Genomic DNA, 51,830 nt, shown 5'->3' with positions numbered 1-51,830 from the left:
TACAATTTATCTATTACAAAATAACAAATATAAATATAATATATATCATATTTATTATCCAATCATGAAGATAAAGAGGAGAGAGTACACATGGAAAAATAATAAAATTTTAAATAATAAAGTTTTTAAAATAATATTATTTGTAATTACAATTATAGAATCTAATTACAACTATAACATTATAATAAAAATAAATTATTTTTACTAATACTTACTTTTTACAATTATTAGAGCCTTTCATGTAGCAAGGTTTTTGTTTTCTTTTTTTATTTTTTGAATTACTTTTTGGGGCAAAAACTTAGTTATAATTATAATATTCGAACAAAAAATAAATTATTTTCACCAATATCTAATTTTTATAATTATTATAGAAATAACAAATATAAAACTTGTACTTAGACTTGAGGGAATCAAGGAAAAATTATAAATGTAATATTATAATAAAAATAAATTATTCTACTTAAATTTAATTTATTATTTATTATTTATTATAATTATAATTACATTAAATTATTTTACAATTTATTTATTACAAAAAATAATTATAAATATAATAGAGAAAATTATAAAAAAAAAAACCCTTGAATGCACTATTCACTCAACTTACCCCCTTCTAACTTTTCTCACTCATCTTTTTCCCTTCAACAAATTATCCTCGCAAAAACCCCCCAACCCAAAAATAAATAAAAAATGGACAAAAATACATTTTCTTTCCCTCTTACCCTGTAAAGTTCACCCTTTTTTTTTTTAACAGAAGCTTCTCCCTCACCCTCACGGCCCGAGCTCAGCCAAACTTTTCTTCCCACTTTTTCTCCCTTACGGCTCGAAATCCTCTCCATCTCTCACTTTCTCTTTGTGACCCGAGCCCCCTCCTCTCACGCTCTCTCTCCCCGGCCCAAGCCCCCTCCTCTCACGCTCTCTCTAGTAGGTTGAAGCTTTCTCCCTCTCTCTTTTCGAAGGAACGCCCGAGCTAAGGTCCCAGCTCTCTCCGTCTCTCTACGAAAGATACCATTGGGCTCTCAAAATTTGTATCCCAACCCAAACCCGATAGTCCTATTTCGATTTTTACTTTACCCCAAATAAGCCCCATCTAAGGTAAATTTTTTTAATAAAATCATTCAAAATTTGTTGCCATTGACAATCTGTTATATTTGATTTGGCATTGACAACGAATTTGTTGTATTTGATTTGACATATACAAAATGAAAACTAAGGACCCCCACTAAATTGTATTTGATTTGTATTTTCAATATATTGAGCTAACTATGGCTATTTCTAGAAATAATTGAGAGTTGATGTTAACTTAGTGAAATTTATGGGAATTTTGTGTGTTCAGTTATTGTTTTCGTTGATGAAGCCCATTCTAGATAATTGGATTATAGCTCGGACAATGATGATGATGATGAATTGTTGTTGATGTCAATAATGTTATCAAATGCAGGTCTTGTTGTTTTTCTTTTTTCTTTTTTTAAATAAAACAGTGCAGAAATTTGTTGTTATCTCAAGATTGTTGTGAAATTAGACTTTATGAAATTGACATAAAATTAAAATTAGTTCTGTGGATTTATGGAAATTTAGGGTACTTAACTATCATTAGTAATATTCTTCACAAAATTATGTATTAGCATGTTGTTATCAAGGAATTGAGATGTCATTTGAGCGATTTGGGGAAAGAAGAGTAGCTACCTTATTGTGTCATGAAACCTGGGAGTAGAGCCAACTTGGAAGCTATGTTGCATTGGTTCTTCTTTTTTAATGTTGTACATGTTTTGGACATGTATCAACAATTTTACACACATGCCGACCTAGATCCTTTTGTAATCTACATCATGCTCAGTGACCATTTATTGCATCATTGAAGGAGAATTCGATCTTCTTTTTTGTTTTGAACAGTCACTTGTAAATTTTCAACACAAGTATGAATTCAACCAATACATAATTGAGATTTTGAGCTACTCGTCATGAAATAGACTCAAATTGTTTTTGAGTTACACGTAAACTTCGATCAAATTGCGAATCCAGTTTATGATTTTGATGGGTCACTAGTTTTCATTTTTTATATAATTTCCCTTGATTTTTATGATTTCCCTGTTATTTATGTTATTGGTTTTTTATTTTTACTAAATTGAAAAATAGAAGAGCCTTGGATTATCAAAGGAATAAAGGCTTTGGCCTTGGGAATAAATATGACCGAATTTGCTCAAAAATAGCCACCGATTGAAAGTACATGTTTAAATCTACAAAGTCATTAGTGTTGTATTCAGATAATCTTTGGGTTTGTTTATTTATGGGGTGTAAATTATTACAAATCTTGTGCAGAAGAAAAGAAAATGAGTGATAGAAGATTGATTTATTGTATTTGTAGTGGATAACTCCAATCAAATATGGATAAGACTTTGGATTATATTGGTGGTGATGCATACACATTTATGATTGAAAGTAGAACTAGGTTAGATGACCTACAAAAATACGTAGCAGAGCGTTTTTCGCCAGACATATACTTGATATCATTGAGGTATTTTGTCCGGGGAAATAGAAGATTTATTGTGAATCTATTCATTGACGATGATATTGAGAGGATGTTGACTGCACATGAGGCAAGAATAATCTCTTGGTTTATGTATTTGATGGGAGTGAACAAAGGGTTGAAAGTACTTCATGTAACCCTAGGGCACTCGAAGAGGTCAGACCCCCCCAGTCCTCTAATGTTTTGATCTATAGTTCCGAACAAAACAATGTATCAATGTTGCTTAGTTCATGCACTTACCGGTATAGGCCAAGAATTTGAATCTCTAAATGACTTCCGAGAAACCATTAGCAAGTTTGCTGTAGCACACTATTTCACTTTCTGTCTTGTTAAAAATGAAGGGTATCGCATAAGGGCGAAATGCAAGGGTGATGGATGTAATATATGCTTCGAAGTTTGGCAGGATGAATGTCTTTAGCATCAAAATATGGAAAAAAGAACACTCATATAATATTGGGACATGCAATGATGTACAGAGAAGAGCATCACAAAATTTATTGCATCATCAATCAAGGATAAATTAAGTGACACTTCGTAATACAAGGCTAAAGAAATCATGAATAATTTGTCTCAAGATTATAGGTTAGAAATAGCCTATTGCACGACTTGGCGAGGGAAAGTAACGGCCATCAAAGACACACATGGTTCGCAAGAGGATGTATACAACCAGTTACCCGCATATGTAAACCGAATGATTGAGGCGAATCCTGATAGTTATGTGACATGACAAGCATTGAAAGATGACAGATTTCGTCGACTGTTCTTAAACTTTTATGGCTCAATACACGGCTTCAAAAGTGGATGTCTTCCATTGATTTTTCTCGATGGGATATCACTGAAGGCACAGTACATTGGAACTTTACTTGTTGTGAACTCACTCGATGGGGAAGAACAAATGTTTCATGTTGCATTCGCTATTGTGGATGCCGAAAGCACTGACAGCTGGTTGTGGTTTAAGGAATCTCTAAATATTGCAATTGGTACAGATCGTGAAATCATTTTTTTGTCTAATAGACACCCTGGCCTAGTTGATACTTTATGTTAAGTTTTTTAGAATACCCATCATGTCTTATGTGAGCGTCATTTAGTGGAGAATTTCAAGAAGGAAGTAAAAGTCGTACCTAATGATATTAAGAAGACAGTCGTAAAATACTTTGTCGGAGCATGTAGAACATACATGCCACAAGAGTATTTTGACAATATGAGTGAAATTAGGTCAATTTCTGAGGTTGCATTCAAGTGGTTCATGAAAGCATCACCAGACCGTTGGGCCACATCATTCTTCATGGGTAAATGATATAATCAAGTAACAACCAATGTGGCTGAGTCATATAACAAGTGGATTCTAGAAGCATGTGACATGCCAATTCTCCAGTACGTTGACTTGATTAGAAGACAAATCATGAAACTAATGGTCACCCATAGCTTGGAAGCTGAATCCTAGACCACAACACAAACTCCACATGCGCAAAATGAACTGATAAAGATCATAAAGCAATCCCTTTCCATTAGGGTCACAGTGTCAAGTGGAGCAGTGTTTGAAGCAATAGGCGATCGCATGAATTATAGGTAAATATAATTGCACGAGAATGTGAATGTCGAGGTTGACAAATTACGGGCTTGCCTTTCAAACATATTTGTAAAGCCCTTCAATGAATGAATAGGGATCCTGTCAACTATTATGAAGACTATTTCACAGTTGCAAAGTTTTGTTAACCATATTCCGAACCTATCGTGCCAGTTATCTTGATCGATCTATCTGAGCGTACGCGTGTACAACTTCTTCTAAATGGAATAAGAGTACTTCCACTTCAGTCAAGACGGCCCCCTGATCGACCTAAAAAGAAGCGCATCGAGTCACAGGAAGTACCAGTGCGACCCATTCACTGTAGTAGGTGCAAAGGAACTGGTCACAATAGGGCGACATGCAAAGCACCCACTTGAAGGCATTTTTTTTAGTTATCTTCTTTGTTCAGTCTTTTTAAATTGTAGCACCCACTTGTAGGAATTTTTGTCAGTACATATATTAAATATGTCACTTTTCTCTCTCTTTTTTAGTTATCTTCTCCGTTCTGTCAATACATATATTTTTGTCAGTATATATATTGGATATGCCATTTTTCTTTCTCTTTATATTGGATATGCTACTGTTCTAGCTCTTTTTTTATTGGATTGGATATATCAATGTTCTATTTATTTTCTTATTGGATTGGATGAACAACTGTTCTATCTCTTTTATATTGGATATGTTATTATTCTATCTCTTTTTTTATTGGATTGGATATGTCATTGTTCTATCTCTTATCTTATTGGATTGGATATGCCACTGTTCTATCTCTTTTCTTATTGGATATGCTACTTGTGGTTAACTTTTTGTGCCAATTATGATAATATAATTAGCAATGCAAGATCCAGAACAACTAAGAGGCACATGGGAGCCATCCACTTTATCAGGTCAAAGGCATGAAGTACGATGGTCTATTTGTTTTAGTTAATGATTTACATTAATTAAGTATTTCTCATGTGATTGACTATTGCAATTTCTTGTTAATTTTCATTTTAGGGGAGAAATATACTTCGTATTGATGAATCAACTCAAGCCATAGCAAAATAGAAGCTCGATCAATGACAGGTACCTCTAATTCATAAGACTGGGTTGAGCCCATTGATAGATATTGGAGCCTCGGGTATCGATTGCAACCTAGTGAGGGAATTTATAGGGAATGGTGCAAGGACACAAACACTGCACATTTTAGCATCGGTGAAATAGGTCCAACATTATATGATATCTGGCAGATATTAAGGATACCTATGACGGGTGAGCCTGTAACCGACATCAAGCCTGCAAATTATATTTCTTTTGTCAAGGAGTATCAAAGAGATTGCCTTAAAGATGTCACCCTGATACGTCTAAATCATACATAATTGAGGAGTAGATTTGGCCAACTAAAAAAAAAAACCACCAAATTACAACTCATGCAACACACACGAGCATATATCATTTATTTAGTCGGAACAATTATATTTGCCGACTCATCTAAAGCATCGACACCTTCAATATATCTGCAATTGTTTTGAGATTTTGATGAGGCAGGGAAGTATGCATGGGGTGCTGCGGCTCTTGCTTTCTTATATCATTCATTGTGCAAGGTCACAGGTGGGGAAAATAATCATTTTAGTGGGTCAGCGACCTTACTACAGGTATTTCTCACTATTTTTATTATATATATTTACAATCTTAGAGCTTCTGTGGCTTCTTACTTTTTTTCTTTTTCTACAGTGTTGGATCTATGAGCATTTTCGAGCTCTAGCTACCAAGCCTGCATTAGTCATCAACCTAGAGATGCCTAAGACTTACATGTGGAAGAAACAAGCACGCCATAAAAACATCTCATTTGATAATATCTCGTTCAATATGGTTAGTAATTGGCTTGTGTGCTTATAACGTGGTAGATAATATCTCGTTCCATATAGATAATGTATTAAGAATGTCTTTCCTTATTGTTAATATCTCATGCCTATTTTTGTAGGTGACCTGGCAGCTGTATGAGGAGTCGCAGGAATTGACAGAGTACTTCATATGTTGATCATAACTCATTAATTTCAACATTGCAGAGTATTATATGCTCTATCGTATGTTGCGACAATTTGGGAAGATGCAACATATTCATGTTACTCCACTGAAGTGGGATATGGGGAGAAGGTCGGTGTACACCCCACAAATTGGACTGTCGAATTGGGTAAGCAGATAAACGATTAGAAACAACGAGAATGTAACCGTTAAAGCAACTTTGATAAATCTCATGGAGTACCTACATAATTGTACATGGCCTGATACAACATGTTTACATAAAGAAAAACATCATTTCGCCCCCCATCATAGTCGCAATCCCATGTTCAGCCTTCTACAAGCCAATCGCATGTACAGCCTTCCAAGCTGCACTTGATGGTGAAGTATTAACCTGGGAATCCAGACGTTATGTACAGGTGGCTCATGATCCACTACTGAATAACATTTCTATAGAGAGAGGTGTCGAGGAGGGTGATGAAAATGAAGAGAATAAGACGATGATAATGGAGAAGAGGATGATGACGGAGAAGATGATGATGATGGAGGAGATGATGATGATGAAGAAGAGGATGATGATGATGATGGAGGAGATGATGGTGATAGTGAGCATGACGATGAGAGAAGAACAAAGCAAAAAGCATATCACTTTCAAGCGCCAGCATTGCAAGAAGAATCGAGGAAGAATTTGCGGCGGAGAAATTGACTTTTTTTATTTTTGTCTTGGCTATGTATATTCGAAACAAATGTTAAGTAAAAAATATGGTTGATATTGATTGCCATTCATATGTATTTTTTGATTTAATCGGTATGTTTGAAACATATGTTAGGTAAATGATATGGTTGGTTATATTTTGATGTCGAGTTTGATATGTATTTTTGGATTTTATATACATGTTCAAAACAAATGTTCAATGAAGGGTATGTTACATAAATGAGATATCTCTCTTTATCAGCCTTTTCAATTATGAGAAAGTCATCAAGTTGGATATTATATATTTTTATGATAATGTAACTTGGTTATCAAATGCGGTTGCTTGGGTGACAAACTATGAAGCCATCAAAGAGAATAGTAATTGCTAAGGCTAACATATAACAACCACCAAAGGCTATATAATACCACTACATAGAATGTAAAGCCACCACCAAATACTAACACATAACACTACCAAAGGCTAACATATAACACCACTAAAGAGAAACACCTAACTCAATTCTAACATATAACACCACAAAAGGCAAAAAGCCAACAAAAAAAACATAAAAAAAAATAGGTATTGCATGACAACACTTCGCTCCGGCACTACAACACTTCGATCTGGCACTGCAACACCACGCTCTGGCAGTACAACACATTGCTCCAACAGTAAAGCTTCTGGAGCCACAGAGCGCTCCTACAGTACAACACACCGCTCCAACAGTTTATATGCATGCTCTGACACTACTCGGGCAATAAAGCTTCTAGAGCCACAGAGCGCTTCCGCAATACACATGTATGCTCCGACAGTCAACACTCATGCTCCGCTAGTACAGCTTCTACAGTCACAAAGCTCCGGTAGTTGGTATACAAGCTCCGGTGTTACTGACGTTTCGCTCCGGCAATAGAGTAATACGCTCCTGTAGTAAGGCTTCTGGAGCCACAACACTCTAGCAATCAGTATATGTCACTCCGGCATTGAAGCAACGTGCTCCGACACTACCTAAACAGGCTCCGACAGTTGAGCTTCTAGAGCCAGAGCGTTGCGACAGTGAGGTCATGCGCTCCGGTACTGAGCAATTTGATCTGGCGGTTTAGTACTTTGCTCCGGTAGTAAAGTCTGCGCTCTGACGTTAATTACATGTGCTCTGGCAATACTATATTGGTACACATCGCTCCGGCGGTTTGGCGGCTCGCTCCGACACTGTTTTATCTCGCTTCGGCAGTATGTTAGATTTCGCTTCGACAGTTAGGTCTCTGGAGCCAAAGCGCGCTGGCAATATTACTCTTCACTCCGGCAGTTAGGTCTCTGGACCGCCAATTGAACTTTTATTGTATTGTAAGGGCATTTATGTCCAAAAAAATTAGAACTTTTTACTGTGAGGAGGGGGGGGGGGGTGGGTTGCGAGGAAAGCTTGTTACAGGGAAACAATTGTACAAAAAATTTTCGGTGGGGTAAGTTGAGTGGATAGTGTATTCTGGGGGTTTTTTTGTAATTTTCTCAATATAATATCTAATTACATTGGTATCATTCTGATAAAAATAAATTATTCTTAGTAATAACTACTTTTTACAATTATTATAGAAATACAATACAAAAAACTCATCCAAAACACAGTAACACATTGATTTCTTAAATTCAAATCCTACACAGTTGAAACTTTAAATCACAGGAGCTAGAAAGAAAGAACAACTCTTTCTCTCTAAGAGAAGGATATCATCATTCAGGATTTAAAATCCTTAACACCCTGACACGATATGGTAATATGACCACCATTCGTATCATACAATTACATAAAAGAGATAATGCATTGTTCACAATAACATATAAACCAGTCAAGCACAACAACAACAATAAAAGAACATGAAAAGTTCAAAGTAGTTGGCTACACTTAAGATTTAGTTAAGAAACTATTTAAAACATAATTCTAGGTTATTAGATACAACCAAAAAGCTCACAAAGACAAAGGAATAGGAAATATTAAAGAACACAACCTAAATCGTAAATACCTTTGGATGTTAATGATTTCCCATGCAGCAGAGTTGAGCCGAGATGGCAACCAAAATTTTTTTTACCTACAATGAAATAGAGAATGAGAAATCAATAGAGAATGAGAGAATTTGAGAAAACCAGAGAACTTGGGGAAACCATAGAGAGAAAAGAGAAATTTAAGATGATGATATAAATAACATGCAAATCAGTAAAAAGTAACAACAAGAAGATAACATGGATGATATAAATAACATGCAAACCAGTAAAAAATAACAACAACAACAACAACAATAAAAGAACATGAAAAGTCCAAAATAGCTGTCTACATTTGAGATTTAGTTAAGAAACCATTTAAGACAAAATTCTAGGGTATTAGATACAACTAAGAAGCTTCGAAGACAAATGAATAGAAAATATTAAGGAACACAACCTAAATCTTAAAATACCTTTGGATGTTAATGGTTCCCCATGTAATAAAGTCAAGCCGAGATAACAACCAAAAAAATTATTTACCTACAACGAAATAGAGAATGAGAAATCAATAGAGAGGGAAAGAATTTGAGAAAACCGTAAAGAGAAGAGAGAAATTTAAGACGATGATATAAATAAGAGGGAGAGTGTGGGAGATAGATATGTTGAGAGAGAGAGAGAGATTTTAGGAAAAAGGGAGAGAGAGAATTAGAGAGAGTTTTTTTGAGAGGAAAAAACTTTCAAATTTTGTGAGAGATTTAATACAAGAAATAATAGAGAGAGGACGTGAGAGAGAAACTAGATGGACGTGAGAGAGAGGAAAAGAGAGAGAAAGATATATATAAATTATAATATTCATCTTCCATATCTATCAAGAAAATAGAGAAAGAGGGGAGTAGGTGAGACAGTTTAGGAAGAGAAGAGAGGAAAAACATGCTTATGTTTGTAAAAAAAAATACGGGATTTGAGAGAGAGATAGAAGGGAGATAAAATTAGAAATCATGTTTATCTTTTGATAGAGAGAGGGAAATAGATGCGTAGAGAGAGAGAGTGGGGTAGATGTATTACCTTGAGAGAGAGGAGGCAATTTTGGAAGAAAAAAAAAGGACACATGATGCAAGAATAGTGAGGTTATCCCTCTCGCTTAATATATATAAAGATAGATAGATATCCTAAACTAAACGATGATCTAAAAATGGGAATATACACTATGAGACAATTTATCATTACTACGAAGATGTCATAACCATTCCTAGCTATTAGATGTCAAATTGGATGGTTTGAGATATGTTATAAAGTCTACAAAAAAAAATTGAACTTTAAGTCTAATCAATGACATACTTAAAACCATCTAATTAAAAATCTAATAGACAATATTGATTGTAACCTCCCTGTACTCAAAATAAATGGTCTCTTGTATACTTTTTTCCCTAAATATGTAGATTCAATCCTGATTATGAAATTTCAAAATTTCAAAATAGGTCATAAAAATCTATAACTATTTGAAAATCTTGAAAATAGACGGTCTAAATAACTTGTTATAAGATGCATCATGTTCTAGACTTGAAATTATTTTTTTCTTTATATCCATAGATCTCAAAGTCAAGATGATCAATTGAAAGATTTTCTAACTTTATAACACTCTTTTCTATTAGATTTTTTAGGTGCATCTTAAATATAAGATTGCATCATTATATAGACTATCTCTACTTAAAAAAAATGAGTGACACTCATATAAGGTGCCAATCTTGTAATGTGGAAGTAAGGTGCACTTCAGAGCAAGTAAGGTGCACTTTAGAAACTATGAAACATACAGTTTCGGTGTCGGGAAGCTTTGAGATGGCATAAAAATCTATTGTTACATATAATTATAAATTTTGAATATCTAAAAATAATGTAGATTCAACGGATCTATAAATATTAAAAAAATTAAATATGAACAGTTCAAATAAATGTATTACAAGATGCACAATTTGCATGACTTGAAATCCTTTTTTTTTCTCCTCATATCCATACATCTTGAGGTTAAAATTAGCGATTTGAGGGTTTTCTAGCATTGGAATAACCTTTTCCAATGGGTTTTTAAGGCATGCCTTACCTCAATAGTTCAAGGTTGACACTTTACATAAATTTTTGCCCTAAAAATTTATATAAAGCATCACCCTTTCGATTTGAATTGTACGCACTGCGCATTAGTTCATCAAAGAGAGTGAGTTTTGTATACGATGTCAACTTTTGAAGTAAGGTATGCATCAAAACTATGTTGAAAGATGTTGGTTTTGGTGTTGGCAAGCTGTGGAATGGCGTGAAAATCTATTTTTACCCCTAATTATGAAATTTAAAATGCAAAAAGTGATGTAAATTGAGCATATTTATAAACAATTAAAATGCTAAAAAATAGATGGCCTAAATAATGCGTTACAAGATGCACTATTTTCATAATTTGAAATGTTTTTGTTTCAGAGATGATCATCTTGAGGGTTTTTATAACATCAGAACGTTTTTGATAGGTTATTGAGGTATTCCTTACTTCAATATTTTAAAGTCGATATCTTATATAAATTGTTTCCTTCTTCAAATCGTGTTAAACATGTACAAGTCTAAGGAGTCCATTTATTTTGATGTTGAATCGATCTCTTCCCTTTCTCTCCCATTTAGGGGCAAATGACTCAGATGTCTCTTTTTATGGCAGTTAGAAATCTGACTTGGACTCGGCCTTGCCAAGGGGCCAGAGTCCCCAATTCCGAGTCGGACTTGGGAGAGTTCTATTGGACAATTTTTAATATAAACAAAATTTAAAATTATGTTTTTTAAAATTATGACTATACTTGAGACCAGTGATCAAGGGTTTTTAAGGCATGAAATCGCGTGGCACACTACTCGGGCCTTATCAAGTGGGTCTCGAGTTAAAACCAGTGATTGAAAAGTCGGTTGAGTTGTTTAGGACTTGACCGAGTTACTCGGGCTCAGGCCCTAACTGAGCCCAACTTGTCCCAAGTTGGAGGTCCAATTTGGGGATCCGAATTTTTTTTATAAAAATTATTAAAAATCCCAAAAAATAATAAATATATTTGTAACACCTCAATTTTGGTATTTATTTTTACATTTTTCCATCTTTTTGAAAAATTTCAAAAATACCATGTCACAAACTCATTTTTTAAATATATTTTTAGCTACTTTTTTTAACCACAATTAGTTGTTTTTGTTAAAAAAAAAAAAATTGAATATATTTTTTATATTTTTTGGATTTTTTTGTATATTTTATTTTTTAATAGTATTTTGCTGCTACAGCTCGGTCCTACTCGGGCCGAGTTACTCGAATTCAGGCGAGAGCTAGGCTAGGCATGGACCGAGTACTCAGCTTGAGTCGAGTTTCATAACATTGGCTAGAACTATCGGGCAATGATTTTGAGTTAGCTCTGCAATTTTGAAAGTTAATTTTAAATCTAAATTACTCTTGGCATGTGTGGAAGAAGTGTGGGATAAGGGCTGGGGAAGATCATAACCCGAAGAGTAATCAGTGCCAAAATTAAGTGATGGACTGTGATTACCATGTGATAAGACTGTGATCGACCAAAAGTTTGGGACGATCAATTTTGTGGTCATATTTTATTGGAAAAAATTTAGGTAGAGCTGAGGCTCTAACCAATCAAATTAGAGCTCACCTCAAAAATTTCACTAGAAGAGATTGTTTTGACGATAAAATATTCTCAAATTAATCATCTCAACATCAAGATGCATGGACATGAGAAAAAGATGAATTTCAAGTTTTGAATATAGTGAATCTTGTAACGCATTTTTGGACCGTCAATTTTCAAGATTTTTAAGCTTTCATGGATCTGCTCGATCTATGCTATATTTGAAGCTTTAAATTTTATAATTAAAAATAAAAATATATTTTAATGCTATCATACAAATTTCCAATAGTAAACCATATTTCTCAATAATATTTTAAAGTGGGCTCTAATTCGATTGTTAGAGCCTCGGCTCTATACATATAGCTACGGACATTCGATAACAGATTAGTTAGGAATTGGGAGATAAGTCATTCGAGCTGCCAAATTTCATAGCCTTTACAGTTGAAAGGCTCAAATAGTGTTTTGGAATTTTCAGGTAAATTTGCATGTTCATCACTTGTATACTCAAAACAAAAAGTTTAGTTAGCTCTTCTTCTTCTTTTTAAAATTTTAAAAGGTTATATTCTCTCGTAAAATCATTAAAGTGTCAAATCAACCAATTTAATATTAAAAGTTTTCGCTTTTCAAGTTTATCTGATTAGATATTTTATATAATAATGTAGTAGAAAATGATCAAATTGCTCTAATAAATAACAAAATAATATTTTTAGTTGTTCGAGTTTAGCATGAAACAAAGTTTATAGTGAAAAAAGTGAGTTCTGTACTGCAAACCCCAAACAACCAGGGTATTTTGACCATTTTACGATTTCATATTGCTAACTTTGAACCCAGGGGTATTTCATCATATAGCCCTGACTACTTAAATGGGAACGATTACCAAAATGCCCCTACTTAATTAAGGATTTTTAATTTGGTCATTTTTGTTATATTTTCTTAAAAAAAGTATTTGCACGAAAGGAAACTTCAAAAGAAACAATACTAATGTTAAATAGAAGTTTCGTGAGGTAATTTATCCTTTTAATTGATATTTTCCGTTTTTTTTTTTTTGTTTTTTCCCTCGACCAACCTAAAGGGCTCAAAAACCAAATTCGGATTAATTTAATTAAATATAATCAATTGTTAAATTTTTAAATTTGCATGCTCATCTCATTTTTCCAGTACTACTAAAATATTCACGCTATACAAATGCAATTATAAGAGCTCTAAGCATCAATTGAAAAGTACAATTTCCTTTTCACTCATATTCATAGAAATAACTCCTCCACCATGGATAGGAATCCTTAGCATTAGGTAGATATACATGGCTTCATGCAGTAGGAGTCCACAGCTTCTGGTAGGAACCCATGGCATCAGATAGTATCCATGGCCATGTCGCGGAATATTACTTTAGAGGGTGAAATGCGGGCAGAAGGGATGAACAAATTTGATAACCGTGAGTAATTGATCACAAAGCAGTAAATAGGAAAGAAAGATCATTATGTTTCAAGGTACATCTACGATGTCATTTCAAGATAACATTTGCCCCTTACAAGAAAAATAAATGTGCATTAATTTCCCTGAGCAAATTTATCGTCAAGATATAATCAAAGATCAGAAAGATTATCCAAATGCATAGAACAACAAGAACCACAAAACACCAAAGATTGCCTTCCCTGAGAGAAAATTGCGAAACAAAACAACAAGAGGATGTTATAAAAAAAATCCATCATGAGGATGAGAAGTTTCTGTCCTTATAGAATATGTTTAAATGCCATGTCAATTGTTGGACCACAACTGTTCCGAAAAGATAATGTCTTCTCATTGTTAATTATTTAAAATTTGTTAAGAATCACAAGTATTCATGAAATTGGGTGCCAACAGTCATTTTGGTTTGTATTCAAACTACTGCATACAAAGCCACTGCCAAGAGGTAGTTATTACCATCAAGTGCAAAAGAATGCTCTACCCTTGGCCAACAATTTATCTACCCATGGACAGAAGCCATGCAAACATGCCTAACCCTAGTCGAGAGATAGGTTGTTCTCCAACTGCAGCCATGGCCAGTGTTGATTGCTCTAACCGCAGTAAAGAAACTCATCAATGGGTACTCACAACCGAGAGCCATGCAAAGCTGTATCCACAGCCACGGGTCGCTATGGTCCTAACCGCGGCCAAACAACATGCTAGTCTCTATCATTGGCCAAGAGCATCTCCCATCACGGCTAGCAAAGTCAGGAATAGTTGAAGGCTTAGGTGAAGAGAAAATTTGATACAATACTAATACATGGGCTAATGGCGCCTCTACAAGATGCAAAGTTCGTCTCAATTGCCCATTCACATGTTTGTGCATGTCGTAGGCCCTAAATTCTCCACATAGGCCTTCTCTTTCTTTTGTTCCTTGACCATAAGTACAAAGGTTTTGCGCCTTGCATATATCCAATTTCTTATCGGTATCTTAAATACAAGTCTAATGAAGCTGCCTTGCTTCCACACATTTATATAGGCAAGTATATTAGATGTGCCTTTATAGTTAAAACATCCTAACTGATTGCCGATTATAATCTTTATTAAGAGCTAAACTCATCATTTTTTACATATATCATCGCTAGGTTTATATGTTTCCTAGATTTATAAAACCTCCTTGTAGCAAAAGTGAATAATCTTATAATATACAACCCATACACATATCCCCTGTTCCAAAAAAAAAAGAATTCACCTATATCAATGTTTTTTCACTCTTTTATCTTTCTAGGTGTATTCTAGTATTTAAAGCTAGGGCTGAGAATCTTTTGGATCGGGTCTGGATCCACCCAGATTCGGATCTAGATCCAAAAAGTATACATCAGATCCATATCAATATGTGAATCCGATCATATCCAGACTAGATCCGAAACTATATATATGATTTGGATCCAAATCAATTCTAATTTTGTACATTATAAAGGGTGCAATTTGTATAGAGCCAGGGCTCTAAACAATCTAATGAGAGCCTACCTTCAAATATTGTTGATAAATGTGATTTCAATACTGGAAATCTTTGTCATAGCCTTAAAATATATTTTCATCTTAAAGCTTAAAAAATATTGTACATCGACAAATCTATGAAAAATTAAAAATTGATGGTCCAAAAATGCGTTACAAAAAATTCTATTTCTAAAACTTGAAATCCATTTTTTTCTCATGTCCATTGCATCTTGATGTCGAGATGATCAATTTGAGAATATTTGGGCATCAAAACAACAGCTTCTAGTGAAATTTTTGAGGTAGGCTCTTATTTGATTGTTTAGAGCCTCAGTTCGATACAAACTTTTTCCAATTATAAAAGTTAAAATAATTATGTATATTGTATATAAATTAATAAATATAAAAATTATGACATACATTATATATTATTTTATTATATATATATATATATATATATATATATATATATATATATATATATATAATTTTAAAAAACTGGGTCCTCCAGATAGGATCCACGTATACCTAGATCCAACTCGAATAACTATTTGAATCTACATTATGTACCCAGCTCCTAATTTCGGATCCAAAACTTGGATCCATACCCCGATCCGAATAAGATCCAAAATTCGGGTTTCGGATCTAGACTGGGCAAATTCTCAGCCCTATTTAAAGCCCCCAATAAACTTTCTCCCATATTTATTTTAAATTTGTTAATATTTTTCTTAGCGATCTTGGCAATTTGGATCGGATCGATGGGTGGGCAATCCGGCTTGCCGATATGGTTTTTTAAACATTACTTATCCTTTGCCGACTAAAAGTCTCCATCATGACATCTGTAATTTTCATGATTACAAGCTTTAATTCTAAAACAGACGTTTCGATAAACTAAGCACTAACTGGGTCGGTTACCAACCGCTACTTTTTGAAGCCAACTTTCCCCAATCTCTTCCTTTTGGGCCCATGCCTTAACAACTGTTATAACTCAATTATGCTTAGGGTTTATGGTTGTAGGGTACCCCACATTGCTTTGCCTGGACTCCAACGCCACCAAGAAAGGGGAAATTGCTGGGGACCAACCCACCTTTTTGGAGGTTACTTTTTTTTAAGGGGAACAATCAATCTTAACTTTCTACGAGTTATTCTCAAAGAAGAATAATTCTCTGTCTTATTTTTTCTTGTTTTGTTTCATACGAATTTTAATTGTTTTTCTGCTCAGGATGAGAGGAAACATGTTCTTGATTTTTACATGTATATTCAATCCCAAAACTTAGATGTTGTATTTTTAGAAACAACAATTACTCTAGGAAAAAACTTAGGAGATTGGTCCTCAAAAGATGTTATGACCTTGGTCGAGCATTTTTGCCATTTACTCCTTTCAATAAAACTCAATCTAGGAGTATTTTTAGGCCTCTGAATTTTGACCATACAATATCTTCAACATGGTTACCAATTTTCAAAACAATAATAATACAAATGCATGTGAGTATCAAGAAAAAATATAGAACAGAGGATCTAAATATTTGAGAACCCAAAATCCTTTTTTTCTTAAACAATCACCTTATAATTCTTATATCAATCTAAAAATTTTAAATTAAAAAAAATCTTCACGCGTATTTTAAAACAACACTTTGGTTTTATTGTTCTTTCTTAAAATGCCTTTGTAGAGAGAGGAAGATGTGGGTTTGAGTCCCACATTAAAGCTGAGAGAGTTTGTTGACGTGTATTTAAGAGCACGCATTCTCATGCAATATACTCTAAGTACAAAAAAAAGAGAAGACGACACACATATACGTGTGCGAGGGCAAAAATGAGATGAAGGCTTGTAACAACATTCATCAAGTGCACGTAACTTGTAGCTGTTGGGGTGCATATAACTTGTAGCTGTTAGGATGGTGCTCTATAACAAGGGCACTTGAACAATTTTTTAGCCTATCTCGATAGACCATTTCTTAGCCCACCTCAATAGACCATTCTCTAATATATGTAGAACAAAATTTGAGCCTCTCTTAATAGACCATTATCTGCAATTCCAGCAAGCAAACCAATGGGCTAATTCTCTATCTCTACTCGATGTTGTATTTTTCTCTGTCTAATACATCAAGACTCTGGTGCTTATTATGCGGGTTTTAAGCTTTGGTGCATAGAGCTCAGGAACATTGTAAAAGATATGTCTCTAATATATTAAAACTCTGGTATTTATTGTGTGGGTTCCAAGCTCGGGTGCATAGAGTGTAGGAACATTGCAAAATGCCTCTTTGTTTTCCTGTATCTCGAGGAGGAATTGTCATTCTTATGCACATCAAATATTAGGTCAAATATCATACCTGAAAACAAAAAGAGTTCGAGATCTAATTTTACAAATTCTACCATTTTGTCGCCCCCCATTTTACCCAACCAAACTCCAATAGAATGTCCATAATATGCTCCCTCGAGAGCACACTATACAACATATAAGTGCTTGTTATTACCATATTTCAACCACAAATGACATTTTCCTTCCTGGAGGAAAAACATTTCATCAGGGTTTTAAGTCATTGAGAAATAAAAACCAGACAATGAGAGAGAGACAAAGATCCATAGAAAGAATAATAAGAAATGGAAAGTTTAAATAAAAAGATGAGACAGAGGGAGCTTCCTTTAAGAGAGAGATGCCAATCACTTTGCAAAATGTAGAGTTGATTGTGGGTTCGCTGATTTTGAGGATTAAAAAAGAGATGTAGAGAGAGAGATGCCAATTACTATTCAATTATAAAGTAGATTTAGAATGTGGGTTTTGCTGAATTTGAGGATTAAAAAAGAGATGTAAGAATTGCACGGCACCCCACTGAGCCAGAAAATCACGTGCGAGGGAGACAGGAAGACAGCCTCCATTTTCCTAATATTTAAAGCTTTTGCCAAAAAGTTTGGACCAAAAAACCTTATAAAATGGCTAAAATGAAGCTTGATAAAAAGGTAAGCCAATTATAGTTATGACCTCTATGCCCCCACCAACGAGCCATTAATATCGCAAATGACACTACAAGCAGGAGCTGGGCACACTCTTGGTTCGTGGAAAGGAAGTGCCACTCTTGAATGTTCTAGAAATTGTTGATTTGCACATCTAGATATCATCTAAAAATCAGTGATCTGGATCAGGAATGGGTCTAAGTCGACATAGTTCTTGGGTATTGGTTTGGTAATGGAATTGTTCGATTTGAACCTATCGGATCACCCGATTCCCTCATAGTGTATTTTTCACTTATTTTTTCATTTTATTTTTTCAAATTTTTATTTATTTAGAGAAGAGACACCCTATTATCCAATAGGTCCTCAAAGAACAAGAGAAGACATCTATCACCTATTCCATCTTGGCATCCATTTGGGCCGCATAAATCGATTACAGGCATATCTTCAAAAGTAACAAAACAAACATCATCTTGCTCAAGGATAGAACCAAACCAACAATCATCTTTTCGGACCAGAACTGTAATGAAATCAAGGCCTCACTTGGTGGACCAGCAAAAGAAACACATAATATGGTCATGACCTCATGCAACCTCGAGATCTTCCCCACCGGATGCTACTTGGGCTCACTGTCATCAAAATCAACTTTGATGGCAGCTCCCTCGACTATCTAGGCTTGGTCCGCATTGTACAGCTAAAGAAATCTCAATTTTCTGTAGCCTTTATGTATTTATTAATGGATTTCTATATACGACATCTTCAGGAGCATACGAAGTTCAAGGGGGACAAAATCATTTTCCAAGCAAACATTACAATATTCATGAGAGACAAGACTTATATTTCCAAAAATCAGAATTAATATTGCCCTATAAGCCCAAATGTACATATTGGATTAAACATGGGTCAAGAATTTAGAAAGAAAAGAGTTAAAACAATATTAAGTGGAAGTATATTTACTAGAATTTTTCTCAATATCTTTGTGAGATTTCAATAAAATTGAGACATTTTTCACTCAGAATCTTGAATTATTTGCCTTGATTATTGAGTTTCTCAATGAGATATCCTAGGGCCAAAAGGAAGAATTTCCATGGTATTGTCGCAGTTCTTAGTTTGACAACTGGGAACTACATGGCACTTGGAGTGTGCAGCTCTCGTAAAAGCACGAGCTTCCCATTTAAATGAGAAGGGCACACTTCCCATGGGAAGCTCGCCCAAGGGTTTTTTTTTTTTAAAAAAAAATTTGAGGGTTAATTCACTTCATTGGGGAGGATAAAAAAAATTTAAAACTATTTTACAAAAACATGACCAAAATGTCCCTTACATTTCAATAGTATTTTTTATATTTAAATTTTTTATTTAGTATTTTAATATTTTTTATAGGTGCATATGAGTGAGAAGTTTTGATGTCAAAATTTTAGCTCAATTCAGCATATTGGAAAGAATTAAAAAAGAAAATTCTACCATAACTGAAATTTCAAGATTTGAAGACTGTCAAGTTTGTCAAACACAGGTTTCATATTGTAACTTGCTCCCTCAAGAATAAATCCATCTCGGAATTTTTTTTTTTAAAAAAATATTTTAGGTTTGCAACTCCCATTTTTGAAATCCAAAACATACTCTTATGTAGGTTTCTGTCCAAGGGGAGTACAATTTGCTCTCACTCAAACACGTATTTTTCCTGCAAACAAATGTACTTAAGAGTTTCTCTCACAGTATATTTCTTCATAAAGAATATGGTGCAACAACTCCCCCTCCTAAAAAAAGAAAGTAAATTGTTAAATGAAAATTCCAAGAAAAATTCACCAGGTCCAACCATTCTCTCCTTACAAAGAAAAACAAAAAATAATGGAGAGAATGTTAAAGAGCTTACATTCACTTGTTCTACCAAATTTTACACCCAAGTAAAGATTTAAAGATAGTATGATCCTTCCTTGAACAATGTGCACTTCATTCTTTTCCACAATCAGAAGAATGGGCAATTCTTTTGAAAATATGATCCTCAAATCCAAGCCATATGGGTGTCAGTCATGTGGTCCTTGGAAAAGGTCGTCATTTTGTATTATTTTACATTATTTTTACTCAAAATTCGAAGAAAAATGACATTCTACCAGGGTATTTCACTGAAATGTCTTGGAATAACTTCAAATAAATTCAAATTGCATTTCTTCTTTATTTTATTCTGAAATTTCGTTTGCGTTCTGTTTATGGCTAAAACTTCATAAAACCATGACTAGCCAGCCATGGACTCCGTGCTGCTCGGTCATTGGGAATCAAACATGGTATCTCTCTATCACAATGTTATACTTCTAATTTTGCAATATTTCCAAACTCATGCATGAATTTTTGTACTTTATGGGGAAGCATGTCCATTTTACTGGGGAAAAATTCATGTACTACAGTATGTTGAGGATGCTCTAGAGATGTTAATATGTCCATATTCATCTTCACCTAGTTGAAAATGGCACAAATGGAAAACAAGAGAAGACACTTAGTCTAGGGGCAAGGTTGAATTTGTTCGGAGGCACATCCAAGGGTGTTTGATTCTTTTATTTTTATTTTTTATTTTTTATTTTTCCAAAGTTGGTTGCTAGGTTGAATTGATTACATTTTCCAAAATTTAGGGCTTAAAAAATACTCATTCACTGGGTTTTACCCAAGGAAATACATGGAGCAAATATAATCTTTCAACTATCAATATAAAGTTTGGAAAGGGGCTTGGATTGTAGCGGTAGTACACTGACACCCTAGTCACTAAGTTATAGTTTATATTTCCACTTACACCACCCCATTAACATCTTCGAAAAACTAATTCCTAAACTACTTAAAAAAAAGTTGGGTGGGCTTGTCTTCCTCCTGAATTACTAAAAAAACAAAATCAATATAAAGTTTTTAACTTCATGTTTAAAATGAACTTTTATATTTTCATTGAGCACAAACCCAATTCTGCTTGTTTACCTCATATTTTTGGCACATATCATCAAATTTGACCACGATACTCTCAAAAGTGGGTTGATCCTCCAATTAGGAGATCAATTTTGGTGCTTAAATATATTAAGGGAGAAAAATAAAACAAGAGTAGATGGACTAGGTTGTTTAGGCCAGTTTAGTTTGATGTTATTTGGGAAATTATCAAAACTATTTTTATATTTTTTAGTTTTTTTAAAAACAGATTAAAATTTTAAAAATTATTTCCGTATCCAACAAACTTTTTTTAAATATAAAATATATTTCATGGGCTTAATAGGGCCGTGATGCCCAAAGACTTACCTTTAGAACTTCTATTAAGCATCACAGACCTTTTAAAGCCGTAAGGTACCATCATGGCCTATTAAGGCTGTGATGCTCGAAGAACCCATTAGGTAAGTTGGATGCACCAAAAGCAGCCAAGAGGAGATCTTGGACATTACAGCTCTGTTAGAGCCGAGATGGGGGCTGTCATGGTGCATCACACTTCTAAATCTCTAATAGGCCGTGATGCCCAAGGGAAAGCCCTGAGCATCCCCGCTTTAATAAGGCTGCCTTAATAAAGCTGTGAAGAGCATATTTTAGGTAATTTTTATTTAGGTATTTTTGAATTTTAAAAATATAAAAATATTTTTGATAATTTCCCATGTTGTTTCCACAAGCTAAAGCTTTATTCGTTCCAATTTGCTCCAGCGGGAGCACTAACTCATTTCCTTACAAAGTAAGGGATGTTAATGAAATTAGCCTAGAAAGTAAGGGTTATTTCTGTAACTTTATTCCGGCGCCGTACAACCCTTGCTCACCAAGCTTCCCTGTTCAGGTGAAAGGAGTTTTTTTTTTTTTTGGTGCACTGTTGCTTCCTTGGCGTATTGGAATCAAAATCCTGCTCCTCTCCACAATTTCACAAGCATAGGTGTTCTCTCTCTCTCTCTCTCTCTCCCTCTCCCTCTCCCTCTAGTTGTCTCTCCCTCAATAGTCTTTCTCTCACTAGAAGGTTTCTCTCTGCAATGGTGTTTTGCTCTCTCTCTCTCCCTCCCTCTGTAGTGTTTCTCTCTCTAGAAGGTTTTTCTCCGTAGTGGTTTCTTCCTCTCTCTCTCTCTCTCTCTCTCTCTCTCTTTCTCTGTGTTTTGGAATGGTTACGAAGGAATCAGGGTTTCAAGCCATGGCTGGGCCGCCGCAGCCTCTCCTTGAAAGGCTCAAGGATTATGGGCAGGAAGACGCTTTTGCCCTCTGGGACGAGCTTTCTCCCTCGGAACGAGAAATTCTCGTCAAGGACATTGAGGTAATTGCCTACCTCTTATATCCTTTTCATCTTTCCCATCCCTGTGTGTTTGTTTCTCGTTTTTAAGGAAATGTAGTTTGATTTAGTTTATAATTCTTCGAGATAATTTACCTGCATTTTCAGGGGATTCTTAGCTATGTCGCATTAATTTGCTTTCCATATGCAGTAATTGTAGCGGGTTTTTTTCAGTATATTCTTTGGCCTTGAGTTTGTTCATATAATGTTTAATTAATGGGTGGTTGATTTTTTTGCGGATTATTGGTGGGTCACTTATTCTCATAATTTTAATAATTAATATTTGTGTTTCTGTTAATGCAGAGCTTGGATCTCCCAAGGCTTGATAGGATCCTTCGCTGCTCTCTTCGATCTCAAGGTGACTGCCCTTGCTACACATTGTCCTCATTTCCTCTCTCCCTCTCTCGTTCTCTCTCTCTCTCTCTCTATCTCTCTCTCTCTCTATCTCTCTCTTTCTCTCTCTTGATAAATTTCTAATCTTTTTTGTTTTCTTAGGTCGAATTTGCTGTTTTTCATTTTTATTCAATTTATGTTGATATCTTTTCTCCTTTCCTAATCTGGTTTACTCAATAATTCATTTCATAAATAAATTGAATGTCTTTTAAAGTGAATTATTAGTGTTATTAAATGTGGATTATGATACTACTGAAAATTTACTTTTTTTATTCAACTGAAGTTCGTTAATGTGGGTTTCAGAATCCTGAAAAGTTTTGTATCTCTCCTATAAAGTGATTGCTTTGTAGTAACTCATCATTCCTTTCAATCATTCAATGTCCATATACAGAAATTGTTCACTTTCATGTTGGGATTTTCTGTATACACAATAAGATCTGAAGTTTTATATTTGCCCTTTTTTTTCTCCAATATGAAGGTGTACACTTGTTTTTATTGATGTTACTGTAACAATGGCCTCCTATGTACTTTGTGACTATAAATGACTAATTCCTTTCATTTTATTAACTTATAGGGCTTCCTACACCTGCCATAGAGCCTGTGTCAGAGGCTAATGTTTCAACCATCGAAGAAAGGACAATGGAGGAGAGAGAAAGGTGGTGGAAGATGGGTTTGAAGGCTATCTCAGAGGGGAAATTGGCTGTGCTTCTTTTGTCTGGAGGCCAGGTGATGCCTTTTTTCCTTGCAATTCCTTTTTTGGTACTTTAATGGCTTAAGAACTTGTCTATGTATAATAAAATAATTGCTTAACTTATTTGTTTATTTATTTATTTTGATGGGTTACTATTGGAACTTCTTATGAGAGTTCAATATTTGATGCTTTTGCTAATTTTAGATGGCAGAATATGATATACTTACTTTTTGATGATTTCATTCATTTTGGATGGGCTAAACTCTAGGGTAATTGAATACTCCTACTAGTACTTCACCCGGAAAATGAAATTTATAATCATAGACAGCAGTCGAGCTGCAGAGATATAGGTGATAAAGGAAAGATCACAATCTCAAATAGTAAAGATCTGTGGGCAATCACTAGGAGAGTTACATAGATCCAACCTCTTGTTTCTCCGCACGTATTGGTCATTTATATGCAGAGCTATGTACATAATAAAATTGATACCTTATCAATATCCATTTTCTATTTGATTTTTGTCAACAAGAATAACCCCATCTTTTCAAGACACCACCACCCTCGTCTATAAGAAAATGCACCATGAAAGCCTGCAACTTCCATCGCCCTCTTCCTCTCTGCTGGAATGACATCTATGACTTGTATCCCAAAACCCATCTTCACCCCCTCAATCATGGCCCAACAATCTCTCCTACTCCTCAACCCATTACCAAACCCACTCTGTTGGCCTCATCGCACACCCCCAAAACTTCGTTTGGTAAAGTAGTTTCCTCATCTAAACCTCCTACCTGTCCCCCTCCCTCTCCCTCCTTGCCCCCCAATAACTCTTCCCGCTCCTCCGCCTGCTCTCCCTACCTCCCTTTCTGCATCTCCTCTCCTCGGGAAGATACAAAGAGAACAGATCTAATCTTCAGGCGTCTTTAGTAGGTACTTTCAAACCTGGATGCGACGATCAAAGAGGGATTGAAAGATGGGCCATGAGTCTTTGGAAGGAGCCTAATCCGGTCGTGGTCGCCTACAAGAAACAAAGAATTTGGCTCATTCTCTACCATGTTCCCCTTCACGCATGGTCACCTGAAACCTCTCGGAGAGTGGCAGCAGCCTGTGGCTCTCTTGTCTCTATTCATTGGATCTCTCTGGAAACTCTACCTTTGGGCTCCATACGATTACTACTGGAGGTTCTAGACGCTAGTCGAATCCACAATCAGTCTGGCTCGAGGTGGAAGATCTCTACTATCGAGTCTCTATCTCGTGGTCGTCGGCTTCGCCTCCCTCTTCGCAGTTTTTTTAGCATGCCGACCGTTTTCCATCACTGGAAACCTTAGCCCAGCCCTGGTGTTTGTTGACTAGGAAAAAGCGTCACCAGAAGCGACATCGTTGGCGTCCACCTGACCCGACCCATCCCTTGATGGGCTCCCTGGGGAAATAGCCGTAGACGAGGTCAGTCTGGCACTCGCGGGAAAAGTCTCCTGATTGATCCAAGCAAAAGGATACTGCCTCAAATCTTTTTAGGAAGCATTACGACCCGCTACTCTCTGACCCGAACACCTTTGAAACAGTCGCAACCGGGCTCCCTTTCGACGTCTCTCTCCCTTTGTCTCTCTCCCTTTGTCTCTCTCCCTCTCTCATCGACCCGGTAAAGATGTCTTGGTTGCCGCTACCCCTTCACCTTTCTCTCCTGGCCCACAAGATCGACCCGACCCTTCCTACTCTACTGCCCCATCTTGTCCTGTATCTCCCTCTTCCTTTACCCCAGGCCACGCCATGTGTACCCTCGAGCCCTCCACCTGTTGCCTACCCTGGCCCCGTCCTCTCAACTCCTGCCACAGCCGCCTTGCATCCCTCTCTTGTCACAACAACTATCTCCCCCCCCACAGGTGTCGCCTTATGTGTCCTGGTCGGAGCCAGTGCCAATTAATGCTCCGCTGAACGTCCTTGCCCCCGAGCTTCCCCCACTGCCCCATCCGGCCTCCCAGCCTTCACCACCTGTCCCCCAACCCTTCCGGCCTTCGACCTCTTCGCCTCCACTGTCCATCTCTCTTACCACCTTCTCTGCTCCATCTCGTCAAGACGATGACCTCGACCTTTTCGCTTCCCCTTCTCCCTCTAATCCCTCTATTCCTATGCTTCCTTGGAGCGACCTACCCCTTCCCCCTCTGTACTCAACTCCCTGAACTCCTCCACCCCGTTGAACCACTCCACCGGGACCATTTCTGGCCCCTCCCCCGCTTCCGCCCTCTCTCAAAACTCCGGTGAATAGGACCCTTACACCCCTTCCCCGTCTCACTGTGACTTTGACCTTTCCTCTCTGGCCCCCCAACCCCCCCCTTTCGACTAACCTCACCTTTGTTGACCACCGCTGGCCCCTCCCATTTTCCTCTCTCCCTCACTTTCTACCCTCTTAATCTCACTGAACTTCTCCAACCTGGCCTAGAAGCAGAAGCTGCCGGTCGTTAACCCATCCAATCTGATTACCAACAATGACCTTATTCCTATAGGTATAGTCGCTGCTCTTACAATGGATCACACCCCCCTTGACCTAGCTTCGATCTCGAACCTGCTTGCACCCCATCTCTCTTTTACCCCTCACCTTGTACACATTCGCAGTGTTCGCACTCTGCATGTTGCCTAGGCCCCCTCTTCCCTGTTCATGTTCTCCACCTACTCCTCGCTTCAGACACACCACTTTCTCACTTTCCTCCCTTCCCTCTCTTTTGCTTACCCCCCTCAAGCTCCCTTCCTCCCTAACCCTATGACCCAACCCCAACCTTTGACCCTCACCTCCAACAGCTTAACTTTCTACCCTCGGCATCTTCGCCCCCCCGCTACCGGACACTCCTCCAGATACTCGCTCGCCCCTTCCTTTCCTTCTCCCTGACCGCTACCCCCCAGTTGGCAGTTTTGGAAACTGAGCCCCCCAAGACCCCAACCTTGGCTGAACCCATGGCTGAGCCCCCAGAGATAGTTTCGGAATCCATCTCTGCCTCTCAGGCTGGCGACGACACTGAGGAGGTCGACAGGGATGGGGATAACAGGATAGAAGATAGAATGCGAGAGATGTACATATTGATGGGATTCGAATATGAGGGATCTGAAGGACAGGCTCACAGATTCATTACAGCGGATGCACAAAGCAGGATGCAGGTGAGATTCAGAGGTCAGAGAGAGCTTTGCAACCTCTTTTCCTCCCTAAACTTCGTTGGGAATCCAGTAGAGTGTCGCCCCTCTCCTCTCACCACGGACTGCTCAAGGAGGTTTCCCAGACTGGCCTCCTCCTCCTCACTCATCTCTAAAAGATGAAGCTGCTTGTTTGGAATGTTAGAGGACTAGGACAATCCTCCAAAACGGATGTTGTCAAGGACCTTACCTCCAAACTCTCCCCTACGATTCTAGCCTTACTTGGAACCAAACTTTCAGAGCCTAACCTTCGTCTGATTCACCAGGTTTGATGTAGAAGACCTTGCCAGTGGGTCTCTCTACCTGCAAATGGGGCATCATGAGGTATTTAGGTGTTATGGGACCCTTCTGACCATACCCTAAACTCCTCCTTTATAGGCGAATTCTCTGTTACTTTACTCCTTTCTAGCAACCAAGATGGGACCCCATGGAAATTTTTGGCTGTTTATGGTCCAAACTCTTCCTCCCTCAAGAATAGGTTGTGGTCAGAACTGGATCACGTTGCATCCCTACCACACCCCATCTGGTGTTTGGGAGGTGACTTTAACGTCATCCCTTGGTCTTACGAGAGAAACTCCCCTACTTCCTTCTCTCGGGACATGAGGCATTTCTCTGACTTTATCAGCAAAAATGATCTCCTTGATATCCCCCTTCAAGGCTGTAAGCATACTTGGTTTAACCATGCCTCTCGACCCACCTGCTCAAAATTAGACAGATTCCTCCTTTCTTTGAACTGGGAGGAGCACTTTCCAGGCTCCTCATTATTGGCCCTTCCCAAGCCACGTCGGACCACCGTCCCATTTTGCTTGATTCTAATGCAGTCAAGGGGGGTCCCAAACCCTTCAGATTTGAACTCCACTGGCTTCAAGAGGAGTCTCTACATACTCTTGTCCAAACCTGGTGGAACTCCAACTCCTCAAATCCTCTCTCAAAACTTGGAGTCGATCCAGACCTAGTAACTTCTCTCTGATCAAGTCTTCTCTTTTAGAGACTATTAATAAGATTGATCTTCTTGAGGAATCCAGACATCTCAATGCCTTAGAGCAGGACCTCAAGCCGAGGTCAAAACTGGAATACCCCTCCTCCCTTAAAAAAGAAGAGATCTATTGGTTCTAGAGGTCAAGAATTACCTGGTTGAAAGCGAGGGACCAAAACACTGCCTTCTTTCATCAGATAGCTAATTGTCGTTGGAGAGACAACACTATCTCAATGATCAAAGTCAACAACCGCTATCTTTCTCAACCAGAAGGCATAGAGCTGACTATTATAGAGTTCTTCTAGACTCTATACACTGCTCACCCTGGTCCCAGACCAAGGCTGTCATCTCTTGACTTCTTAACCCTTTCAGAAGAACAAGCTGTATGGCTAGAGAGACCCTTTTCAGAAGATGAAATTAAACAAGCTATCAATACTCTAGCCAAAGATAAGGCCCCAGGCCTTGACGGCTTCCCAATTGCTCCTTTTAAGGCCTTCTGGGATACCTTCCGTCATGACTTCCTCAAGTTCTTCGAGGAATTCTTCTTACGGGGTACACTTCACAAAGCCTTGAACACCACCTTCCTAGCACTCGTCCCTAAAGCAGAGGGGGCTGAGGAAATCAATGACTTCCGTCCTATCAGTCTTCTCAATTCCTCATACAAGACTCTGGCAAAAGTTCTCGCTTCCCGACTGCAACTTGTCCTCCCATTATCTCATCGTCACAATCTGCCTTCATTAAAGACAAGCAAATCCTCGAAGGGGTCTTGGTGGCCCATGAGTGCATCCACTCAAGGCACCGAGAGAAAAAACCTGGGCTTATCTTCAAAATTGACTGGGAGAAAGCCTATGACCATGTTGACTGGTTAATCCTGGAAGAGTCGATGATCAGAATGGGTTTCGAGGATAGATGGAGGAAATGGATGAGAGGCTGTTACACTTATCCACATTTTTCTATTCTTATTAACGGAGCCCCAAAGGGATTCTTCCCGTCCTCGAGGGGCCTTCGCCAAGGTGACCCCCTCTCCCCCTTCCTGTTTGCTATAGTGGCGGAAGTCTTTAGCCGCTCTATTTCTTGGCTTTATAAGGCAAGTCTTCTTTTTAGATTCAGGAGCAGTAGACATGGCCCAACGGTGTCTCATTTGCAATATGCAGCTGACACGTTGGTGTTCTTAGATGCCTCCTCCAATGAAGTGGACACCTCAAACTTTTCCTAAGTTGCTTCCAAACAGCAATTGGGTTCAAAGTCAATATGGGTAAATAAAAATGCTAGGTGTAGCAATGACAAATGTAGAAGCTAGATCACTGATTCTGACCTGGAAGTGTAAAGTGGAGGACCTCCCAACTACCTATCTAGGCCTTCCATTGGGTATGGGGAAACCCAAGAAGAGGCAATGGTCTCATGTCCTAGCCAAGGTAGACAAACGTCTGGCAAGGTGGAAAGGCATGTTCCTCTCAATGGCCGATAGATCGACTTTGATTAAAGCTACATTAGCAAACTCCCCGGTGTTCCTAATGTCCCTCTTCCATATGCCAGCCCAGGTGGCCAACCGCCTGGACCAACTCATGAGGAACTTCCTATGATCAGGACAGGCTGACAAGAAGAAGTTTCATCTTATAGCATGGGACAATATCTGCCTACGCAAACATCAGGGAGGTCTAGGAATCAGAGTCCTTCGAAAACATAACTTGGCACTCCTAGGGAAATGGTGGTGGCATCTAGCCACCCAGCCCAATGCTCTGTGGGCCCAGGTACTTAGGAAAAAGTATAAAATCCCAAAAGGAGCCTGGCTGCCAGAAAAAAGCTAGTCGCATAACGCTTCCGGAGCCTGGAAATCCTTTTCCTTGGTCTTTGTTCAGTTCAAAAGGTATGTAAGGTTCCATCCTAGGGAAGGTTCCAGGGTGAGATTCTGGTCAGACCTATGGTTGGGAAACTCCCCTCTACGAGAGGTATTCCCTGCACTCTATTCGCTTGCTCTAAACAAAGATTCTACCGTGGCTGAAGAAATGATCTTGTTAGGAGGGCGTAGAGTTTGGAATCCTTCACTCCGAAGGAAGCTAATAGATGAGGAAAACAGTCAATTCTTGTTGCTCTCTTCAGCCCTGCACTCTCTTTTCATCTCTCCTCTTGGCAGAGACGCAATAGTTTGGACCCTAGCTGCCTCTGGTAAGTTCTCGGTAGGATCCTTTTACAAGAGCTTAACTCTACCTCCTACTTTCCCGGGGAATCCTCAGTTCTGTCTAAAGTTTGGTCCACCTTAGCTCCAGCCAAGGTTCTGACCTTCAACTGGCTCGTCGGCTCTCATAGAGCCCTCACGGTGGACCATCTCCAAAAGAGAGGGGTCCAAATCCTTAATAGGTGTGCTTTATGTCTATGCTAGGAGGAATCCAATCCACATATTTTCATTCTTTGCAACTTTACTTATGATCTTTGGGGTAAAGTCTTGCAACAATTTGGCATCAAATGGTCACCCCTCCCTCGGTCAAGGCCTTGATTTCTTACGACTTCGACTTTTGTTGCCCAAAGGCCTGAAGAATTCTTTGGAAGGCAACAATAGCTGCAACCATTTGGACAGTTGGGGCGGAAAAAAATAATAGAATCTTCCAAGGTAAAAAACTTCACACTTTTGCTCTCCTTCACATGGTGAAGTCTTTGGTAACCTTCTGGACCTCTAACCATAAGGTTTTTTCAGGCATTCTTGGAAGCCTGTCCCCCTCTCAATGGAAAAACATCCTCAATCATCAACCAAGGCTGGATACTAGACCTAACAACTGGCAACCACGGTTGTTCCCTAGGGAACCCAGGCCCGACAGGGCAAGGGGGGGTCTTCAGAGACCACCAAAGCAACACGCTCCTAACATTTTCGGTGCACCTTGGCCTTATGGCCTCCAATCATGCAGAAGCCTTGGCCCTCCTCCTAGGCTTGAAAAACTTCAATAGTTCTTGGGGTCCGCACCTCATAGACTCTCAAAATGTCATCTCATTGGCAAGCAAAGCGTCTTCTTCACCATGGCACCTAACCTCTATCTTTGATGAAATCGATCACATTTGCAGGGCTATGTACGTCTCCTGGAAGCATATATGGAGGATGTCCGACGACTCCGAGGATCAACTAACGAAAGAAGGAGCTAGAAGCCAAGGACAAGCTCAAGCTGGGTCCAACTCCTTTTTTGCTCTAGACTGGCATACAATCTAATACCTTTGTATACTGGCATTTTTTGGCCCTGCTGCATTTTTTGGAAGCGTTTTTTGGAAGCTCCATGTATATCGATGTAATTGGGCAACTCTATAAGCCTTTTTGTATAAGATAGTCTAAACGCATACTTTGCCGAGACCCCCTGCGTGGGTGTCCTCAGACTTTCTTACCCATGTAATCTTTCTCCCCAGTAATACAATGTTAACTTTTCTTAAAAAAAAAAATAACCCCATCTTTTCATCCAACTCTATAAGAGGAGCCAAGGGATATAGGATCTATTTGTTTTTCAGTAATGCCTGCACTTATTACATTATTTTAAACGTAGTTTACCCTAGTTTACTTAACATCTATGAAATGGAGGTTATGGAGCATGTTCTCAAACTAATACCTGGTTTTGATAGGCCAGGTGACACCCACTCACTTTTACTATTATATGTTGTTATGAGAACTTGTGTTAGGGTTAAAATCTTGTTCTTTTATAGGATTCACAGAATTCTATGTGCGATCCAAATCCATATGTTTCACCATTCCTCATATTAATACTTATTTCATCTCCTTATAGTAACGCAATATTGTCATAAATTAATTTATGTATGATATACCTATTGTTGAAAAATGGGTTCCTTGGAGAAAAACTTGGAGCATCTATCCTATGTTGCCATGAATATTATGAAAGTGCCTGCTGAAACTCTCAAAATTTTAAAAGAATTTGCGGAAGCATGCCATTGGTTTGGGTAATTGGCAAATGAAATAAATGGACATCCTTACTCCTTTTAAATTACATAAAAAATTATAACTCTGCAAGTATTGAATTAAGTTTTATGTTTTGAACTCTATAAATCCAAATGGGCTGGTGAGGCTTCAAGTCTATATTTTTCAGATTTTCTCTTGGCTTAATGGCTTTATTGTTTGTTTATACTTATACCCCGTAATATCTCATGTTGGATAAACAAATCACTGCTTAAAGCCTTCTTTAATGTATCCAAGGGGTATGCACTCAATTTGGCTGAAAAAATAAAGTAAGAGAAGAATTATGAACATCTCTCCACATTCTGATTCTTTTTTAATTACAAATATGATTATGGACAGAACTATCTTCTATTAGGGCTATATATTACAAAAGAAAAATAAAATAAAAATAAAGGCGTAGAACACCCTTATACTAGTACCATTATCCCGACATAGCCCTTAAGCTGATAGTGTATAAATATAAATTTTTCCAGGCTTGGTTTTATATGCTCTATATACCTTGTTCTATATAATTTCTTCCCGAGGCCTATATCTACATCTCAGCTTGCTGATCTTTAGATTATACATATAGTGTGTGTGTTTCTTTAGCCTTAAACCTTCTTATTACCCAATGACAGTGAACTTTTACTGGCTTGGTCTTCTCATGGAAGACCGAATTGGGAGCTATATGCCTGACTACTGCATGGTCACATCACATGTCCATGGAAGATTGACCTTAAAACTAACCTTTTACAAAGGTGTACATAGCCACTTCAACTCACATATGGTGTGAACTCTTGCCCTATACTTTGCCATTGCATTACATCTTGCAACTAGGGATGGCTTCTTATCCTTGTAGAAGAACAATAGCCTGAAGTCAACCTCCTTACACTAGCTCTTGCTACCACAGATTATTATGTTGGAATCAGTTTGAAATGGTCAGAATACCATTATGAGTTTACAATGATTAGAACATTAAAACTAAAATGACAGTTATGCCGTTAATAAGGAAAAACAAATTATAGGAAATGCTGTCCCTATATGGAATTGCCTTCTAAATGTTGATTGCTTTCATAATTGTTGATTTTTGCAAGCAAAAAAACTGTTAAATGTACTTTTCTTTTTTACCAATGTCTTTTGATTTGATCTCAAAATGCTCATAAAAAACACCATCTTGAGTTGGAATAGTTGCAATAAGTATATATATATATATATATATTCTTTTCTTTTGGTGGGTAAACTGGTATTAAAACTGGGATTGTAGTGTTGCAGGTTTTACACCTGAACCACTAAACATGATGCCAGATTCGTATGACATGCTTTGTTACTTTATTTACTTTATGTTTCTTAAATTCTTCTCTCTTAATCATTTATCTTATTTTTTCCTATACCTTAGGGTCCACGCTGTGTGCTCTATATTTGCCGTCCCAAGTCTTCCATGAGAGATATTAAACCAGTTTCTTATATTGAAACTTGATTTATTACAGGGTACAAGGCTGGGAAGTTCAGATCCTAAGGGATGCTTTAGTAAGTAAAACTTAACAGATATGTGAATTCTTTCCTAGGAAGTTTTGTATTATCTGACTTGCATACTTCTGGTCAAATCCAAGTAAATTATGTTGTAATGCATTTCTATGCTATTTGTGTATGTCTGTTTAAGTGATCAGGCATGTTTAGTGCATGCTATGCATTGTCTGCGACCGCGTACTCATTAACTACATTGGCATATTCTTGTTATGTTTGTGTTGAATTGTTGCTATTCAGATATTACTTGTCCGCTAAAATTTCTCCATGTATTTCACTTCTATCTGTGCACATTTGATGATGTCTGGTACAATTGTTTTTGTCTTTCCCCTGATTGAGTGACAATGGTGAGAGAATGTGTTCTGTCCTTGGGTTTGCAGGGGAATTCACCCCAAAGCTTAAGAGATTGAGTCACAAGATCCAAAAATCAAATTTTCTTTCCTCCATTTCTTGTCTAAACATGCATATTTATAAATAGAAACCCTAACACCTAACTCACTCCTCAAGAAACCCTATTCACTATAAAATCCTAACCCTTCCTCTTTTAAAAATTACTTTCAACTCTATTGTTCAGTTCTCTACACCAAAAGAAAGAAAGAAAGAAAGAAAGAAAGAAAGAAAGAAAGAAAGAAAGAAAGAAAGAAAGGCATAGATACCATAAAACAAAGCTAAAAACCCTCAAACCTAATTTCAATCTCTTAAAAATAATAAAATAAAACCGGAAGAGCATCATTATCCTGAGGTTGGAGAAGCTCGTCCTCTAGCCTAAGGAATGAAAATTTTTTCCCTCCTTATCTTCTTGATTTTGTTCCAACTAGATGTTTTCATCCTTCCCAGTCAAATTTTGATTGTTGGACTTTAATCTAACAAAGTTTCTTTTTTCTTTTATTCTAAAAAAACAATCTAACAAAGTTTTGATATGCCTGGAAAATTGACTACAATGCCAAATTCTTTGCGCCTTCTAACCCGTGTATTTCATGCCTTACAATTAGATCAACTTCTTGATCATGCTTTCGTGTTTGATTCATAGTTTGATTAACGGTTGTATTTTGTTTTCCTCATCTTCATATTCTTGTTTTAGTAGTTCTTGTAGGGGTCATTTGGATACCTGTATTTCTATTACAGGGAAATAGATTAAGGAAATACACCATTTCTAGTGTTTGGGTACGCACATAATGAGCAGGAAATAAAACACATTAACCAAAATTTCCTCAAAAATCGTGAAGTCTATTACCCACCCCAATAGGTAAAAAATGTATTTCGGGGGTTGACGGGTAATATGAATTCACGGACCCGTTAGAAATCATTAGACGTGTCTAAAGAATTTGAAGTCAGCCTCTCTCTCTCTCTCTCACTCAAAAGACTCATGTGCATTCCACATGGCTATCAAAGACTCTCTCTCTCTCTCTGATGTTGCCATCAAAAGTTTCTCTCTCTCTAACACGTATCTTCTCATACTATGAAATCTTGACCGTTGATTTCTCATGTGCCCATTACATAAATGTTTTATAGTCTCTCTAACAGCGTGTTACCATTAAAAAAACACACACACTCTCTCTCTAACATCGTGTGGCCATCAAAAGACTCTCTCTATATATGAGAACAAGCAAAGGTGGCTAAAACATCCGTTTTCTTTTTTGATGAAATTGTCTGAATATATTAAGTATAAGATGGTATACAAATTGTCCACCATTAGTTGGATAAAAATGCCTATATACTGTGTCCAAATTTGTACATGAAAATAGAGAATAACAGGTGCAACTAAATTTTCATCTTTTTTCTCTCTGGTAATTTAGGCCATTACTGGTTGATTGGTCTTTTTTTGGTCTGGTTTTCAAAAGCATGAAAAGGAATATAAAATAGAAAAAAAAGATCCTTGAAATTTGAATGCTATAGTTGTGACACCATTCAGGGAGAAGGATAAATTAACCCATGTGGGTATTGCCTTCAAATATTAAAAAAAAAGTAGTTTTCTAATTTCTATATTTTCATGTACAAATTTGGATCTAATTGCATCTAGATACTACCCTTAAAACTTATTTGCTCCTCAACAAACCTATCACTATTAAATCCTACAATTACTTTCAACTCTACTCTTCAATTCTCTTCAACAAAAAAAAAAGGCAGCATAAAAGAAAATTAGCCCCAAACCTAATTTTAATCTCTTAAAAAATAATAAAACAAAAAAATAAACTTAGGTGTCATATCCATGTGGAATATAATATTTTAAATATATATAATATCGCAAAAATTTAAGATCACCAATGCCTTTCCTCTTTGATTCCAAGTTTCCAGATTCATTTAGACAATAATGCCTTATTTTATCAAGTTTATATTATGTAAAGACCCAAGCGAGGTTGATGTATCCCCAACCACTAGATAAGTTGGAGTGTGTTCCTCTTGGCCCCACCCTTCAATACATAGTGTTTGTGTATGCTTAGGAATTTGTTTGCGTAGGAACTTTGAATTTCTATACATTTACACTAATAGATATGAAAACATGCCTACATGAACTTTATTATTATGCAGCAAGTCCCGAAACATATGATGCTACTTTTTTAGCTAAAAGTTTTTGTAACCTCATTGCTCTTGATCCCATTGCAGGCCCAGCGCAAAGGGGTCGACCTAGGTATGTAATTGGAAGGTCCTCAACGGTGACCCCACATCTTGAGCAACATTCCCAAACTATCTTTGTAACGACCCCCATAACTTTTGTTTTCTTCAAGTTCACCTTTTGCCCATAAAAAATCTCAGAATACCACATCATAAATCTTATTGCTCGAATCTGATAGATCTAAAGTCCCCTTAAAATTACTCATTCAATGGTGATCCTTGACATACCTTCACCCCAGGTATGACCCTCTATCCAGCCTAAAGCTGCGCTTTCCTAAGGTTCATACTCAGATATTCTACTAGGATGGTAAACATGAGTGGAGTTCAAGGATCTCCTTGTCTTAGGCCTCTAGTGCTTTCAAAATAATTCTGTGTTTCTATTTGTCATGATTGAGAAGGAGCTGCCCCCCCTAGTTTCATTATTCTAGTGCTTAAAATTATTTTCTTATTGAATCCCTAAAGAAATCCAAATGTTGCAATTTCCATGTTACAAATTATTGGGTTTATGTTTCATTATTCCTGCTTTCTGTAGCATTAAGGCGAAAGATTGGTCATCCTCCCCCACCTCTCTTTTCTCCTTTTCTTCTCTCTTTCTCCTTCCTCTTTCACCCCACACTCAGCTCAACTATTTCTGTTTTATCTTTTAGAATCTATGAATTTTCAATACCCTCCCAAAACCCACCCCTACTGCAACTATTACTGTTTATCTTTTAGAGTTAATGAATTTTCAATATTGTGGTCCAAATATCCATGCATTTGATTAGTTTGGCTGATTGGAAAAGTGAGAAGGCCTGTTTGGCAGCTTATAAATTGAATATTATAAAATCTGGGGAATACTAGGTGATTTATAAGATATCATTATTTTCTAATGATAGAAGTTTAATATCTGCTTACTGTGGGCAATTTTCGTTTGATGGTGAAATGACATTATAAAAATAGAATAAAAAATAATGCAAATCTAAGGGAGGGAGGGAGGGTCACTCTAATAATAGATGTTATTGAGGTTCACTCTAATAATAGATGTTATTGATTGGGAGATTGCAAATTTATTGAGGTTCACTGTAATAATAGATGTTATTGATTGGGAGATTGCAAATTTATTGAGGTTCACTCTAATAATAGATGTTATTGATTGGGAGATTGCAAATTTATTGAGGACTATGTTTTTTTTCTTCATATAGAATTTCCAATCTTTGGGTGTCCTCTGTAGTGAAAGGAAATATCACGGAATCTCTCGTCCCGTCATGCATGACCAAAGAATAGGTCCATGTTGGCAGGTCTCCCCAGCATGTCTCGAGCACACTGGTGATAAAGATTGTCTAGTTGTTACTCAGAAGTCAGAACATTAATCCACAAATTCACGAGCTTGAAATGCTGACTCTTAGTTGGATTGACTTCACTGGTTTCATATGATGCACTTCTACTTCCAGCCACTGATTGAAGTGTCAATCATCTTATGTCATTTTATATAGGGAATCTCATGCATCTTTTACATTACTATTGCATGCTTAATATGCTGCTGACTTTGAAGGCATTTTTCTCTTAGTTAGTTCATTACTTCTTACTGTTATTTAGGTTTTCCTTTTTACCTTTTTTTCTCTAGATATTGGACTTCCATCAGGGAAATCATTGTTTCAACTTCAGGCTGAGAGAATTTTGTGTGTTCAGAAACTTGCAGCTCAGTCTGTTGCTGATGGTGAGTTATTTCAGTAATTGTTGGATGCTTGTTACTTGATATCCCAATATCCTTGTTTGATGTGTTTCCTTGCAGGCGCAGGTGGTTTTGTTCCAATACATTGGTACATAATGACAAGTCCATTTACTGATGAAGCAACACGCAAATTTTTTGAAAGTCATAAATACTTTGGTTTAGAAGCAGATCAAGTGAGCGCAAGCCCATCCATTCTTTTCTAGCATTTGGGTTTCCTTTTTATTTTGTGACTATAATATTTGCATTGCAGGTAACATTCTTCCAACAAGGGACTCTACCTTGTGTCTCAAAGGATGGCAGGCTTATTATGGAAACTCCTTTCAGTGTAGGGTTCCTTTGTTTCTCTCATTGCCTATGTCATTATTATGGGTTTGAAATCTTCATTTCTAATGGTTACTAACTTTCTTGGTTCCTCTACCTTCGATGAGTAATCAAATTCTCTAAAATTACTTACAGGTTACTACTGATACATTGTCACATCTAAACTGCAGAATGCAGTTTGCAACACCTAATTTTTCTCCCAAAGTCTCGATCTTTCTGCCACTGTGTTTGCCATTCTATGCCCAGGAATCAATCCCATGATACCTTACTCTTTGTATGTTTGTAGTTTCATGTCATCCATGGAACAAAGAAAAGCATGGTTAGGGGGGGCAGAGGCCTCAACATAACGTCCCACCGTCCATTCCCACCATTAACATATCCAAAGTTTCAAAACAGAAAAAATAAAAATGTACAATGACTTTGCTTATCCTCCCACTCCACTAATTAATGCACATCTCACACAACTGACCCAGCTGTGCGTCTATACTGCCCCAATCCAAGTGAGAAATCAGTAATGGAGGAAATTTGGGTAATGTCTTGTGTATGTGACCGGCAATGGAACAACTTGGATAATATCACCTCCTCATTAGGTTAACATTATCAAATAAAAAAAACAAAAAATATCACCTCCTCAGTCTTTCCAACAGATCTTCAATCTAATGTGGTTATGACGTTTCTTGTAACTCACTGAGATGGGAGAATGGCCTACCACAAGGATTTAATCGTAGGGAGAAGTTTAGTCTAACTTTTGTATCATAGACGCCAATTCAGTCTGTTCTTCTTTAGACAATTGTTGTGAACCCTCTTTGTCTTTTGCCTTCAAGGCCCCCTCCCCCATGAATCAATCAAGATGCTTTGTATTTCCTTATGGAACCTTGAGGATCTTTTATAATCCAGAGAGAATAACAAGGTTGTCAACTTCGTTAGTGCCTTTGCGTGTTCTTTTACACCAACTAGTTAATCCTTTTGGGCCTTCAGCGAATTCATGGTTGTGGAGGCTTTGAAAAGCTCCTCCGTTTTAGTCATCCATGTGGCTCCCAAAACCCCACATTTTCATTCCAAAGAGATGGTAACCATGAACTACCGTCCTTAAATCTTAAGGGTGTTCAGAATTGGGTCATGTTGGCATTTGTATTGTCATTCATGGTGTCTTCTTTTGTGAATAAGCTAACATGTCTTTGGTCGTGTTTTACCGGTTGTAGTCTTGCTTGTGAATATCTGGGTAGCATTTAATTCCAAGCTATGCAAATAACCAAACAGGATAAATTTATTTCCTCACTTCAGAATTGCTTTTTTAAGTCAGATGTTGCAACGCATTCACCGCATACTTTTGGAAACAACTGGGATGAAGGCATTAAAACAGCTTTACCCTTTATATTTGGAAAGCTTACCATGTGTTGCCACCTATATGTGACTGCTATTCTCAGTAGTCTGATATAGAGGGACGGCTAGGATGGCTTCATTACAATTCATGCCTGAAACCAATTTTTTTATATATTTTTTCTACAAATCATCTTGTCATGAAATTTAGGGTTACTGACTCCTTGTTGGGGTGCACCCAACAAAAAATTTTAAAAGATATTTTTGATAGAAAAACCAAAATACAAGTTATAGGGGCCATCACTTGGTGTGACGGTAAAATGCTCGGGAAGCTAGCTCAAGAGTGCAGGTTCGAGTCTTGAGAGCGGCCATTTTGTACATAAGCCAAAGGTTAGGACCGTTTCCCGCTCACCCCTTCCGAGACCCTGCGTAGGCGGGTCCAACACCGGGTTACGGCCCTTTACAAGTTACAAGGGTGTTTTGGTCATTTGTCTTATCAGATTTTTTTTTTTGTGAGTTGTGTGTGCCCCTGTGACAAGAGGGCCCCCTCCAAATTTCATCTCAAAATGATTTGTAAAAAAATATTAAAAGTCTAATCCTTTGAGCCATCTAATCAAGATCAAAGGCTGACATGTAACATGATGACTGAAGCTATCCCAACTGGCCATTTAGATCGGACAGCTGAGAATTGCAGTCACATGCTTTATATGTGGGTGGCACCACATATAAAGGTTACATACTGTTGTCACATTTGATTCATGTTTAGTATGAAATATTGTTGTATATTATGATTGTTTAATTGATATATTGATTTTTCATCAATGAAAAGATTGCTTGTGGTTATCTTTTGTAATGCTTAAGTTTGCTTGGTCTACTCGAATGACAACATGCTTATGCACCCTAGTCTCGTGAACCCAGGTGGCCAAGGCTCCAGATGGAAATGGAGGCGTTTATTCTGGTAAAATCTTTTCTTTTGCCTGGGATATGTCTCTCCATGTTGTGTCTCGTTAAATAGTATCATGATGACCTTCAGTTTAATTTTTGTTGTCCAGCTTTGAAATCTTCGAAGTTATTGGAAGAAATGGCAATGAGAGGGGTGAGATATGTGGATTGCTACGGTGTTGACAATGCACTGGTGAGAGCTTCTCTTTTACTGGTGCATCTTTTTGATACATTGGTCAGCTCACTATTCAGTAATTATATTTAAGAATATGACCTTTAATATCTTGGAATCAGGTACGCGTTGCAGATCCAACCTTTTTAGGGTATTTCATAGATAAAGGCATAACAGCAGCAGCGAAAGTTGTCCGCAAGGTAAGGAGTTATTGTAATGTGATTATCTATACAATGTAAGAAAATATTTTACTAATACTTGGTTTGAATTCTTGTGAATGACGCCTGCTTCTGTTCTTTTAGGTGTTTCTGGAAGTCCTCTGATTATGACATGCAAATCAAAATGGTTCTTCCAATGATAGCAAATGTGCATATACCTTTTCTTTAACCTTTGTAATTGTTACGCTTCCGCTGCTCTACTGTCTGGTCCTTTAATATTTAAAGGAAAAGACACCTTTTTCATTTTTCTGTGGAAAGGCTTGGCTTATCAGAAGTTTCCTTGCTCTTGTTATACATTTTTCTGTAGAGATTTTGTTTAGGTGACGCTGGACAAATCTAATCCTGCAGAACTAAAGGCCAATCTTGTTCTTGGCTAAAGAGCACTGGGATGATACCTAAGCAATAGAAATTATCCTGAATTACAGCATATTAGTAAGGCAAGACAATAGCACATTGAGCCTGACACCGAGTGTTCTAGTTCTCCCTTAAATTTCTCCTTCTCATGAGTGATTAATGGGTTTAATTATTGGGATCTCTGATTTATGCATCCTTTTGCTAGTTAGTGTTTTAACATTTCTTAGTTATAATGTATCATTCCAGCATATTGTGCATGTGTTCTGATCCATTGGTGGTTGTCTTCTTGGAATCTTACAGTTTTTTTGATGGAATTGGCATTATCCTATTTCTGGTGGTTGTGATCGGAGTTCTTAATTCTTATTTGATGTACTAAAAGGCTAAATGGATACAATATAATTTATTGTATCTGAATCATATTTGCGGACTTAGAGTATGCCAGCTTATTTATTTCGGTCATGGTAACTTGATCTGGAAATGATTGAGGGAAGTGAATGGAAAACACATCCTGGAAAAGTTAGGGGAATGGTGAATGAGGAAGCACTTACAAACATTTGTCAAATGGTTAGAGAATCATGTGCAGAAGTGCTTAGAAAGTTGTGTGCAAGCTTGTGGGTATTGCTATGAAGCAAGCACGGAGCATGTGTAAAAGCATTTAGAAAACACATAAAATGGAGAATGGTTAGAAATATTTACAGAATACAGAATTGCCTTGTAGCGTTCCAAACTCGTATGCGAAATGGATGTAAAATGTGCAGGGGAAGCATGATCTCTTAGAGTTTGAGACCTCTCACTCTCTCTCTGAGACATGGAATCTCTGTTTCTCTGTCTCTATTCTCTTCGAGTCCTGTTCTATCCCTCTGTTATCCATCTATCTTCACTTCCTCTTTATCTTAGAGCCCTGGAATCTCTCCCTCTCTTCCTCACATACACACACCTCCCTACTCCCTTAGCATCATGTAGTGTCTTTCTCTTTCTCTCTGATTTACTCTCTCACTCTCTCAGTTATAGTCATGCTCTCTCTCTTTCTCTCAGTTATAGTCATGCTCTCTCTCTCTCTCTCTCTCTCTCTCTCTCTCTCTCTTTCTCTCAGTTACTGAATCTCTTCCTCTCTCTCAACAAAGGATCAAAAGAACAGCGTTTATGTGAAAATAAACCCATGATATAGGTAATGGACCAACCCATTAGAATTTATGAAGACATGGGTGGGTTGTAAAAACGGTCTTACAGGTTGCACAAAATGTCTGTTACAACTTACAAAACATATTTATGTCCAAACAGAATTAATGGGTGTCATTTTTCAAAATTTTAGCAACAGTGGCCCTTATATTTGAAAAGCCCTTATTTAAAAATGTTAGTATATGTAACTTTTGATGGTTTCTACGTGTTTCTCTAATTTTTCAGAAACATTTTCTTTGCATCTTTCATGTATTTTTCCAGATTGTTTCAGCTTCGAAAGTGTGTTTTCTCCTTTTGGCACTGTTTTAGTAATTTTTCCTAACTTTCCTTAATCGACAATATGCACTGATAGTTGGGGGCGATGGCGGTGGAAACTAGGTTAGTGTAGCTTTTGGCAATTACAAGAAGCCAATGTGGATACAATAGAGTTGCTTGTATGGGGTTGTTAGTGTGTGGTGGTGGTGAGGCCTTGCCGATACTCTTTCACTGAAAGGTATTTCAATTTGCATTTTTTAATACTGCTTTGATGTATCTCTGTCGATGATTTAAAGCTCTGAGTCACCTTGGGGCTCAGCCTGGTGCCAAGGTGGAATCCAATTGACTTGACTCAGTGAAGCCACCATAAGACTCAGTGAGTATATTGAGAAAAACGACAAATAATGATTTTACTCGGGCAAGTCTTTTTAGAAACCATGAGACTCATTCGGTTGCTGAATCAAGTCTGCAAGTTTTGAGTTGATTCATCGAGTATTAAAGCAATGGTGTTTGTAGTGCGGTATGCTATAAGCTTTGAAGTACTCTACTAGAAAGGAAGTTTTCTTTTACATTTATAAATGATAGTAATCATAAAGAATTTTGATCTCTAATGAATCTTTTCCTTCTTTTGAGACAGGCTTATCCACAAGAAAAGGTTGGCGTGTTTGTTCAGCGGGGCAAAGGTGGGCCTCTATCAGTTGTTGAATACAGTGAACTAGACCAATCAATGGCTTGTGCTATCAATCAGGGGACTGGACGACTTCGTTTTTGTTGGAGTAATGTATAGTCTCAAAATGCCCATTGGTGATGGTGTTGTCCTTTAGCTCTTAAAAATCCAGCATTATTTTATTTTCATACTAGTATGATATATTATGCTGAGATAGTGTTTAAATTACAGAATCACTTGGAGAATTGGTGAGTGCCTAGAGCGAATCAGCTCCGATTAGTCCCTAGTTGACTTACCCAGTCCTTCTTGAGTTGAATAAGAAAGCTCAAAAAAACCTGAAAGATGGGCAAAATCAGGAAATAAAAAATAAGGAAAAATCATAAAAACTAGAATTTTCATTTGATTTTGGATCTAGTTGATCCATAGCTCTTGAAATATTCAACCAAAGCCTGTTTTGATAGTTCAAGTCTTGCAAATCCAAAAATTTTAGTGTTTTGTTGCAAAAACTAAGCTTCATATTCCATACAGACCACAGAAATAGGCCCAAGGACAAATTTTCAGGGTTACTCAAGAGGGTCATGAAAAACAAGCAAGAGAAGGGGGTTGGCCAGACTCTATTGCAATATTACAAATCTCGCATACCTGAGATTTTGAATTTTGTTATTGTTTATTTGAATCTATGATTTGGATTCAATCGAGGATAGCAAAATATGGTTAAGGACCAATTTTCAAGGTGATTGGAGTTCTCAGTGACAAGAACAAGGTCCAATACCAATCATCATAGCCATTTTTTTTTAATGTGCAAATATTTGTAAATGTAAAGCATTTAAAACCTTATATTCATCAAAGAGTAACCAAATGGGAAGTTGCAAAATCTATTTACAACAAAACCAAGCTGATTGCATTCATGATGAACTAGTTCAGTAAGGCCACAAATCAGACAAATTACTAAGTATTGAAAGTTGGGAGTATTTTGAGGAAGGTTACATTGAGAAAGGTATATTTATGTAATTGTATGCTAATTGAAGAAAATATCACAAAATCACCCTAGTCATTGTTGGGACTCGAACGATTTGGCCTAAAGTAGGCTCCCTAGCAAGTTAGAAACTGGCTGGCTGCTGATCTGAGTATCTCGCCCAAGTCCAAATTGGACTCTGCGATTTCTTAATTACTCATCCTAGAGATTGAGGCATACAAACTTTTGATATTTTCTTCAATTAGTATATAGGTACATAGATATTGCTTTCTCAATGTAACCTTTCTCAAAATACTCCTAATTTTCAATACTAGTAGTTCATCTGATTTGGGGTTTTACCGAACTAGTTCATCATGAGTACAATCAGCTTGGTTTTGTATTAGATCGATTCTGCAACTTCCCATTTGGTTAGTTTTTGATGAATAAAAGGCTTTAAATGTTTTACATTCACAATTATTTGCACATTAACAGAAATGGCTCTGATGATTAGAATTGATGAATCCAATTTGGGGAAGAGAATACTCTCTATACCCAAGCCAATGCTGCATGGACATGGGTACATGTGTCAGTCTGATACAGGTCAGGTGTATTGGTTTCCTCATTGCATGATGAGGAGGATTCACATGACTATATTATGAAGAGACGATCAAATCCAACAATGTTCTACTAACATCAAAATTTCATGATGAGTAGCACAGAAATATTTTCTACCTTAATTGGCTGAATTCATAAATATTTCAAAATTCATGTGCCTACTCAAAACATAAAAGATCATGTTTCTAAAATGATGTCATCAATGGTTAATAACAAAAGGAAGAATCCAAAAGAATCTACATCTCTATGCACGTCAATATGTTTGACATGGGCATGACACCCATACAGAAAAATTCATGTAATGTAGACCCAACTGAATTAATTTTTGCTGCAAGGGGACTAAGATACACTTAGAGGGCTTTGCATTTTAAGAGGGAGGGAGGTTATGGATTGTTTTATGTAGTATATAGAATGTTTAATATGTCTATTATAATAAATGTTACATTCAGAAGTACCATATTATGTTTCCTAGATATATATTTTATGTTACCAGTGGCCAATACTCCATAATCGAAGGATGCTTATAAACGTTGATGAATATGAATATATTGATAGAACCAATATATTATATTTTATCTTTTATATTTTGTTTACTGGTATCTACTTCTGGGTGTTGCATCTTATTCTCTTTCGTCTATAATGTTGCATATCATTTTCAATTCGATATTCTGTTGCCTAACATATATTGGTCCACTCTCCATAACAGTATTGAGTTTCATCCTCTATGGTTACACACTGTGAATTGGCATTAAGTAACTTTTGCATGTGTTTTGTGTCTTCTTTCAGGTGTGCCTGCATATGTTTACTCTGGACTTTTTGAACCAAGTTGCAAATGGACTAGAAAAGGACAGCATGTTAGTATTCAGGGTTTCAATTTTTTCTCTTCTGATGGAAAAAGTGTTGAGCGTTCAGGGTTTACATTTGGTTCACTTGCATAGCTTTTCATGAACTTTGGATAGATCATTCTAACTATTATATGCGAAATATTTAGATCTAGAGTTTGTTCTTTGGAGCTCTTTTTCCAAGTATTGTTCTTCTGATAGTTATTTAAGTTGTAGACGTGCGTTTCCAAAATATCTAGAGTTATTTCTATGGTTTTCTCATAAAGGAAATTAAAGAAGCAAAAGTTCTATAATTTGCTTGCTAGAGTTAAGCTTAAAAGGATTTATTAATGGCTGATTCTTTGACACCTGAAAAGTGTCTTGACAATGCAGTTATCACCTGGCTGAGAAGAAAATCCCTTCAATTCATGGACATACCACTGGCTTAAAGTTAGAACAGTTCATATTTGATGCATTTGCTTATTCTCCTTCAACTGCCCTCTTTGAGGTTCGTGTTTCTTTGCATATGTATGCTTTTGTTAGATTGCCAATAGGAATTTGGATCGTCTTACCTTTTTTATTTTCATATATAAATTTGGTTGCACTAGGCTGTACGTGAAGAGGAGTTTGCGCCAGTTAAGAATGCTAATGGATCGAGTTATGACACTCCAGATAGCGCTCGACTGCTTGTCCTACGTCTACACACACGATGGGTTGTTGCTGCTGGCGGATTTCTGACACATTCTGTGCCCCTATATGCAACTGGTAACTTTTTTGATGGGATTGAGAAACTATTTGGGTTATCTTGGTCTCCACGGGCTAAAACTAAATTAAATATAAATAATTTGGACAATGAATGTGCTCTAGAGTCAAATGCCATGGTGGAAATAAAATTGATTGTATTGTCTGTATAGGGACTACAATCAAATGATATAATTTGGTTGTCTTTTTTCTCTTCTTTAGTAATTAACTGTACATTTAGTTGGTTCTTCTGGTCTCTATGGGGATTCTAGTCAAATGATATATCAAAAATTATTTGGGTATTCTCAGCCTTTATGGGAATTATAATCAGATATTATAATATAAGCTATTAGGGTTGTCGTAGACTCTCAGTCTTTATGCGAATTATCATCAAATGTTGGGATACGGATTTCGTCGTGCACCTACGCGATGGGCTGTCCACCCAAATCACTGCCATAAATGTGGTTTTCACGGTGTTTTTCTTTCTTTAAAAAACCAATTTGTAGGTTATTTATTTATTTTGGGATTGTCCACTGGCATGAAATGAGATGATTTACAAAGTTTGGGGGACGGGGGGAAGATCATTCGGATGGTTCTTGGCAGGTGGTGAACACTGTGTCACCCCAAGTGATGAGATCCTTATCCCAAATCTCATTAGAGATTGTTTGGGCTTTCTTGATCTGTATTGGATCACAACCAAATCGCACCTTTTCACCATCAGATTATATTATAAATTATTGGGATTTTCTTGGTCTCAATAGGTACTAAAGTTGAATGATATTTTGAAATGATTGGGTAGTCTTCATTTCCATGGGGATTTCAGGAGTGGAAATTTCGCCTCTTCTTTCATATGCTGGAGAAAATCTCGAAGCGATATGTCGGGCAAGAACATTTCATGCACCATGTGAAATTACATATTGAGCTTGGCAGTTCCATTTTCTGCCGCTCCTCATTTATCACCATATGAAGCCTTGCAGGTAAATTTGATTTCCATAGTTTTATTTCTTGAGTTTTTTCCTGTAATGAGTTTGGACTGGAAATATAATTTACTCCATTAACACATCCAGAATGAATCTTTTTCATTCCTTCACGAAATTAATGGTTATAATTTCGGTCACTATGGCAGGATGGGAAAGCGATTTCTTCTGAGTTCTAGTCTTCACTGATACCATGATGGATATATCACACATTGAGCGCATATGTTTGCAGACCTTTTCCCCTTCCTTCCAGCATATCCCGCACTCTGCCTCCGCCCCTTTCCAATGTAGGAATCAACTTTTATCTGCAGTTTCCTTATACATGCAGCTTTATATATATTTGTTGCAGTTTCTTCCCTTTTTCGATATTGGCAAATGTAAGTGCCTTGTGGATTCCACCGTCATCAGCTTTATGTTTTTTGTCTTTATATAATGCATCTAGAGGATGTCTGCGTGAATATCTCTCTCTCTCTCTCTCTCTCTCACACACACACACACTCCATGGGCCCTTTTTGTTGAGTTCCGCCTTCTCAACAAATCGTGGTAAGTTATTAGACTGAACAATATTCTAATATAACTTGTTGAAAAAAGCGAAAACTACAACATTCTTGTTGGGGTTGGGCTTCTCGACCTAGTAGTTGGACACTAACATGGAAACCTAAATGCCCAAAAGGATCTCCTAGTTTCGTTATTTCCATCAATTCAGAGTGGAGAAGGAAACAAAAAGGATATGGTTTTGCAAGAACGCATGATAGCAGTACTGCCTTTGTTTATGCTGAGGCCAGTCTTTGCGCGTTATATTGCATGAAGGCTTGGCCTATTTTTTTTTTTTTTTTCTCCACTTTTTTGATCTAGTGGAGAGAAGAATGATGAAATCTTGATTATAGCCCAAAAATTTGCTAGTACTTTTACACCTTTGAACATGAAACATCTATTGTTTGTTTGATACGTGACAAAGATCAAACGTGTTTTATGCAGGATTAGTAGATTTATGTGTGATGCACGTAGGTATGCAATGTGGGGAAGACAAATAGCAACATAATAAAAAGAGCTGTTTGCGAAATTGATGACATTTACCCTAAGAGCCAATGGAAGAATATTATTTTTTGACCAATGTTAACTAAGGTTTATTGAAATGAAAGGAGATTACAACGAAAGGATTACATGGGCAAAAGATATTAGGAGATTATCGGACGTTAAAGATTTGCATCCATAACGATCTCAGTTACCAAGGGATCCTCATCTCTCTCTTGCACTAGCTAATCATGGTCTTAATCACATGTTGTAAGTCACCTTCAACCACCAAAGCCGACCCCATGTTTTTAGCCTTAAAAATCTTCATTCCCTCAAGAAGGGCAAGAAACCCAAGTTTTTAGCCTTAAAAATTTTCAATCCCTCCAAAAGGGCTGAAGTTAGCGTCGTTAGCAGTTGTATCCCCAGCTGGCCCATCAAAGGAGAAGATAACCTTCCCATTCGAATCCCGCACCACCCCACCAAACCCAGCCAGCCGAGGATTAACCGAGGAGCTACAGTCACACCCCACCAAACCCAGCCAGCCCAGGATTAACCGAGGAGCTACGGTCAAAGTTGAGCTTTAAGTTACCCAGGGGCAGTGGAGTCCGATATGATTTCGGTCAACACCTCGTAAAATTCAAACGATAAAGATTATCAAAGTTCATAGATACATCTACTCCAGGCCCTTAGGTATAAGAAACGATAAAGATTATCGAAGTTCATAGATACATCTACTCCAGGCCCTTAGGTACAAGGGACAACCAGCACCAAGTGGTATGCTTGATTATGTTGAGAAGTCTATCAAATGGTAGACCGGGCCCCCTCAAGGGTTCTTATGTTCTTCTCTTTCCAAACCTCCCATAAGATTACAACTAAGGTAATCTTTATGTTCTCTTTACAAACCTCCCATAAAATTACAGCTAAGGTAATCTGGCACACCTTTGTTCCAACTTTTGGGAGATGAGGAAAATTAAAGTTGGTAGCCACACTAAGCACACTTTGAGGCATTGCCTAGGAAACCCCCACTCGAGCCATGAACCATGACCAAATCCTTGTTGCCACAGAACAATGTATAAAGAGATGGGCCCTTGGTTCACCATCCTCCTTGCATATCAAACATATATTTGGGAGGATCCTACTTCTCTTGATAAAATTATCCTTAGTCAAAGACTTATTTTGAGCAGCCAACCAAAGAAATACCTGGACTTTATGAGGGATAGGCCACTTCTAAAACGTGGCCACATGGAGTAAAGACCACCTAATCAGGTCATGAAAGAGAAGTCCGTAGAGAGACTTAACTAAGAATAGACCATCAGAATCAATACCCCAGACTACCTCACCCTCCACTCCCCTATGAATAACAACCTTATTGAGCAATTCCATGAGGGCAGAGTAGATAGAAATAGTTGTTTCATTTATCCTGTTGTAGCTCAAATTAATATTCCATACCACTCCATCTTCCCTAAATTCAACCAACTCAGAAATCTTGGCATCAGGCTGTGTTATTTTGTCAAACACATCCGGGAATACCCATATAAGAGGCATCTCCTTAACGCACCCCCAATCTAAACCCCAAGCCTATCCATTCCATATTTGTGAGCAAGGATTTGGAACCATAGATGACCTCTAAGGGTACTACGCCACCACTATTTGGATAACAGAGCTTGGTTAACCAACCCCACTCTTCTAATGCCTAGGTCACCTTCATTTTTAGGTGTGCAGACTCTATCCCATCACATAAAATGAAATTTCTTATTCTCAACATCCCCACATAAAATCTCTCATCATCTTCTCTATTTTTTTTACTAAAGAGGTCGGCATCTCCATAACAGATATTTGGTAGATAGGTAAATTTGCCAAGCATGACTGTAAAAAAGTTACTCTTCCTCCTCCTCCCGACGACAAGTATTTTGGTTTCCATATATCCAGTTTTACTTCGACTCTATGCAACACATAATCCCATACAGAGATAGATGCCCTCCCAACTGAAATAGGAATTCCCAAATAAATAAAAGAAAAAGAGCCGACTTTACACCCCAAAAGCATCAGCAAGTTCCTTCACCAACTCCTCTTTACAGTTAATACCAATAAGAGAGGTCTTATTGAAATTAACCTTGAGCCCCATTGCTACTTCACAATAGTTTAAAAAGCGAGCAATATTAGATACCTGATCAGCATTTGCTTGGCAAAATATCAATGTGTCATCGGCGTATTGGAGGTGAGAAACACTAAGGCCATTAGCTCCAACTTGAAAGCCCACAAAGTTACCTACATTCTCCATATTCTTTAACATCAGGCTAAAATGTTAAGCATAAATCGTGAAGAGAATAGAAGACAAGGGGTCACCTTGGTGAAGGCCCCTAGAGACCCCAAAAAAGCCTTTAGGGCTACCATCGATAAGAATAGAGAAGTGACGAATGACATACAACCAAATATCGAGCTTCTCCATCTTTCAGAGAAACCCATTTGTTTCAAGATTTCTAGTAAAATACCCCATTCAACCCTATCATAAACCTTCTCCATATCCAGTTTTATAATAACCCCTGATAATTGGCTAAGCACCCTAGAATGAATGCCCTATGCGACCAATACACTGTTCGAGATAAGGCGGTCTTGAATAAATGCTGATTGAGGACAAAAAATAATCAAAGGTAGAACTCCTTTTAGCCTTATTGCCAGAATTTTAGCAATGATTTTATAAGGGCTAGAGGAAATATTCTAATATAAAAAACTAAGCAAGAAAAGTTGAGTCATGCACGAAATCTGTAGGTATTATGATTTTAAATTAGAAAGATAAAAGATTTTATATCCCAGTGTTATAGTTAAAAAGAAAGACTGCATGTACTATGCTTTGATATGAGCATATGTACACTTATTCCCTTGGGCAGAAGGGCAACTTAGGAAGGTTTTGTTATTGAAAATTTTGGGAATCACCTAAAAATCACAAGAGAATTGTATTCCAAAGAAAAAAATTTGAATTTTGAGTTTCATAACACAAAGTTCTCACCCTTAAACAATTAGATGGTTTTTGCACCCTACTATTTGCCCCACATTCCCCCAAACACGTGAGCAAGAAGTGCCACAAATTGCCCTCCGTACAAAGTTTATTGCACATCCGTACAACACGCGCTCAACTCAATGCAGGCCATTCGCACAAAATCGTGCCGTTTTCTTGTGTGCAATTGTGGTGGCTTGTGCCCAATTGTGCACCCTACTATTTAAGGCAGATTCGACCAAACAGAGGGACAAGAAGTGCCACCAAATTGCCCTTCGTATGAAGTATAGTGCTCATGCACACCGCACGTGCTCAACTCGATGGGTGCGATTTGCGCCAAAACTGTGTCGCTTTTTTGTGCACAATTGCAGCGGCTTGTGCAAAATTGTGCACCCTACTATTTTCCTCATGTTCCCCCTAACACGTGCACAAGAAGTGCCACCAAATTGCCCTCCGTACGAAGATTAGTGTACATGCGCACCGTATACGCACAACTCAACGCATGCGTTTCACGTGAAAACTGTAATGTTTTTTTCAGCGCAATTGTGGCAGCTTGTGCACAATTATGCACCCTAGTATTTACCCCATGTTCCCTCAAATCCTTGCGCAAGAAGTGCTACCCCATTGCCCTCCGTACGAATTTTAGTGCACATGCATACCGCCCGCACACAACTCATCGCGTGCGATTCGCGTGATAAACGTTTTTTTTTTAGCGCAATTGTGTTTGCATG

General features: G+C 37.4%; 2 protein-coding genes across 13 annotated transcripts; one reads left to right on the top strand and one right to left on the bottom strand.

Annotated features, from left to right (window-relative positions):
- The first annotated feature begins 22,098 nt into the window (after positions 1-22,098).
- LOC18443306 (UDP-N-acetylglucosamine diphosphorylase 1) lies at positions 22,099-47,548 on the top strand. 12 transcript variants are annotated; one of them, XM_088857909.1, is made up of 17 exons: positions 22,099-22,528; positions 22,847-22,901; positions 23,511-23,662; positions 33,193-33,232; positions 37,446-37,538; positions 37,620-37,726; positions 37,804-37,878; positions 40,113-40,152; positions 40,247-40,329; positions 40,431-40,508; positions 40,611-42,834; positions 42,952-43,095; positions 45,338-45,405; positions 45,766-45,880; positions 45,981-46,137; positions 46,937-47,090; positions 47,240-47,548. In XM_088857909.1, the coding sequence occupies exons 1-11, from the start codon at positions 22,379-22,381 to the stop codon at positions 40,629-40,631; spliced, it is 894 nt and encodes a 297-aa protein (XP_088714035.1). In that variant the 5' UTR covers positions 22,099-22,378; the 3' UTR covers positions 40,632-42,834; positions 42,952-43,095; positions 45,338-45,405; positions 45,766-45,880; positions 45,981-46,137; positions 46,937-47,090; positions 47,240-47,548. The 12 variants fall into 12 exon arrangements, with proteins under 12 accessions (XP_088714035.1, XP_088714033.1, XP_088714027.1 ...); XM_088857907.1 differs by having other exon boundaries at positions 37,614-37,726; XM_088857901.1 differs by lacking the exon at positions 40,611-42,834 and having other exon boundaries at positions 46,045-46,137.
- A 2,585-nt stretch (positions 47,549-50,133) lies between these two features.
- Positions 50,134-50,553, bottom strand: LOC105421345 (uncharacterized). The gene is made up of 2 exons (XM_011628397.1): positions 50,451-50,553; positions 50,134-50,372 (listed from the first exon to the last, which is right to left on the bottom strand). The coding sequence occupies exons 1-2, from the start codon at positions 50,551-50,553 to the stop codon at positions 50,134-50,136; spliced, it is 342 nt and encodes a 113-aa protein (XP_011626699.1).
- Positions 50,554-51,830: the final 1,277 nt, after the last annotated feature.

The sequence above is a fragment of the Amborella trichopoda genome, chromosome 2 (assembly GCF_054954075.1).
Source record: "Amborella trichopoda isolate Santa Cruz 75 chromosome 2, AtrichopodaSantaCruz75HAP2 v2.0, whole genome shotgun sequence".
NCBI lineage: Eukaryota > Viridiplantae > Streptophyta > Magnoliopsida > Amborellales > Amborellaceae > Amborella > Amborella trichopoda.
The sequence above is the reverse complement of the archived record's forward strand: the minus strand, read 5'-3'. Positions and strand labels throughout refer to the sequence as shown.

Bases quoted from the DNA above. Each gene is read 5' to 3' on its own strand.
- LOC105421345 (XM_011628397.1), bottom strand. From the start codon at position 50,553: ATGGAGAAGCTCGATATTTGGTTGTATGTCATTCGTCACTTCTCTATT. The intron at 50,373-50,450 runs GTGACCCCTTGT...TGGAGAATGTAG, and splicing joins CTCTAGGGGCCTTCACCAAG to GTAACTTTGTGGGCTTTCAA.
- LOC18443306 (XM_006853498.4), top strand. From the start codon at position 22,379: ATGGTTACGAAGGAATCAGGGTTTCAAGCCATGGCTGGGCCGCCGCAG. The intron at 37,539-37,613 runs GTGAGTTATTTC...GTTTCCTTGCAG, and splicing joins AGCTCAGTCTGTTGCTGATG to GCGCAGGTGGTTTTGTTCCA. The intron at 45,881-45,980 runs GTTCGTGTTTCT...TGGTTGCACTAG, and splicing joins CTTCAACTGCCCTCTTTGAG to GCTGTACGTGAAGAGGAGTT.